Source organism: Dasypus novemcinctus, chromosome X, assembly GCF_030445035.2.
Source record: "Dasypus novemcinctus isolate mDasNov1 chromosome X, mDasNov1.1.hap2, whole genome shotgun sequence".
Lineage (NCBI taxonomy): Eukaryota > Metazoa > Chordata > Mammalia > Cingulata > Dasypodidae > Dasypus > Dasypus novemcinctus.
In genome coordinates, this window is record NC_080704.1 from 167,303,844 (window position 1) to 167,375,932 (window position 72,089).

The 72,089-nt window shown below is 39.0% G+C and overlaps 1 protein-coding gene across 1 annotated transcript; it reads right to left on the reverse strand.

Annotated features, from left to right (window-relative positions):
* Positions 1 to 32,756: 32,756 nt before the first annotated feature.
* On the reverse strand, positions 32,757 to 34,750 carry LOC101419752 (heat shock-related 70 kDa protein 2-like). The gene has a single exon (XM_004472403.2). The coding sequence runs from the start codon at positions 34,748 to 34,750 to the stop codon at positions 32,834 to 32,836; it is 1,917 nt and encodes a 638-aa protein (XP_004472460.1). The 3' UTR covers positions 32,757 to 32,833.
* Between the last annotated feature and the right edge of the window lie 37,339 nt (positions 34,751 to 72,089).

The window sequence follows — 72,089 nt, forward strand, 5'->3', positions numbered from 1 at the left end:
CTTCAGTACCATGACCATCAACTTATCTCTGCTGCCACAACATTGTCCGGGATCATTCATGTTGTGCTATTCTTCATGACTTCATTTCTTCTTACAGCTGTATAATATACCATCATGTATATATAACACAATTTGTTTATCCATTCATCAGTTGATGGACACCTGGGTTGTTTCCATCTTATGGCAATTGTGAATAATGCTGCTATGAAAATCAGTGTGTAAATATCTGTTCCTGTCACTGCTCTTAGTTCTTCCGGGTATATACCGAGTAGTGGTATTGCTGGGTCACATTGCCAGTCTATATTCAAATTCCTTAGGAACTGCCAAACAGTCCTCCACAGTTGCTGTACCATTCTACATTCCTACCAACAGGGAATAAGCATTCCAGTCTCTCCACATCCTCTCTAACACTTGTAGTTTCCTGGCTTTTTAATAGAGACCATTCTAATAGGTATGAAATGATATCTGATTGTAGTTACCCTCCCACCCCCAACATGGCTCCCTCATCTGTTTGCTGGCTGTTGTTTCCTCATTGTCTGTTGGTACTCTTTTTTTCTTTAGGAGGCACCGGGAACTGAACCTGGGACCTCCCATGTGGGAGGCAGGCACTCAACTGTTCAAGCCACATCTGTTCCTCTCATTGATGTTTTTGTTTGTTTTCAAAATGAAATATTTATTTTCCTTTTGCAAGGCCAAGTTAGATTGAATATGATTAATTATAAAAAATAGGCAGCCTAGCAATAAGCATTTATAAATGTAAATAATAATTCAAATATAATAGAAATTAATTACTACATAATTCTAATTTTTAAATTAAAGCTCTCACTATCAGACATAGTCTCTAAGAATGAAATAAAATATTGGTTTAATTATTTAATTTCCATTTAGGCCATAGTTCTTTCTAGATAATCAAATTCCTATTTGGGGATTCAAATTTTATTGGAATGAATTGCAGCAGATAACAATTTGCCACTCAATTTTATGAGGCAGAAAAACTCAAAAGGGTGTTCAATAATAATCACACTAAATCATTACTGACCCAGACTGATTATTTTAATTAAAGAGCATGAATAAGAAAGGGTTAAAGAAAAATGATGTATCCAAAAATATATCTCTTCTCCAGCCCTCCTCAATTAAAAGCAAGTGTTGATTTTGCATGAAAAAAATTAGAGAATATTGATCACAGCAACAATTTGCCTGTTGCACTGAGTATTTATTGTTCATATATTATAATGTTATTTTACATTTATCTGGTGTTCTTAGGCTCTTTTTTGGTTACTATTTGTATGGAATACCTTTTTCAACATTTCACTTTTAACCTGGTTATGACCTTAGGACTGAGATGTGTCTCCTGTAGATAACATACAGACAGTTCTTTTTTGTCCCCCCTTCTATCAGTCTATGTCTTTTGATTGGGGAGTTCAAGCCATTAACATTCAGTGTTATTACTGTAAAGGCCTTACCAACTTCATCCATTTTGTCTTTTGGCTCTCTGTGGTCATATCCATTCTATGGCCTGTCTTCTTATCCTTTAGTTTGCCCTTTCGAATAATGTTCATTTCTAAACTCTTCTCCAAATCTCTCACCTATGCTTTTTCCTTTCAGGCTGCAGCACCCCTTTTAGTATCTCTTGCAATTCTGGTCTTTTGGTAACATATCTATCAATTTTTGTTTGTCTGTGAAGACTTTGAACTCGCCCTCATAAGATTAAGTGCCAACCTCTCATGAGAAATCATGGAGGAGGCAAGAAGAAAGTGGTTATGCTTACAAGGTACTGAAAAAGAAAGACTACCAGTCAAGAATTCTGTATCTGGCAAAGCTTTCCTTCAAAAATGAGCTTAATTTTTAAATTTTTTTCATTAAATAGGTTGTAACCATACAAAACAAGCATGCATAACATGCAGAATTCCCATACATCATCCCTCCAACAACACCTTGCATTGTTGTGGGAAATTTGTTACAGATTATGAAAGAATATCATCAAAATATTAGTACTAACTTTGTTTCAGAGCTTATATTTGTTATATTTTTTTCATACACCTCCTACTATTAACACCATGCATTAGTACTGTACATTTGTTCATGAGAGAATGCTCTCGTATTTGCACTCTTAACCACAGTTCATCATCTACCACATGGTTCACTGTGCTATACAGTCCCATGCCTTTTACATCCTCTCCAAAGTATACACTCAGTGGCTCTCACTTTCATCACACAGTTGTGCCTCAGTAAATTTTTGAACATTTTCCTTAGTCCGAAAGAAAAAAATCCCCTATCTCCCTATTATTGAACCTTAGCATTGATAAAGTACCTTCTTTGACACTGATGCAAGAATATTACAATATTGCTGTTAACTACAGTCCATCATTTACATTAATTGTATTTTTCCCATGTGTCACTATGTTCATATCACCTATGAACTAGAAAAAATAAGCATTCTTTTATTTGTATTATTAACCATAGTCCTCTTCCACCTCTGGGTTCACTATGCTATTCAGTCTCCAGATGATTCTCTAGCTTTCTTTCAATGGACATTTACATCCCTAGACAGCCTCTTTCAGCCACGAGTCCATTTATAAACCAGCTGTGTTAGCTGTACTCACTATAACGTGTTGCCATCAACTGTATCCATTTCCACACTTTTAGAGTCAAGCTAATTGAAAATTCTACACACATTAAACATCAGTACCCCTTCTCAGCCCTCATTCTATCGCCTAGTAACCTATACTCCAGATTTCAACTCCATGTGTGTATTTGTGATAGCTTAATTTTAAGGTGATATTATGCTTAGAACAAAATTTCATTCCATCAGAGATGGGGAAGGAAGGGAATAAAGAGGTCAACAGGACAGAAAGACCTTCAAATTTTGAGTTTATTTTTGCACAAAATGGCCAGGCCAGAGAAAATCTCAAGCCCTCCTTGACTATCATTTCACAGGTGCAAGTGACTTCATTGACTCAGTCAACATCAGCTGTAGCCTCAAGGGGCGTGGGATGTGGCAAATTTCATGATGCAGTCTAATAGAGGGATGGGGGAAAAACAGGACTTGGAGTTTCCTTGGTGGTCATATTAAAATGGAAAATAATAAATAATATTTGTCTTTACAGATTAAGGATAAATACATAGATTCCTTCAAGGAAGTAATTTACACTTTTGAAAAGACAGACTAACAAACCAGGCAGATATCAATTTTCTAAGACCCGTTATTATATATTACAAATAAACTTAAATGGTGGGGAAATTAAATGCAGAGGAAAAGTAATTATTCTGGTATCAAGTTGAAGGTTTTAAAATCACTAAAGAAGTCAGGTCACAGATTGTCTTTTATTATGCTATCTCTTCTCATTTTTAAGCATAGGTACCCCACAATGGAAATACACAGAAAATTCGAAGCTTCAAAATATATGAAACTGCTATTAGAATTGCCACCTCTTTCCTCTCCAAATCTGAACAAACAGAATATTGTTTCTGTCGGTGCCACGTGTTAGGCAAGGAAAGATTTAATAATGCAGTAAGCAGGGCTTTCCCTACTTTAAATGACATTTTAAATCAGGTTTTACTGGAAGCTTAATTTTCCCCCCAGAAGCCCTTAATACACAGGATAAAGAAAAGAAAGAACTAGTACAGCCTGCACCATATTCTTTATTAAGAAAATAGAAAAAAATATGCTCTTGGAATAAAAGAAATTATATGCTAAAGAATGCATAACCTATGCTTATTTAATGCACAAGTCTCACTGATTCTTTGTACAAAAAATGATTTTCTCTAAAAAAATATAAATAAAATAAAAATATAAAATAGACAGGTATGAAAAAAAAAATTCCCTTAGGATCCAAAACCCCAAACATGTAATTGGTTGGCATATTCATCTATAATCAGTCTGTATCAGACCTGAACCAGAAAAAAGTTTTCTATGCTTTAGTTTCCTGGGTTGCTCAAGCAAATTCTATAAAAATACCATGAAATGGGTTGGGTTAAACAAGGGGAATTTACTAATTCAAAATTTTGAGGCTAAGATAGAAGTCCAGATTAAAGCATCATCAAGGTAATACTTTCTCCTGGAAGACTGTGGCGTTCTGAGGCTAGGTGCCTGCGATCCTTGGTCCTTAGCTTGTCACAAGGCAAGGCACATGGTGGGCATCTCCCTGTCTCTCCCATCTCTTCCGGGTTCCGTTGATGTTCAGCTTCTGGCTGCTCCCTCTGTGGCTTTCTGAGTGTCTAAATTTCATTCCGCTTATCAAGCGCTCCAGACATAGGATTACAACCCATCCTGATTGAGGTGGTCTACACCTTAACTAAAGTAGCCTCATCAAAAGGAATGGATTAAGTCTAAGAACATGTCTTTCTGGGGTACACACTGCTCCATACCACCACAAACTAACACCAAATACACTTTATGGTACCTAAATATACTAGAAGCCCTGTCTTATAACCTTGTCCACCTTGTTTGGTGATTTCAAATGGTGCCCCTGTCTGTAAATGAAGAAATTCTTAAAGAGGTTAGCAATTGTTTACTACATGGGTTTGAAAGAGTTCCGAACAGAGAATTGTACAAAGCGAGCCGAGGAGCTCTTTGCTCTCCAGATCTGCAGAGATGGAACCTTCACAGGCTCAACGCTTTCTCAGTCCCAAGGGAATTTTTGAGCCAGAATGGAGAAGAAATTAGTTTCCACAGAACCTGTTGCAACCTTTCCACTCAAAACCCTGACAATCAGGTAACTCACTGGCTGCCGGGAAGCCACATGATGGTGCCACATTCTGTGGCAGAATTCCTGAGCATTCTTGCATCCCAAACCGTGGTTACTAGACCCTTGCCCCAGTATCATGTGCCCTTGCTGCCACCCACTCACCTCCTCCCCTTTCTGTTCCCCTAATGAGCAAAACTACTCTCAGCAGGTCCCTCCATTTATTGCTTAAGGAAACCTAAAGATTAACAAAACACAACACCTACCCTCAAGGAGTTTTCAGGCTAGGTGCAGAGGTAAGATCATTTGAGCACAAGTGAAAATATAAAGGATATAATATAGATAGTTGGATATGGTTTTTGGAAAAGTTGAGTAAGATTTGATGAGTCTATAAGATTTTTAAGAGTCTTAGTATCAAATAGTATACTAAAACAAAACTAAGATTTGGTTTTGTCTCTGTTAAAATGACAGTTTTCTTGGATTACTGATCTATTCTTAGTAAGAGGTTGTTAAGGGGTTTTGTTCATTTGTTTGTTTTTCTGAATTATCAGTGTAAAAGGCAGGGCGTCTGTGCTTATCAGAATAACTTTGTGTATTTTGTGTTGACTTTATCATATCCTTGATTAAGAGAATCAAGTCTTATCAACTTTGAGGGGAAAAAAGGGTTTGTTTGTTTTTGTTTGTTTTTTACCATCATATTATCTTCTATATTTACTTTTTAAATTTTTCTTGTCATCTGGATTGAAAAAGAGTCCAGTAGTATTTCACAGTGATTTGTGATCTTATTTATCTAAGTGTTCAATTCTCCTGACAACTTTCTGCATTTTTCCCTTCTCAAATCAAATCATACATGGTATCCTTTTTATTCAAATTGTCTTTGGGATTTTAAAGAGGACCTCTCAAAAAATCATAAAGGATTTGTTCTTTCACCTTATAAAAAGAGAGGTGCTAGAAAGAGGTTTACTTGATATGTTGTGAATTGCATGAAAAGTCAAAAGAAAAAGCATTTTCTAACCTGTTGGTTAGATCTGTCTGGATAAAATGTTATTAATATATATATTCCAGAAATTCTATGAAGTTCCTAGAGATTTGCAATGGCATCACTGTCCATGAAATATCCTTAGTATCGATCTGCCTAATATTAGGCAATGGTATAATGTTATCAGTCATAATTTCCGTTATTCTTAAAAATGTGTACATGTAACAGAAACAACCAGATTTCCTTCTCAATTGCATTTTCACCTCTCATTAGATCTTTCACTTTTATAAAACAGTAATAAGTTAACCTTGGCCATTCTTTGACATTTGTGTTTTCAGTCTTTTGTAATCCACAGATAGTTTTTTGTTTTACTCTGATGCTTTCCTGAAAATACTTGGCAATCAGCTACTGGCCAGAGTTCTTCCTCTTCAAAAAAAAAAAAAAAAGACTGCATCAGAGACCCATGGAAAGTACAGAGCCTGATAGTCTAGGGTACTGGTTTCTAATGACATTGCTTAAAAAACTTTGTGACTTAGTCAGGATTTCTAGAAATCTAGTGGGAAGCTGATGGGTCATAAGATTGCTAACACAAGATAGAATGGAACAAGAATTAATTACTTAGGACTGAATGAATTGATGAAGAATGATAATGGATTTTGTTTGGAATATTGCTGATGTTTTAATGTTTTATTTTCTAGATATAAGAAACCCCTCTTGCTTTTCCTTAAGCTATCTGTAATTCATAAAACATTTATCTCTTTCTCCCTGCATGATCCTCCAGAATTCAGAAACTTTTATTGAATATCTTTTTTACCCCATGGAAATATAATTATTTGCATATGTTCAATAAGAAAATGTCCTCTTTGTTAACAGGACATAATTGGAGATACTGGTTATAAAAACAAAGCTGAGACTGGAATGTCAACTGAAAATGATGCTCATTTGATCAGATATGATCAGACAAATAATCTATTTAAAAGGACCAAGTCAAAGTATTTCATGATATCAGTCAGGCTCAAGCATTTCAATGGACAGACCTATATCTTAACCTAGGTTCTTGGCATAATAGAATATGGGAACAGCTAGTATGCTTTGGGTTTATTCTTTACATTGTAATTGTCAGTCTGTATTTCTTTTTTAATTTCTTTTTTTTTCAAATTCTACTCAATTTTCTTTTTTAATTTCTTGTTGTACAGATGGTATTTCAATATTCTGCTCAAATTCTTCATTACCTTTAAGACAGATGGTTGCTCTATGGTAGCTAATCAAAAGTAAAATGAAACAGAAATTGACTGTCTCTAGCGGACCAAAAATAAAAATAAAATAATAAACACCCACCCTCGGAGAGAGGGTTTTAAATGTAATTCACTCAACTGAGTTAGTAGTCCCACTCCAATGATCTTAACTGTAATTGAACAGTCACCCAGTAAACCTTGCTGCAATCAAAAGTGAAAAAGGAGGGGAGGGAGGGAAAAAATGACTGATCCAGCCTACTAGGACCACCGAACATGAAAGGAAATCACTGGTGGTGACAGAAATGTTTTGGTCAAATTTCCAATAAGATCATTAGAAAAATGACCCAAAGTTGGGGAAGGTGACTGTTAAATAAAATAAAATAGCCATGTGCATAGGGGGTGCCGCAAACCCTATCCAAGAAATGACAGGAACTTTCTAAAAGAAAAAACAATTGATCACAGGGACCTACTAGGACCTTTTAAGAATTGCATTTTGAGCAACACTTAGTAAGTGCCAGTCTTGGTCCAGTAGAGAGAGCCTATCAGAAATGGATAAATATATAATACTAAGCAATGTATGTCTGATCCCATCATGTAAGACCATCCTGTGAAATAAGAAAATTAAATGTAAACTTATCATTGTAACTTCCCATGTGGAGATCCTCTATGTTTCACTAAAATGACCGACCAGATGTCTATTCTAACTTCCCCAGTTTGAGATTTCCCAGCTTGAACAGTTTCTCTTTCAAGAATTTTCTAGAATTCCCAGACCCTGAGTTGTGGTGTCACATGGGGATGCCTTGGGCTGGAATTCTTTTGGGTGATTTTCAGGTGAGGGAACCCTGGTCATGACTAGAGTATGGAAACACAACTGGTTTTTGCATGATGATCTTGGACCCTGACATTTTGCTGAACTAGTTTATTAGCTCTAGTAGCTTCAGACTTTCTGTATAGAGTAGCACGTCATTTTATGCTCAAATATCCTGGATGGCTGCTAAGTGCTAGGTTCTGTTCTAGGCACCAAAGATACTGGTGTGAAGAAGTCAGAAAAGGTTCCTGCTCTAATGGAGCTTACATTCTGGTGAAAGGAGGTAGAACCTAAAAAGACAAAATACATCACATTGTGACATGTGCCATGAAGAAAAAGAAAGCAGGATGAGGAGGTAAGAGAGTAGTCAAGGGACTATTTTATTTAAGAATGAAGAAAAAAAACTGAAATTCCCAAGTGATATTGCGCCTACTCCATGCTCCATCCATAGCAACAAAGCAGGCCACAGAGATGGGAATATGTCCAAAAATGGTTAAAATATAGGGACTCTGGCACCAGAAACTGTGAGGTTAAGTCATAATCTCTGTTAGATATTTTTCTTCTCTCCTCTCTCAGATTCAAATTGTCATATCCCTGCTCTCTGTCCTCATTTGACCTTCCCTTCTGACATGCACTTTGTCTTAGTAAATCCTGCTCCAGTTTCTCTGCAAAGGTCATTTCCAGTCTTGTCCATGGAAAATGCAAGAGAAAAATGTTTTCTCAGTTCCTCTCTAAAAGATTGTACCAATCAGTAATGAAGTCCCCAGCCCTCAGAGCCCCCAGGCACGATGGGACTATCTTAAGTCTGCTGCTTATTTTTTGAGTAAGGAAATATATCTGGGAATCACCTTTCTTAATGTTGGGCAATCCTGCCTTTAATTTACAGTAGTTCCCTTCCTATTTTTTAAAAAATATTTTTGAATTTAATTTAATTTAATTTTTTAAAGTTAATAGAGCACACAAAATGTTACATTAAAAAACATAAGAGGTTCCCAAATACCCCACTCCCCACCCCCCACCCCATCATTTTTATTGTATTTTTTTGAAGACAGATAGATCACAAAAAATTTTACATTAAAAAAATATGAGAGTTTCCCATATACCCTCCCCCCCCACACACACCACTGCTCCCACATCAACCTCCTTCATCATTGTGGCACATTCATGCATTTGGTGAATACATTTTGGAGCACTACTGCACCATATGAATAATAGTTTACATTGTAGTGTACACTCTCCCCCAATCCACTCAGTGGATTATGGCAGGATATGTAATGCCCAGCATCTGTCCCTGCAATATCATTTAGGACAACTCCAAGTCCCAAAAATGCCCCCATATCACATCTCTTCTTCCCTCTCCCTGCCCTCAGCAACTGCCATGGTCACCTTCTCCAGATCCATGCTACAGTTTCTTCCATTACTAATCACAATAGTTCCATAATAAAATATCAGTAAATCCACTCTAATCCATACTCTCTTCCTCCATCCTGTGGACTCTGGGATGGTGATGTCCACTCTACCTCTCAGGAGCAAGAGAAGCAATTTGCTTCTCTTGCTCCTGGGATACTTTTTTATTGCAAAGAATTCCATTACCTGCTGTTGTTTGTTTTCTTACTTGTTTTCGAGAGAACATAATCTATTTTGTTCTCATGGGCCCTATATCTGGATGAAAATGTTCTTTTCTCTTCCAAATTTCATACATTCTAGGACAGCAAGGGTTTTATGGTTCAACATTTTAAGGAGAAAAGCGATTTTTTCCAAAGTATAAATACTACATTGATGGCTGCCCACCAGAATGTCCCAATGGGACATTCATTGGGAAATGATATGGCAGTATTGCCTTTTTCTGATTGCCTCTTCCTTGCTCTGTGCTAGGAAAGATTCCTTTGTTTCAGATCTGTGACTACTCCAGAACTGCTTCTCTAAGAGCACAGGGTAGTATCACTAAACTAATTTTTTAATGAAAAAGCTGGATTTCCAATGTGAAAATTTTCTCACTCTTGACACTCTTGTACTCAAGATTAGGCCAGGGTTTCTCAAAATGTGACCCAGCCATAGAAACACTTAATGTGCTGGTCAACTATGCAAATTGTTGGTCCCACCTTTTACTTGCTGAATAAGAAATGGAGGCAGGAATCTATGGTTTTCAAGATACCAAGGTGTTTCTAATACAAAATAAGGTTTTAGAATCAGTGAGCTAAAGGGTAAAGTCTAGGCAAACTTGCTTAACCCACAAAATCTTTCTTAATCTGACAAAAACCTACCTCCCTAGCCTGATTTTTTGCCATTCTCATATGTAAACATTTCAGTTCATCCATTCATTTAGCCAGTCATTGAAAAAACACATTCATTATTTAACAAATATTAATTACCTCCAGTAGTGGTGGTTTGAAGTTGTATATACCCCCAGAAAAAATATGTTCTTAAATCTAATCCATTCCTGTGGGTGTGAACCCACTGTAAATCGGACCTTTTGATGAGGGTACTTCCGTTAAGGTGAGACCCACCTCAGTATGGATAGGTCTTAATCCTATTAGTGGACCCAATATAAGCAAAGGGAAATTCACACAGAGGGAAAGGAAGCCAGCGAAGCAAGAAGCTGAAATCTAGGAAATCTGGAAGAGAAGGCAGACACCACCATGTGCCTTGCCATGAGACAGAAGAGCCAGGATTGCTAGCAGCCAGCCAGAGAACACAAGTCTTCGGGAAGAAAGCATCACCTTGATGATGCCTTGATTTGGATATTTTCTCAGCTTCAAAACTGTGAGTGAATAAATTCCCATTGTTTGAACCTATCCATCTCATCCTATTTGCTTTGAGCAGCCTAGGAAACTAAAACAGGCACTATGATATGCTTGATGTTATTCCAGATCCTAGGGCTATAAGGGTGAACAGGAAAATGGTTCCTACTCATTCTTTCTCCTTTGTGTATCCCCACCCATCCCTTAAACCATGACACTATGTCAACAGGTCTTCTTCTTAATGTCCTGATAAGCTCCCAGTTTCTGTTACATCCTCTAAGCTGATAAATGCCAGTTGTATTCTACAGCCCGTTCTATCTCCTGATCTCTGGACTTTAATAGTCACCACCCTGCTAGATATTGCCACTTGAATGGCCTGCATGCACCTTAGACTCACTATGTCAGAAAGTGATAGGAATATCTTCCCTCCCTCCCCCTTACTTGCTGCTTTCTATCTCAGCATGTACTGGCAATACCCACACAGTTACTCCAGTCAGAAGCCTGGCCATCATCCTAAGCCATATCCTTTCCTTTCCTGCGTGACTGATGTCCAACAGTTAAGCCCAGCCAATTCTACTACCTCTTAAGTAATTTTCAAATAACCACCTTCCCCACTGTCCCTAGCTTATAAAAGCCCACATTACTTCTTTCCTAAATTAAAGTAACTTCTCCCCTAATTCTGTTTTATTATCTGTAATTTCCAAAGAAATCCATCACCTTGCAACAGGAGAAGTGACATATAGGTTTATAAGCAATTTAGTAGCTTCCCCTTTGTCTATTCTAATTCCATCTCCTGAAGTAACCTGTGTTAAAAAGCAACAGTTTCTTAACTCACCATCCTAACTCCAAAATTGTCCACACACTCAAACCTATTGTCACCTTAAAGCCACAGAATGATCCTTTTTAAGTTACAAATAAGTCACGTCACTCTCCCACAAGCAAAGACTCACCTTAGAGAGGCACAACTTCTTGTTATTGAAATCAAGAAAGGTTTCATATGAGTTTCAGTGTCTGCACTGATCCCAAAAGGATGCACAGGTACTTGATAGAAAGAAATGAAGAGGAAAGCATTTCAAGCAGAATCAGCTAATTACATACATTGAGACAAGAAAGTGGAGGGCAACATTGGGGAATGGTGGGTAATCCAATTTGGCTGGAAACCAGATGTGTGCAGGAAAGAAATGAAAGAGAAGTCTGCAAAGCAGAGTAAAGCCGTATCCTAGAAAGCCTTAAATTCCACATCCAGAAGTTCGAACTTGAATTGGTATGTACTGCACAACCACTGGAAATTTTGGAATAGACAATGTAATTAAAGCTTCACTAGTAAAATACATCTGGAGCGGAAAGTGGATGAGAATGACATAGAGACAGAAGGCAAGTACAGGAACCCAGGCAAAGGACAATTTAATCATGGAAGAACACTGTCACCTGGATTCTTACAACAGCACCTAACTGTTCTTCCTGCCTCTTCTCTGGCAGAAACAAGACAAATCATTTCTCAATGGCTACCTGATGCCATCAACCCCCTGCTTAACACCTTCAAATGCTTCTTGTTACCTCAATTTGTGTCACTAGGCTGCAGTCACAGTTCTTCATTCCTCAAACAGACCAAGTCTACTCACCACAGGACCTTTGCACATGCTCTGTCCTTTTGAAGTACATAGGAAGCCCTTTGCCCACTCATACATAGCTTGCTATATTTCTTCTTTCAGGCTTCTGTGACATCTACCTAAAGTAGGTTGGAGTTATTATTCCCTAGTTCATCCTTGTTAATTTCACTTATAGCAAATTAAATTTTGTTTGTCTCTTACTGGTTGGTCTGCCTCTCCTCGTTAGGTCTTAAGTGCCATAACGGCAGAGCCATGTCTGTCTTCTTCATTTCTATAGTCCTAGTGCCTAGCACATAGGAGGCATTCAATAAACATTTGTTAAATGTCAAATGATCTACAACTGGATGGCTGGCACTCTGATAGGCACTGAAGATTATTGCATTGAATAAGGTAGAAGAATCCTGTCGTCAAGTAGCTAACAGTCTAGAAAAGGAAGACAAACATGGACACATCACTGCAAAGGGAACAAGAGCAGTCAGGAAGATCAATGAGGAAACTTCTAATTGTTTAGGCAAGAAGTGATGACGGTCTGAGAGAGGTTTAAGTGGGAAAAGCAGTAGCAATTTAGAGGATGAAAGAGTGAAGACTAGGATGTCTCCCCAATTTTTTGCCTGAAATAGAGTGACAGGAGTGGAAAAGGAAAGAGAGAGGCTATTAAGGAATATTTTAGAAGCAGAACTATTAGGCTTGGCAACTGATTGGACACAGGGTTTTGAGGAAGAGAGAGAAAAATCAAATGATGACTGAGTTTTTGAGTCTAGATGATTTCAAGAATTGCATCGTCATGACCTTAAGTGAAGATGCCAGGGGAAAAAAAAGAGGAAGAGAGAAAAAATATATATATATATACATATATAATATATTCATTTTCATTTTCACAAAATTTTCCTCAAACTTAGTCTGATCTTCATGTAGTCATAAGAAGTAGAGTTTTGAGACTTGTTCAAAATAGAAAATTTTGAAGTTTTGGCTTGAGAACAGCAATTTTTCTTTCTTTTTTTTAAAGACTCATTTTATTTATTTAGCCCCACCCCCATTGTTTGTGCTCCCTATCTGCTCTGTGTTTCCATTCACAGTGTGCTCTCTGTGTCTACTTGTCTTCTCTTTAGGAGGCACTGGGAACTGAACTTGGAACCTCCCATGTGGGAGAGAGGCGCTCAGTCACTTGAGCCACCTTCTGCTCCCTGCTTTGTTGAGTCTCTCATTGCATTTCCTCTTTGTGTCTCCTTGCATCATCTTGTTTTGCCAGCTCACCATGCCAGCCCACTGCGCCAGCTTGCTGTCTTATTCTTCTCCAGAAGGCACCGAGAACTGAACCACAGGACCTCCCATGTGGTAAGCAAGAGCTCAATTGCTTGAGCCACATCTGCTTTCCTTGAAATAAGAAGTTCCATCAAAGATGTCCTAAGGACAGACAGGACCAAAAAAAAGGACACTGAACTAGAGACTGCAGCCTCAGCCCACCCAATCTTTGCATAGTTTCATCACAAATCACATCTTACTTTACCACACTAAGAGACTGGTAAATATCTTTAAAGGCGAAAGAGTTAATGTAGAGAGAAATATACTTACAGAAAGCCAAAACAGAAGTTCCTAATTGTGCCCCTAAATGGTTTGGCAATCCCGGTGAGCTTTGGGCATAGGAAACACTCACTGATGTTCTGAAAAACGAGTTTATAGGCTAGGTCTGGTCTTAAGTGATAAGGTAACCTCACAGACACAAAATGAAAATTTTGCATATTATTTTAAAAGAAATAGCAACCAGTATGCATCCTTGCTGCTTATATTGGCTCAAAGAGTTGGCACACATCAGTCTGAGCCAACTTTACACCCTCTGAACCTGCCTACTGGCCATGATTTATGGCCATGGAGGGTGCTTGTGTACATATGGCCAATTTTCTTGGCCACTTGGAAAATAAAATGGCCTTACAATATGGTATACATAGTGGCTGCCCAGAATTTAATTAAAATTCCCAACTGATGAAGCTGCATTCAAATGGTGCCATAACTAACCTTGCTAAAGTTCTTCTGCAGAGAAATATGGCATTAATCCCGAGTCTAACCACTATCAATCTTATTTGAACACTCTGAGTTCCATAACTCATATTGAAGTTGCCTGTATACTTGCAAGTGTTTTCCAAACAAAATTTATGTTTAGGCAAATGAGTAATTCATTTGGAACAGCCTTAACAGATCAGATACATTTGTATCGGTAGAAAATGGTTTTCCAAAGAGTCATTGAGGCAAAACAAAGACCTGCTTTGAGTAAACTGAACATGGGGCAAACCTACATTCAAAGTTTTCAAAAAGCAGTTTTCATTTTCCTAGATTCCTATGTGGTTTTATCATTTGACTAATGATATGCGTGGGGAACGTAATATTATTTAACTGTTTAGCAATATAATAGGGATGTGGTATTGTCTTAGTCGAAAGAAAATTGGCTTTGGAAGCCAAGAGACCTAGGCACGACATCAGTTCTGTCACTTACATTTGGTGTAACTTTGCATGAGTAATGTAACTTTCTTCGTGCCTCAGTTTCCTGTGTTTTCAAAAGAGATTGTTCTACCAATACCATCTTAGTGCTGCAAGAAATAGATGAGATAATGCAGTCAAAGGACTAATAGAGTGCCTGGTACGAGGTACATATTTGACAGATTTTAGATCACCACCCCCCCCCCTTATTTTGCTGGAAAGAAACCACCATGAAGATGTTGGAAAAGCCAACATCTTCTTGTAATCCTCACATTTGCCTGTATAGCTACAGACACAGAGCACAGCCTTAGGAACAACCCTGAAGTCTTCATTGGTCATCTTTCCTTTTATATCTGTTCATATTCAAGTTAGTTCATCCTTCTACCTTGAAGATCACTTTCTTGTTGCCCCCTCCTAATTTCTAAGCTGTAACTCAATTTGTTTTCCTCCAGAAAGTCTTCCCCAGACTGTGAGAAACCACTGAATGGTCCTGTTCCTATGACTGCTAGTAATCTGATTCATCTCCCCCACAGATGCCAGAGTTTTTGAGAGTGGAGCCAGTGTTGGACAGAATTGCCCCTGGAGTGTGTTTAGTTAATATCTGTTCATTATGAGAGTTAATACAAAACCAATGTATTGGGGCTATGGCAGAGCAGATGATGGTGTTGACTCGTGAGGAGACCCCTAGATTGCTAGCTACATGCCACTTTTTTAAATGACAATGGACACATCACTTAACATAGAATAATTTCCTTATCTATAAAAAGAAGCTGAAAGTATCCACTTTGTGAGGAGCAATTTTAGAGATTCCATAGACGTGCTTTGTAAAGATCTGCTGTACATTATACACAATAGCTGAACAGTTCAACCATTTACTGGGAACATCTTCAGTTAGCATATTTTCAGTGATACACAGAAATATATTAGGCTACAATGCACATGACTGGATATATTTAGAGATTGACAAATTCTTAAGTGATCACGTGCTTTTCAACAAATACATTTTTCAGACCTGGCAAATCTCAAATAAGCTTGAATTTTTCACTTTTATCAGGGAGCTGTTGAAGTGTCTCATTCAACAGAAAATGAAAAGCTTATCATCTTTAAATTATACATAAGCTACTTGCAGTACAAACTTGTTCTGCCATGTTGGTCTTTATGATATCATTCTTCTGTATTTCTCAGTTGTTTGACTACATCCCTAAGTCAATATTGGAGATCAAAAAGAAATCCAAATTTAAGAGCAAAAATACAACTACAGTACAGTGTTGTGTTGGTCAAAACATAAGAAAACATCCTGAAATCCACACCTATACAGGTGAGCCAGTACAACTTACAGCCATTTTTGCATCCATTGTCTATTTTGAACCTCAAACCTCCATGAGATAGGCAGGGAGAAAATTTATGCCCTCCCATTTTTCAGATGAAATAAAAAGTGAAAGGACTTACAGAGTCATGTCTTAGAACACAAATCTACCTCTTGCTGCTAATTCATCAGGGAACTTCTTGCTTTAATGATAATGATTAATTTCTCAGGAAAACTACTTTACAAATGCACCCAATAAATCACCAGATTTCAATGAAACACTCCCTTTAAAATGTATTAACTTCCAAAATGGATTTTTGTGTGAACTGAAAACCAGAAAAATTAGCAAATTCAGCATCTATAAAGCATTTGCGATGTTCTGGAAATGACTATTGGTACAAGCATACAGTTGTGAACAGCAAAGACAAGTTCACTGTCTTCCTGGAATTTCTATTGTGTGGGTAACACAATAAACAAATGAACAAAGGCAGACTAGAACATTCTTGTCCTTATTTTTCTGAAAAAAAATTATACATATATGCCCCATTCACCTGCAAGCTCTGAAGAAAAATCAAGAAGTGTAAGGAACAGATAGAAAAAAGGAGCTTCTAGTCAGAGAAGGCCTTGTTGAGGGGTGACATTTGACCTTGAAGCTGTGAAAAAAAAAACTGAGTAAAAATGTGAAACAGTATTCTACACAAAGAGCTGCAAGTGCAAAGGCCCTGTGACAAAATGGGCATTATGTACCCAAGAAGCAAACATGGAGGCCACTATGGCTGCAGCAGAGTGAGGGAGAGAAGTATAGAAGAGGAGGTCAAAGAGACTGGCAGAGAATTACCAGTGTAAATTTAGATTTTATTATAACTGCAGTGGGAAGCCAGTAAAGAGATGGCAAAATTTGACATATTTTGCAAGGCTCACTCTGACTGTTATGTGGAGAAATCAACATTGAGAGAGTGGAAGAAATAATATGAATAGAAAGCTATTGGAATAATCCTGGAGACATTAAATAATAATGATGGTTTGGCCTAGGTTGTTAGAGATGGCTGCGAGACAGGTGGGTATATCTGAGACAGTGCCAAGAGGATTTGCTGATGGATTGGATATAGGGATGAGAGAAAGACAAGATTCAAGGTTGATCCAAGTTTCGTGATCTGGGCAACTGGATTAATGATGAGACCATCTGATGAGTTGGGGAACATGATGCATCCCACCTGTAGAGGAACGGCACTTTATTAATCTCCCAGTCCCCAATACTTAGCATAGCGCCTGACACACAGGTAGTGGCCAAGAAATACAAGTAAGAAATGATGGGCTATAATTCCTGTAGCAAAAATCATTCATAACATTGCACATGTTTTCTGCGATTGTGTGCTTTAACCAAACTGGAGCACAGGCCGATTGTTTGTTACTGTCAGTTTCTGAGGGAATCGAAAACTCTTTATGTCCGATGACTCTTGGGAATGTTCTAGGAGGCCAAACAGCAATCTCTCTTCATTCAGGTATATCAATTCCAGTCATCATATTACTGCCGTGATGTACCCACCCCAGACGTTGGAAATCCTGAATAATGACAATTTACTCTAAGTGACAGTCTCAGGCGGCCAGGATGAGATAGGCCAAGTGGTATAAGGGGTATAAATCTGGCTTCTTTATCTCCAACCACAGGAGTGTGCCTTGCACATGTTCGGGGCTGGCTGAATGTTAGTTGAGCCAAATGGCATAAATATTACTATGTAATTTTTCATACATCTAGTTTAGCATAAAAACAAGGATGGGTAGGAAGGAGGGTAAAATTAACTGCAATAAATTGTAAATTATCTGGGAAGCGGATTTGGCTCAACTGATAGAGCATCTGCCTATCACATAGGAGGTTCAGGGTTCAAACAATGTGGTGAGCTAGCCCACCTGCAGTGCTGCTATGTGCAAGGAGTGCCATGCCACATAGGGGTATCCCCCACGTAGGGGAGCCCCATGCGCAAGGAGTGCACCCCTCAAGGAGAGCCGCCCCACGTGAAAAAAAAAAAGCGTACCCTGCACAGGAGTGGCGCTGCACACACGGAGAGCTGATTCACCAAGATGACGCAACAAAGAGAGACACAGATATCTGGTGCCGCTGACAAGAATGCAGGTGGACACAGAAGAATACACAGCAAATGGACACAGAAAGCAGACAACGTTGGGGAGGGGAAGGGGAGAGAAATTGAAAAAAAATCTTTAAAAGAAAAGTCGTAAATCATCAAGGATGCTCACATACAAAGAAATTTAAGAGCAAATTAGTGTGTCTTCTGGTGCCATCTACTGCTTAACTGTTGAGATAAAAATGAGCCTAAATGATAAACTTCCACCTATTTTTATTGTATGCACTTTAAAATTAAAATGCAAATAGCCTTACTAATTAACATTGTCAGTACAGCCGTTACTTTGGTACCCACTCAGGGTAATGGCACCTCTGTGATCTTTGACTTACATCACTAGGTATAAGGTAAGGTTCCTCAACTTCAACACAGTTGACAAAGATAGTTCTTTGTTGTGGGCATTGTCCTGTGCATTGTAGAATATTCAGCAGCATCCCAGGCTTCTACCCACTAGATGCCAATAGCAACTCCACCCCAATTGTGGCATCCAAAAATGTCTCCAGACATTGCTAAATGTTCCCTGGGAGGCAAAATCACTCCAATTGAGAACCATTGATATAGGAAAAGAGAATTAATATCCATTCCTTCATTCACTGATCCTTTCTCTAAATTGTTTGTCAATTATGTAGGCTAGGCTATGGAAACACATGGGTGGATGACAAAAAAAAAAATGTGGTTCCTGTCATAATGGAGCTTCCAGTAGATTAGGGATGAGAGGCAATCAACAAGTACACAAATACATGCATAAACTCAAATTGCATTATGTTCTACAACATAATTTTTTTAAAAAAATGGTCTTGCTAGGATCGATTAAGAAAGCTTCTCTGAAAAGTTGGCTTTTAAGCTGAGACCCGAAGACTGAGAAGGAGCCAACCAAGGAAGGTGTATGGGAAGAGTGAATCAGAGAGGACAGCCTATATGAAGGCTCTGTTCTGCTCTGGGCACTGTACTAGACACAATCTAGAAATAATTTCGTCTAGGTGGATTAACCACATGTCTCATGGCTGCCTGAGACAATCCCATATACAACTGTGGCCCTTCTGTTCTTATAAAAAGTGTACCTTTTACTCTCTAAGGTACAAAGTTTAGATAATAAATTATATTGCCATCCTAAAATTAAATGTCAACAACAACTCCGATGGATTTTGTTCTTAGGCCTATGTTACATATATAGAAACCTGAGACCCAAGAGTTTGCACAAGGTCAAGTAACTGGTCCTGCTCCAAAGTCAATGCTTTTGAACACTCTATTTTGTTGCCTCCCCTGGGGAGAGTAAGATGAAACAAGATAGAAGTCAGTCCTCAGTCAATACGAGGTAGTAATAGTAGACATGAACTGAAAAGTACAATAAATATTTGGAAAAATGATCTGATATGAAGAACCCAAAGATGGAGTTGGGATCACTGGAACCCAATGGCATTATTGTTGTCAGGATTTGATCAAGTGCTCACAGAAGATCAGAAGCAACTTCTTCACCTGTCAAACGGGTCCTGTGGGTAGTTGGTGCATCAGGCAACAGTGTGCAATGATGGAAGGAAACCTGAGCAGAAGTAAGAAATGAATGTTCAACTTCTGGCTTACGATGCCTATTTGACATGGGACCTTAAGTGAGTCCTGAACACTGAGATTGTTTACTCATCTGTACAATTGAGCTAAGCACACAAATTCTACCTAAATCAAGGTTTGTTGTGAGCCTCAAATGAGATAATGCCTGTGCCTGAGCTGTATAAACCATAAAGTATAATTTACCATCCTGTTAAAAGCTGGGTTTTTGAGCAGTTAGCACATTTGATGTGGTACTCAGCCAAACTCTTTACCCTTTAGTACTCTGAATTCTTCAGAAAAGATAAAGAAATGTGAGTTCTCCTGGGGAGAAACATGGAGATCACATTTTGATTGCCTTGGCTTTACTGTCTGCTTAAAGACTCCCTGTCTGGATCTCCAGCAGCTTGATGGACCTGTATGTCATTTACATCAGAGTTTGCCATTCTACCGTGTTGCTCATAAGCTCACCTACAACAGAACTTCATGTATGGCTTTCATACTTGTTCCTAGCTGGGAGAAAGACTAAATAAGTGAAAAAGAAAAAAGAAATCACTCTTTCCAGAGAGAAATTTCCAAAATTGGACTTGGCATCGCGATGGCACTTTTTCATATCCATCTGTGTTGGCCTGCTTGTACAATCAACATTTATTGTCTGGAATTCCAAGTAGTTTAAAAATATTTCGAGAAATACAGTGACCCTCTGACCTTTAATCAACCTTTCAATGGTCACTTGCTATAAACAGAAAAATTATGAAATATGCCTATTCTTTTAACTCATTTTGGTTTCACAATGAGTCATAGGCTGGCTGAAATTTTTCCAGATATTGAATGGAAATAAAACTTCTGAACTTATTTGGAACATGTTTTTAAGTGACTAAAGTAACATCCATGCTGGCTTTTTTTTCTTCATTTTTTTACACTAGTAAAAATTTTGAGCTTACAAAACAATCATGCATAATGTGCAGAATTCCCGTACATCATGCTCTTTTTCAAGCTAATATTTTAATAGTTTTATTAAGCTATAATTCATATACCATAAAATTCACTCATTAAAATAGAATTGGTGTTATATTTAATTTTAAGGTTAAAGAAGTTAAAATTGTTTAAAGTGAACAATTCAATGGTTTATTATCAGAAATTTGTGCAACCATCACCATTATCTAATTTTAGAACATTTTTCATCACCCCAAAAAGAAAGCCCATAACCACTTGCAGTCACTGCCCATTCCTGCTCTTTCCCCTCCCTCCACCCCATTACAGGCAACCACAGATTAACTTTCTCTATATATGTATTTGCCTATTCTGGACTCATCATATACATGGCATCTACAATATGCAGCCTTTTGTGCCTGACCTCTTTCATTAGCATAATGCGGAAGCCTATATGACTCCTTCATTCCTTTCTACAGCTGAATGATTGTACAGACAATCCCATTGTACAGACAGACCACATTTGCTCATGCTTTCAACATATCATGGCCCTTTAGGTTGTTTCCACCTTTTGGGTGTTGTGAATAAGGCTTCTAGGAACACTCATGGACAAGTTTTTGTGTGAATGTCTGTTTTTACTCTTCTTAGTTACATACCTAGGAGTGGAATTGCTGGTTTTCCATGCTATCTTTGCCCAAGGTCTAACAATGGCAATTTGAAACAATTGCTGTAGAGATTGATTCTGATGATAAAATCATCATAATTGTTCATATAAAACTACTGCAGGCAGGCAAGAATTGATATTAGAAATATTTAATTTAAAGGTTAAGAAGATTGAAAGATTATTTCTCAGATTTAATAGCTTGCAATTAAGCTATTATCAAATTTAACAATCCAAAAAGCCATTTTCTCACTGTAACTGGCCATAACTTAGATATTTTTTCTGCCTGTTTTAGAACTGCTATTCTTATTTATGAATCTCATTACTGTCAAATTGTAAATTATACTATGAAGGATTACTATGCCAGATCATAACTCTTGGGCCATTTATACGTCTAATTTACAAAGTTTAAAATAGCTGTATTGTTATATTTGTGAATAATTAAATGAGCTAATACTGTGACAGAAAATATTTTTTTAAAAAAAGATCAACATAAAAGGTACGTGCCTGCAGTTTCATTATTTACAAGCAATAAGGAAGAGTTTTGCTATAAAAATCACGAAAGTCTTTGCCGGCTCTAGACTGGAAAAGCAAGCACCAGTTTTAAAAGGATTTTCTTAGATGTAACGTTACAGACATTTAATTGAGGTAGTGATTCATGCTCCAAAATAACCGCAATTTTGGCCTCGCCTACGGTAGAAGGAATAATCAGAAGTTCAAATTCTAGGTCCTAACGCAGAATGCTGTGGGGTCCCTCTCCCAATGCAGCCCACTCTAATCAGCAATCTCCTCAACCTACTCAGTGTGTGCTTCAGAGCTAATTAGCCTCTGGCTACATCCTTTAAGATTTGGATTCGCCTTAGTCAACTGCAAGCACGTGGAATTTCAGAACAGACCATGTGATGAGATGTTTGAGAAATTTTTAATGTTATAATTAGCTTGATGAATTCAGTCTTATTTCCTTTAGGATATATAAAATACCCTACTGCTATAGATGAAGCATCCTTGCTCCATGCTATGGCCCATCCTTCCATTTACACCCTAAATCTCATCCCTTCTTACCTACTAAACAACAACACTCCAGCAATTCTCCATCTCTTGCATTTTCCTACTCTACTGTACTATTACCTTCAACACATAAACGTACTGCCATCTCTCATCTTTCTCTCATCTTACAAACAAACCAAAACAAACTTCTTTTGACCATAATTCCCCTACCAGCTAGCTCCTCATTTTTCTCTTTCTCTTTGCAGCACAACTCTTAGGAACAAATCTCTTAACATCCTGCCTCTAATTCTTGTCTTGATTTCCTCTCTTAAACCCACTGCACGATCAAGTTCTGCTCCCCTGTCCCGCCCCCAATGGCTCCACCAAAGTTAACTCATCCAGTTAAAAAATTACCTTCACATACATAATTCCCATAGTCAATTATCAGGTATCATCCTGCTTGAGCTATAGGTAGCACTGGCTATAACAGACACCCCTCCAACCTTGATACACCTACTCTGCCAATACAGTTCTGGTACTTTGAATGGCAGCCCTTTCGCAAACTAAAACATCTACCAGTCCTGCTGGTAATCTACTTTTCTGGCTTTATCTGTCACTTCGTTTTTCCCTTATTTGTCACTTTGTTCTCTCCTGCTTTTAATATCTCATCCCCACCAGACTACTCAACTTTCTTCAAATTCCTAGGCACTTCTACAGCCAAGGGCCTTTACATACCTGCCTCCTGCCTTGAATGCCCTACCCCCAAACAAAAACATCCTCTCACAAGGCCTAGCTCAAACATTTCAAGTCTTCCATAATCCTCTCCCTTAATCCCAACCTTGAACCATAATTTGTGGCCACCTTAGCTCTACTCCCAGAGAACACTCATCCTTTTACTACAATCCGGAAATACCTTAGGGACAGTCATTTTGCCCCTGTCCCTCCAACTTTGTACAAGTTCTTTGAAGGCAAAGGTCGTAGCTTCCCACACTGTACCCAATACCCAGCACAGAACACATATTACATTGCAGGTAGCTAATAATTTGTGATTGAATTAGAACTAAGAGAAATGGCAACTTTAAGTACATGCTCATTGAGCATTAAAATTCTGATGTGGGTAGAAATATTTTCTCAAGGATGTCAACGAGACAGGGTGACCTTATGTCCAGGACCCTATGACCTGATATCCCGGCATATTTTTTATTGGTTCCTGCTTTCAATTTCAAAGGGATCCTTTTTTAGGATGGTAAATTATATAGTCACCTGATCATTAGCCCAGGGATATACCTTAAAAATCATTTATGAAAGGATCTGGCAAAATGCTGCCCCTGTTTTTCACTTTACCTCCGCTGGCTCTATCAAGTAGTAAGCCACATGACATGTGATGTACATCAGATTCAAAGTGGAAAGCTTCAACGTCCATTTTCATCATTTAAAAATCATTGCTCACTTGCTTTCTAATCTAAAAACATGAAGCACTTTGTAACTACATGAGGAAAAATTCTCACAAGATCAGTCTGATCAATTATGTGCCACACATCTTCGAATTACTGTGGCAGAAATGAAAAAAAAAACTAGCATATTATTCATAAACGGGAAGCATCTCTGATCCAGAACTCTCGTATCCAACATCTGGAATGGTTTTAATTAATTAAAAACCATTCATTTTTAATACAAATTTCAAAGAGCAGGCATGAGAATGAATATTTCTTTTATCAGCTAAAAAGAGCTTTGATATTTGACAGGTGACAGAATGTGACAACTTTGAAATATAATCTATAGTATTCAATGATAAACATTTTAGCTTGGCTACTATATGAGACTTTTTTTGAACAACAGAAGAACGAATGAAGTTACTGAGACATAGTGTGGCATAATAAAAAGTGTACAACCCTTGGAATCAGACAGGTCTAAGTGCAAATTTCAGTTCTGCCACTTACTCTGAGCTCCACGTTCCTTATCTATAATATGGGATAATAGAACCTATCATACAGGATTGTTGAAAGAATGAATAAGTTGATATTTATGAAGAATCCTGTACATAGGGATTATTCAACGAATACCTATATATTATTTTATTGAGCTCCAAAACACTAAGTATCTTCCATTTGTTTATCTCCAGGATTCAACCAAAGTTTAATAATTTCTTACTGATTGCTTTTAATATAGAAACCAATGGTTTCTTCAGTACTACCCATAGTATTCTTAGTGGGAGGAGAGAGAGAATGATCACAAGATAATTAACATGGTTTACTTTCAAACTCGTTATATTTTTTAGTTCCATTTCACAACAGCACAACCACCACATAAAAGAATTTGAAACAAATGGTATATTGAATGTATATTACCTTTTAGGGTGCTGGAGTGTGCATATAGACCCATGTACAATGCAAAACTGCTAAACAATAGACATGTGCCAGCATTTTCTCCAAAAACCCTTCTAGGTGAGTGCCCAATGACCTTGACATTGGACCTCATTAAGTTGTACAGCCAGCACTATATCCTAGCAATAAATATAAGAATTAATTTGGGTAGCTTGGAGAAAAATTAACTTCTCTAAAGAATGAAAATAGAAGGAGTGCAGAGAATTGAAAAGAGTAGTGATCAGACTTTGGACTTAAATATCAGTTAAACTTCCAGCTCTGCCATTTACTAGGTCTACAACTTTGGGCAAGATATTCAATCCCTAATCAACCTTAGTTTCTTCAGCTGTAAAACAGGATTAAGGATTATATCAACTTCAGGGTTTTGTTAGGAGGGTTAAATATTTTTAAGGCCCAGCAAGTACTTGGCATATAGAAGATTTTAATAATAACTTTATTATCACAACAATTTCTTTTCATAACATGTGATTGCCATTTGACAACAAAAGTCCCACATATGTATAACACATACGTGTAAGTAAATAATGTATATATTGCTATTCAAAAACACGATTACGAGTAAATTTAGAGCTCATTTAACACAATTGTTCTCAACCCTGTTTGCACATAAGAATCATCCAGATGGATTTTAAACAATACAAGAAGTCCCAGCCCCTCCTCCTGAGTTGTAATTTTTATTTAATCCCTCCCAGGTGATTCTTCAGCTAATGTGGAGAAGCACTCATCTGGTGCAGGCTCTCTGTCTTTCAGATGGAGAAATTAAGTCCTGGAAATGGATCGATTTGGCGAAGGTCTGTCCTCACTTTGGAACCTTACAACTCTAGCATCCTGCCTCTTGGCAATAGAGAGCAGAGAGTTATTCTGAAGCTGGAGTGAATAGCCCTGTTCCCATAGTTGGCAGTAACTACTAAATGTTGACTGGCTCTGGACCCATCCCATTTAAAGAACAACAGACCCCCTATGAGTTTGAGTTCTCCAATTTGCAGAATGACTCAAGGCTTGTGATGCTCTGAGAGCAAGCATCCCATTTTTATGTGCCAATGGAGTGTAGAGTCAAATAAATTATCTCACTACTCTCAGCCAGGCTATCAAAAACACAGGAAGAGCCTGAGCAGAGTTTGCTTTTCCTGTCATCAGTGCTCAACTCGGCCCTTTAATTGCTTATCATCTAGGGATGCAATGAGGGGGACAGGGGACGGGGACAACAGTCTCTTGAAAGGAAATAAGCAACACTGTCAATGCAAGGGCATCCTACATGAATAACGTGTAATGTTCGCACCATTAGTGCTAAGTTGCCAGTGCCAACAATAGCCTTTCCCGGAGCACTTTCAGAGTGCTGGCCGCGAAGGAAACATTCAAGTTCAAACTGTTTATTCATTTACAACAGCCACATCAAAAGGATTTATTAAATTGAAACACCTGATTTCACCTCATTAACCCAGCCCTCTGAATTTCTGGTCTATTTATCAATGTATCCCCTGTATACATATATCTCTGTGAACATATATCATAAATTCTACACATATAACCAGGGTCTATGCAATTTGAAGTTTCACTTTCCTTTCACCATAACAATGGTCTAAGTCAGGGGTTGGCAAACTTTCTGTAGAGGGCTAGACAGTAAATATTTTAGACTTTGTGACTCTACCACTGTGGCCCCAAAGCAGCCATAGACAATACATAAAGGAATGGCAACACTCTGTTTCAATAAAACTTTATTTACAAATACAGGCCATGTCTGGATTTGGAGTGAATTGGCCATAGTTTGTTGACTCCTATAGTAAACCGAGCTCCATACTCATCATTTTTAACGGCCCTATAATATTCCATCTGTTTGAGATGATAATTTATTTGATTATTCCTCTATTTCTGGACATTTAGTTTATTCTTTTCCTTTTCTGTGGGTGGCTGTGAAAATAAATAATGTGCTAGTGGAAATAATATTGCAATGAGAGATGCAGAGCTTCTCTCAGGTTGGGTTTGTTTTCTTAAGATAAATTTGAGGAATCTGATTACTAGGCCAAAAGGTACAGATATTTATAGGCTGCGAAATTGATCATATTGTGGCAATTTTAATGTCATCAGCAAGGTATGCCTCTCTCTGCACAGCTTTTCCAACATCAGGGTTTAATTTTACTAATTTAACTGAAGCAAGGTATTATCTGAGAAAACTATGCCAAATCCCAACCTTTATAGGTGAGTCATCTATGGCTGCAGGAATATGAGTGCCTTACATTAAGTCAATGTCTGGATCTTGGGAGGGGGCCTGAGAGCTAGACTAGATCTTTTGACCACCATCCTCCTCTTCCTCATGCTTCTTCATAGGGCCACCACTTTCCACAAACTAGATAATGAATATTACAGATTTTTTTCTTTTGTCTTAAAACCATGTCACGTCTGTCATTCTGATCTGTTGTGTCTCTTTAAGTAACATTATATGCCCTGAAGTATTTAGAAAGGCTATGGGGGACTTGCCGTGGGGAAATATTTTAGTAAGGGCAATTTCATACCCAATGTCCAAAGATAAGGTAGGACTTTCCCACTGTAATATGGAATACAATAGACTGTATTCCCTGAATTGATCAGAAGGTACTGGAATTAACCTGAGCATGAAACTGAAAAGTCATTGCTATGGATAGTGAAAAGTTTACCTCTTATTCTTTTTTTAAATTTAAACTCAATGGATGGAAATGGAGTAGTAATTGAGAAATGAGAAAGGAGTTCTTGATATGGGCATAATACTCTGAGTGAATCATTTTTACAACAGTCAGCCTTTCCCTCTTCTGGCCCTTGTGGATGCTGCCTCTACATCTTTCCTGTCAAATCACATTACCCCTTGCAAAAAAACCAAGTCATCGCATATCTTTGATATGTCATCTAAGCCCAGGAATGAAAGACATAACTGCCATGCTATGGGGCCAGCTGGGAGGATTGAAAAAGAAGTCCTTCCTCCCTCCCGGTTTTGTAGGCAGGAAAGGTATTCATTAATTTAATCCAGAAGATAATGAGGGCACCGGGGCGGGGGGGAGGGGAGGAATTCACTCAGGGAAAGTACAATATCCAGCGCTGATGAGAGTGGGGGACAGGAGTTTGGCAACAGAGAAGTCCAGGAAGAAGGAATTTGGGTTCTCTGGGCTAGGGAGAGCACAATTTAGAAACCCCAAAACAAAAATTAGCTAGGCGTTCACCCAGTAACGGAGAGCCCAGAGAGCCATCTAGTTGAAGGAATTGGACATAAAGGCCAGGGACAGGGCTCCAGCCCTACGTGTGTGTTTTCAAGTGTTTGTGGGGTGATAGGGGTGCATGGATCAAGTGACCAAAACACTTTCTTAGGAGACAGGAATTAACCAGGTCACCCAGGCTGGAACTGGTGGGCAGGAAGGCAGACATCAAGGGCAAAGATATCCAGATGTGGAGATACTGACCCCCAGAGCCACACTGCCTGGATTCAAGCCACAGCTCCAACACAAACCAGCTGTACACACTTGGGTAAGTTACATAACGTCTCTGTGCCTCGGTCTCTTCATTTGTAAAATGGAGGACAAAAGTATTTATCCTGTAGAGCTGTAGTAAGGATCAAATAAGTTCATATACGTAGTTACAAAATTTATTGGCACATAGTGCTGCGTAAGCATGTGCTGTCACGTCTAACTTCCTCAAATATCCCAGCAAGGATGTTCTATCAGTTCGCCAAAGTGTGCCGATACAAAGTACCAGAAAGCTGTTGGCTTTTATAAAGGGTATTTATTTGGGGTAAAAGCTTACAGTCCCAAGGCCACAGGAAGTCCAACTCATGGTACCATAAGACGTACTTTCTCACCAAAGTCAGCTGCCACGTGTTGAAGCAAAGTGGCAGGTGATCTCTGCTGGGTTTCAGCCTTCCCCTCTGGGCTTTTTATTTTTCTGAGGCTTCATGGGTCCAGCTTCTTCCTGATCTCAGCTGCAGGCTGGCATAGGGCTTCTCTCTCAGGCCTTCTTAGCTCAGTCTTGGCTCTCTTTCCAAGGTCAGCTCTACGCTATCAGGCATATGATCCATCTCTCCCCATGGTTTTTAGCTGTTTAAGCCTTCTCCTTTCTGTCACACGGCAGAATCAAAAGGGCAAAGTTCTCTCCTCTGTGTATCTTCTTGAGTGAGTGACCATCTATATCAGACCCAGCAAGGGGGCAGGGACTTGACCTGAGTCACCCCTTACTGATGTGGTCAAATAAAAAAAAAGTCCTAATTCTTAAAAAGAAATTTAATCAAAAACACCTCAGCTGAATTTAATTCAATCAAAGAGTATCACACCCAGAGGAATAGATTAGTTTACAAAGTCTTTCTCTTTTTGGGATTCATAAAAGAATCTCAAACTACCACAAATGGGCTTGGACAGAAGCTTGGACAGAATCTGTAAATAGGATTCAATCAGACCCAGGGTTCCCTCCTCTACCCCAGCAACCCTCCTCTCTCCCAGGTTCCTTTTTTTTTTAAGATTTATTATTTATTTATTTCTCTCCCCATCACCCCGATCACCCCGTTGTCTGCTCTCTGTGTCTATTTGTTGTGTGTTCTCTGTGTCGGCTTGCCTTCTTGTCAGGCAGCACCGGGAAGCTGTGTCGCTTTTTTGTTGTTGTTGTGTCACCTTGCTGCTCCAGCTCTCCATGTGTGTGGCAGCACTGCTGGGCGGGCTGCGCTTTTTTCGCACAGCGTAGCTCTCCTTGTGGGGCGTATTCCTTGCATGTGGGGCACCCCTATGTGGGGGACACCCCTCCGTGGCACGGCACTCCTGGCATGTGGTGACATGGCACATGGGCCAGCTTGCTACATGGTTCAGGAGGTCCTGCGTATCAAAACCTGGACCCTCCATATGGTAGGCAGATGCCCTATCAGTTGGGACACAACTGCTTCCCTCTCCCAGGTGCCTTGACCCAGTCTTACATGGTGAATGCCCAACCTGACCGGCATTTGGCTACACATTACCTTTTGCTATCCTCATTCCTGGACTGACCTCTTCTTCTCAAACAGACTGCACTATTGAGAAGGCATCTTCGGAACCTCCTGATGTGGCCTGCTCTCAGGTTATGGGAACTAGAATGGGCTAGAATGTTCGTAATTAAAGCTCAGGCACACTGATAATCACAGCTGTCCTGCTGCTCTCATTTTCCTGAAGCAAGTGGCAGGGTCAATTTATAGATCAGAAATCTACCTATGACAGCAATTGGGGAAGTGTCCCATGAGGGCCCATCCCAAAACACAAACAAATCACAGGCAAGTCACAGGAAAATAACCCCAAGTTGAATCTGTATAATTGTCCTGAAGAATGGAGCTGAATGCTGGGAACAACAATCCCTCCCTCTTGAGGCCTTCTCTCTGATCTTTTTGAGTCCAGGCAGAGAGTACAAGGGAGAAGCCCTGGAGTATTTCTTGGATGGGGTTGAAAGGCACGATTGAGCCAGGTGAAAACATTTTATTATCTGTTGTGTTTGTTGAATCTTTTGTTACCCTGATATTAATAGTGCAGTGCTAAAACATTAAAAGACAATTTCATGTTTCCCTTTTTTTATATATCTGTATGTGTGATGTCACCATTGTATTGCTATATGAAAGAGTGCAAGCATGCATTAGGTGTGCAGATGTAATATTAGAAAACCTGGGTTCGATTAATTACACCTGATGAATTTTTTTCTAAGTACTAGCATTTAGATTTTTAATGTTATAGTATTTCAAAACACTCCAGTATATGCTATATATTTTATTTTTAAAATGTTCTTAATTTAATTGCCTTTTAAAAGATAGATCACAAAAAATGTTACATTAAAAAAAATAAGGTTCCTATATACCCCACACCCCACCCCACCCCACTCCTCCCTCTTCTAATTTTAAGGCCTATAAAAGCCTAGGATGTGTTAGTCAATTGGCTTTTTTAAATTGAGCTGTGACTATATGTAGCCTAGTATCTCTCTTCTCAATGCAGACATAACTGCAGTAGCCTAAAACCATTGTCTCAGGCCTTGTTTTGTGGAATACTACAGAGTATATTCGTTTCTGCCTCTCAGACAAAAACTAAGTGAAACTGTATTCCTATTGTGAGATTCTGGGAAGTCATTTAGTTCTAAATACCACTAAAGTCACATCAGACAGATGGATAAGCACTAGTATCCTGTCAGCTTTATTTTTCATGTCCCCAAAAAAGCTGTCATCAAGGCAGTGTCGTGTTTTGAAACAACCAAAGTCAAACAAAGACTCATTTTCACTGAAAGTGATGCAAATATATAGCCATATTTGTATTTTAGACTTCTCCCTATTAATAGTTCTTAGGTTTCTATGATTCTATCACTGATGCTGTTTAAATTCTACACAAAGAAAATATTGCATACTCCCTCACCCATCTCATTTTCCCTCTGCTTGACTTATCTCTGCACACTTCCTCCAAATCCTTTCCAACTATTTTTCTAGGCTCAATCCAATCGCCTATTCCTGTGAATCTTTACTCAGATGCCAAGGCAGAATGCATACTAAAACCTCTCTCCCTGATAGATGGTGAGTATTTTAAGAGCAAGAGCTGTTTCTTGCTCATCAGTTTCATCTGGCTCCAAGTACAGCGTAGAGTAAAAGATGATTGTTTATAAAAGCCAATGTACTGCCTGTGTCTGGAGGTCTTTCCTGTTCCCTCAATTTCAGTGGAATTTTGAATTTTGGCCTAGTCATTTAAAATGAGCCTTGCCTTGCCTTTTCTCTCACAGAAACTCTCTAGTGGCTGTTGGTGCAGACTTAGAAATCCCTTACCCCTCACCCCCACCCTCAAAATGATTATTTGGTTGGCTTCTGACCCATCACTTCCCAAAACCTCCTAGTCTTGGAACATCCGCCTTGGGAAGGAGGAAAGGCATTGATATTTGTGGAACACACCACCCACTGCCAGATATTCTGCCAGGTCTACTGTGCTCCCTGCATCTGCTCCTCCTCCAAAACCAGCATGATACTCTCAGCCACTCTGGATCTTCTAGTAACCTTGACGTGTTCAGCTCTCTGCTTTTGCCATTACTGCTTCAATGGTACCTGGGATACTGTGGGTCAACCTGGCAATTTCATCCAGGTATTTGGATATAGAATGTGCCGTAAAAGTTCGATAATTGAGCTGAAGGAAACCAATCCCATTTGTACGTTGGTTTGGCTAATTCAACCTTCTAAATTAACATGGATGATTAAGGTATTGGATAACTGAGCTGAACTTAGGTAGGATGCTCCTGCCCTTGATGTGGCATGCACTAAACCAACATGCCAAATATTCACGTCTGTGATCTTAGGCTGCATCTTACAATCTTTTCTTTCAATATTCTCAACCCACGGAAGAAAGGAAGGCCCTGAGATACTTCTGAAAATTGGATATTTCATATTTCATCTAACCCAAATCAACACTTTCCTTTGTTGTTTCATGTAAATTCCATCGTAACGTTTCCTAATATCAGCAACCCCTCTTTTAGTATTTTCCTCAAATTTAAATAAATTAAATATACTCCCACCCTTAGGAATGACAATTAAAACATGACACCATGATTGTGATGCATAAAGAAATATTTATTGTCTACAACTCATAAATGCGATTAGAATCATTGATAAACTGACATTACAACAACCAAATCTTCATAGAGATTATGTTGAACTTGAGAAGAGCAAGACACATACATTTTTTTCCTCCTTAAATCAACACATTTTTTTACATATGTAGGTGAGATGTCAGTGGAAGAACAATCAATGGTAAGAAAAAGCACTCTGGCCCTTGCTGAGCAACATACAATGAGAAGGCTCACAATCTAAAAAGGCAACTTGGACCTGTGATGGACTCTTAACTTTTCTCTGAATTGAGACCCAGACTTTAGTGAGTTATGCAGACTCTTTTTGAATAAGTACAGAGAAATGTGACTAAAAGTGGTAAATTCTAAAGTATTCTATTGATAAAGAGGACAAACTGTTTATACAGGTTTATAGGCAGAAAGGCACAATAATTCCAAGTAGTAATGGTCATTAAAGTGATGAGGCCGTGGGATAATACAATACAGCCTCTTCCTTGTTTCTAAGGTTATGTTTCAATATTCTATAAGTGCTAATTCCAAAGAAGTCACCACCCACAAACTTCAAGGGTAACAACAAAACGTGGTCAGACACCCACAAAATGTATAAAGAGAAAAATTATTGAAGTGTTGCATAAACTTGCAAATGAATTTTTATCATTAAACTAGTTTTCAAAACATGCTTTTATTTTTTATACCATTTCCTTTTTCATACATGCTCATGCAGACTAAGAATGAAATATTGAAATACGAACTGCATAAACAGTGTGGCACTGGAAAGGTTTTCCAAAGAGTGACTGTTTAGTCCACTTCATCAATACTAGACCTTGGCTCCTCTGAGCTTTGGGCAGCGTGGTGGCCAGATCCTACTGAGAAGCAAAGCTTGATAACACTCAGGTTGAAGACTCTTTCAAGCTCTTTCTGCTTATGCTCATACTCGTTGACGTCAGCCATTTGGTTGCCCTCAAGCCATTTCAGCACTTCCTGGCACTCCTCAAGAATGTCCCTTTTAGCTTCTCCTCTCAACTTGATTCTCGGAGTATTCTTTTCCACGGTTTGTATGAGATCGAAAATGTAGGCTTCTAAAGTATTTCTGGCAGCCACCCTGTCTCTGATGATTTCATCTTCTAATCTATATTTTTTTGCTTCCTCAACCATCTGGTCAATGTCATCTTTACTGAGATGGCCATTGTCATTATTAATGGTGATGTTATTTTTCCTGCCACTATTTTGGTCTGTAGCCGTTACGTGGAGAATGCCATTGGTGTCTATGTCGAAGGTTACCTGAATTTTGGGGATGCCACGGTAAGCTGGAGAGATCCCAGTAAGTTTGAAATTGCCCAACAATTTATTACTTTTAGCTAAAGCCCTTTCTCCCTCATACACTTTCATCGTGACACAGGTCTGGTTGTCAAAGTAAGTTGTGAACATCTCAGTTTGAATTGTAGGAATAGTGGTGTTTCTCTTGATCACGGGTGTCATAAGACCCCCTGCTGTTTCTATGCCCAGAGAGAGAGGGGTAACATCCAGGAGAAGGAGATCTTGCAAATTCTCTGATTTTTCACCCATGAGAATAGCTGCTTCCACAGCTGCCCCATATGCTATGGCCTCATCAGGGTTGATGGTCTTGTTGAGCTGCTTTCCATTGAAGAAATCCTTGAGCAACTTCTGAATCTTTGGGATACGAGTTGACCCACCCACCAGCACGATTTCATGAATCTGGCTCTTGTTCAGCTTGGCATCCTTCAAAGCCTTCTCTACTAGCTTCAGAGTTCCACGGAAAAGGTCAGCATTGAGCTCCTCAAAGCGGGCACGGGAGATGAAAGTGTAGAAATCTATACCCTCATAGAATGAATCGATTTCAATGCTGGCGTAAGAGGAGAAGCTCAAGATGCGCTTTGCCTTCTCGCAGGCGGTTCTGAGGCGGCGCACTGCCCTCTTGTCTGAGGTTATATCCTTTTTATGTTTGTGTTTGAATTCTTTAATCAGGTGATTTACCATACGGTCGTCGAAATCTTCCCCACCCAAGTGGGTGTCACCAGCTGTGGCTTTTACTTCAAAGATCGCTTCCTGGATGCTTAGGATGGAAACGTCGAAGGTGCCACCACCCAAGTCAAAGATAAGTACGTTCTTCTCATGTTTTAAGATTCTTTTTTTGTCCAAGCCATAGGCTATGGCTGCGGCAGTGGGCTCATTCATGATTCTCAGGACGTTAAGACCAGTTATGGTCCCCGCATCCTTGGTGGCCTGACGCTGGGCATCATTAAAGTAAGCTGGGACAGTAATCACTGCATTTTCTACTTTTTTCCCTAAATAGGCCTCCGCAAACTCCTTCATCTTGCTTAGAACCATAGAAGAGATTTCCTCTGGGAAAAAAGTCTTATTTTCACCTTTATATTGTACCATGACTTTGGGCTTCCCCTTTTCACAAATCACTTGGAAAGGCCAATGCATCATATCTGACTGAACTGTGTCATCATGAAACTTGCGCCCAATCAGCCTCTTGGTATTAAAGATGGTGTTGGTGGGGTTCATGGCCTCTTGGTTCTTGGCAGCCTCCCCAATGAGGCGTTCACTTCCCTTGAAAGCTACATAACTTGGAGTGGTACGGTTGCCTTGGAAATTGGCAATGATCTCTATTCTTCCATGCTGGAAGACACCCACACAGGAGTAGGTGGTACCCAGATCAATGCCAATGGCAGGACTTCCAGCAGCCATCTTGACCGAGAGAAAGCAAAAGGAAAAAAAAAAAGACAGACAAAAGGTAAGGAGAAGTCAGTGTCAACAGTTACCTCTCCCAATTAGCCTCCACATGTGACCCATATCCTCTGTTTTCTCCACCACCCTTTCACTGTATTTCGGTTCCTATGCAGGTCAAACTCAAGTAAATGAATTCAGCTTTCCCAGTCATTCAGGTGGCGATGCGTTCCATTGTGTGCCATTGTGTGCGGACCTTCATTACATTTGGTAATACATCGCTGACTACCGGGTGATCCCCCCAATTTCTGAGAATGGTATCATGCCATCATGACAACCAAGAAGGCTTCAAAACCCTTCAGATCATGTGCAGCTTCTCTCTTGCCCACATTCAGTTTGTCCCCGGGCCCAGTCTATTTTTCCCTTTTAATGTCCATTCATGACTTTTCCTCTTTAATGGCCATTGCTTGTGTCCTTTCCCACTGCCATACTCTAGTTCAGAGTCCTATTACCTCATGTCCAGATTATCATAGCACTCTTGTGACTAGCATTTCTCTGTTCTCAGTTGTCATGCTCTATTCATTACCATCATTCATTCATTCATTCCCTCACTCATTCAATAAACATAATTTACGTATCGACCATTTGCTGAATTCTGCATTAGGGCTTGAAAGCAAAGGGATGAATTAGATATGGCTCCTATCCTCAAAGAGCACCATCACACTGACCTTTTAAAATTACTCCTTTTATCAGGTTAACCCTTGCTCAAAAACTTGTTTCACATCACCTACTAAATAAAACAGATCCAACTTACCTTTCCTGCCAGGGTGGCTCATGGAATCAGACAAACAGATTCAAATCCTGACTCTGCCATTTGTCATCTCATTAGTTATTTAGTGATTAGGCAAGCTTTTATAACCTCTCTGCTCCTCAGTTTCCTCATCTTTTAAAATTTTTATAAATATAGCTACCCAGATAAGCACATAGGAGGTGCTCACCACTATGTTTTCCTTGCCTGACATATACAGACTCATATAGAATCAGAAGGTATTCAAGATATCCTCAAATAAAGTACTCTAACTTGACAGGAGGGGAAACTGAGGTGCCACGTGGAAAATGAGTGACTCTAGGTGACCCATGGAGTTGGTAGCAGATGAGAGAGCTGGAGATCTCCTGACTCTCCATCAAAGCACTAAATGGAAGCAGCCAGGAAATGCTTATGGAGGAAATTTGAGAGCAGGTGGGCAAGAGCCATTCCCCATCAAAATCACATGGACATCTGGAGAAAAAACAATGTTCAGCTTTAGTGACCCAGATTTCACCCATGTGGCAAAAGTTCTCAGCTTAGAGGAAAAAGCTGTTGTTGTTTATTTTTACCTTCAAATGTCAATGTAGGAATTATTGATGAGTCTGCAAAATTCAAAGCACAACAAACACTTAGCTATATGACATGAAGGTAACATAGTACCACCTCCCATGGAAATAAGAAGGAATCGAAGAAAGTAGGCACAATGAGAGTGGTAGAATCCAATAAGCTATAAATGGTTAATCCTGTGCTGAGTTTCAGAACCCATCACTTCGAAGCCATGCATATGACAGACAAGGAAACTGAGGCACAGAATGGTCAAGGTAGGGCCCAAGATTGCACAGGTACTTATAGACAGAGCCGGGATGCCTGGCTTTTTAAAATCGTGTGATTTTTTCCGTTCGACTGCACTGGCTACTCAGAGAGAAATATTTTCATCATTTGGCATTTGTTGAATAGTTCCTATGTGCAGATCACTGGGCAGAGTGCCAAAGTAAAGAGACATCGATAAATTATACCTGGGCTGAAGGTGGGTAGAGAGCAGAGGGAGGAAAAGTTGTTCAGTTCTTCCACATGTGAGTGCACTCACAGATTCACAGGCAAAACATATAAATGTCTTTAGTCACAGCCAGCCTAAGTAGGGTGACTCCAAAAGAGGTTATTACACTGTCATTTAAAATTAAAATTTAATAAGTTATATTCAACACTAGTTGAAAACATTCATAAATTTAATGAATCATCTAATTAAATACTGTATATGCAACAGTATGGAGCAGACTTAGAGAAAGCCTTAAAAGTTATTTTTATGCTTAAAGGCAATTAGTAGGTAATGTTTTAAAAGCAAAACCCTCTTGAATTTCATGAGGCTTGTTTTCTCAGCAGAAATTGGATATTTCATAAACTGACCCTTGTTTATGTGAAATACATGTCTGTTTTGCTTTCATTGCTAAGTAGTCAGCTGAACTACAATTTATTTATACAGTCACTCTGTTTTATCATTCTTGATTTATCCAAGCCCAATTTCATGCAGAATGATTGCACGACAATATTGTCCAGTATTTCCTTATGATGCCAAAATAATTTCAGGTTAGCAGGCTCTATGCGGTGGAGTGAGGGAGGCTGCATTTTCTTTATCATTCTGTGACAATTGGATTCATTTATATAATTGTTTCTTCATGTGCTTTCCTTTACCAACTGTGTGGTGAAATTACCCATTACTCACTGTGGGAAGTTATTAATGAGATATCATCTAGGTTACTACATCAGTTAGCTTGCAAGCCCAGTATACAAGGTAAAGTAGAAAGTTCCAATTGAAATTTGACAAGTAACTTGCTATGCAAGGGCATGGAGTACAAATTTGGAAAGATTTAAACCATACAAGACTTGGGTTTGAAAAACTCCACCTTCCCAACCCTAGCCCACCCCACTTAGTTACTTTGGAACTTTAGTAATCCACAGAGCACAAAACATCATCTTTCCAAGCACCCTGCTAACTGTGGCATAACTCATCTCTTTCATAGCTTCACCTGCCAACTGAAAGAGCTTCAGATTTCCAAGGGGTAGAAATGCTGAGTTCTCTTCTCTTTCAGGTCTGTGGAGATAAGCAGTTCTTCAAAAATTAATTACCGTTAAGTACTGCGTTCAGTAATCTAAGAAATCCAGGCAACAAAGTCATATTGTCCGAGTGTCTTCATATAGGATCTGGCATTACAGCCCCACATTCTCTAAGAGTGAATTCTTTAATGAGGTTCACAGGATTTTGCTAATAAGCAATGAGCTAGGACTTCCCTCTCTGTGCTAGCCTGGGGCTATGACTCTATTCCATCCATTTCCTTACATTAGTTAGCATCTACTATACAGGCTGGCCAAGTATAAACTTTACGTTTCCTCCAATTCAACTATTTCTCAGTCTTTTCTACATTCCCCCAGCAGCTGTGTTATCCCTAATGTAAAAATGATGATTTAGTCTTGGGTGAAAAAAAAATAAAAATCAAGTTAAAGATGATAAATTGCTTTGGAGATGAGAATAATGACCTGAAATATAGGATAGAAAATTACTGCACCCATTCTGAGTTCTGAGGAAGAAAATCAGTCTACTTTTCTTTCCCTTTTTCCAGAGCAAAATGTGTCTCTGGAAGAGCCAAGGAATGAAACAGAGGGAGACAATTCATATTTAACCAGAAATAGGTAGGAACTAGAGGGAAAAAATATCTGATCTATGATAATTACCAATACAGAATGTCAAGGAGTTCCCAAAAAACCTGCAGTTGTTTCTCTAAGTCAAATATATACCATCTTTTTACTTCTAATAATGTGCCGTGAATTAAAATATATTTATGCATATAGATGGTACATCTGATCATATCTCAAAAGCAGAATAATACCCATTAATGCCTATTCAGAAATGAGAATGTTAAAGCATTATTCACTAGCAGATGTACAGTGGCTAAGATATGAGAATATCTAAAGTGTTTAACTTGCACTAACCAAGCTTATACATGCACAGCTAATAAACTTCCAAAGACTTTGCAGGACCAGAAGACTAGGTCAGAATGGCAAATAATAAAAGGTGAAATGTGGTGAAATACTTCAAAGCACTCTGTAAATGTAAACTGACTTATAAACACAATATATTGTTATTAGTATTAATATGATTATAGTAAATAGATTTCTGAAGCAAAAATCTATATGTATACACACACATACAAATGTACATATCTATCAATTAATAATTCTTAGATGCAAACTAGACTGCTAACATTTTGAAAAGAATGTTCATTTAAAAAGTTCTGCCCTAAAATTACAGAATAACCTCTAAGGGCAGAAGAGGATTTGGGATCTGGGAGAGCACACAAAAGGCTTTAACTGTGTAGTAATTGTCTATGACTTCAGCTAGGTGATGGACGCAGAGGCGGTTACTCTATTATCTCTTTCCCCAGCATGGTATTTAACTAGCAGGAATAATTTTGTAAAGATAAAAAAAACATGCAGGTAGTAATATACTTCATAGTTGTATGTCCAGGAGACTTAAATCTTTGGTCCATCCAAGTGCCATTTGAGTTCTGAATCTCAGCAGAGTTGCAACATTTACTCTCCATTTCAATGGACTTGTCCAGGACAACTAACAAGGTGATGATGATAGACAATGCCCATCCCAAGGAACAGAGAGAGTCTGCAACTGCAAGCAAGAGAGTTTCATCCATCTGCCCCATGGGATCTAAACCCCCTCTCAATTAGATGTAGAGAGTGGGCATCAGCATCCCCAAATCCTCAAGATTGGGGAATGAACAATGGACTAAAGTAGACTTATTATTAGTCTATAAACTTGTTATTCTAGCAATGCAAGAACTTTTATCATTGATGTAGAGGCAGTGACCACCAGAGGTTCTGAGGGGAAGGATAGGGGGAAAAAAGTGTAATATGGGGGCATTGGAATTGTCTTGCATGACGTTCCGATGAGGGACACAGGCCATTAAATATTTTATCATAACTTAAAAAATTGTGCAGGACAGAGTGTAAACTATAATGTAAACTATATTCCACGGTTAGTGGCAATGCTTCAATATGTGTTCATCAATTGTAACGAATGTACCACAGTAATGAAGGAGGTTGTTAATGTGGGAAAGTGTGTCGGGGGGAAAGAGTGGGGTGTATAGGGAAACCCTATATTTTTTATGTAACACTTACATAACCTAAAATTTCTTTAAAATAAATTAATATATATATATATATATATATATATATATAGTAAAAAAATAATACATGCATGGGTGTTTGTGAGAGGGAAAAAAAAGAAAAAGGAAAATATATGTTCAGCTACAGAACAAAATATATGCACACGCACCTGTGCATGCACACATGCATATACAATCAGCACAGTGTAACAGGATCAGGAAAACAAGAATTCCATGTTTGGCTCCACCACATCTGAGATGTTCGAGCTTCTAAAAGAAAGTCTCCTCACTCTGCCGAACACCAGTTTACTTAAATGAAAGTGGGATTTTTAGTATCTAGACAGAGCTACTGTGAAAACAATTAATATGATACAGATAAAACCAGTAGACCAGAGCACCGTGTGGTGACTCAGCTCTAAGTGTGGAAAGTGTTGAAGGGAAGGAGAAAAACTGTCTAGCCTGTCCAACCACTGCCTTGAAGACCCGCCCACAGCCTGCAATCCACTGAGAAGAAGCCTATGCACAAACACAAGGAAAAAAAATACCACCTTCATATTTGGAATGCTCCTATCTTCCAAGCCAGTGCCTTCCAAGGGTGTGGGTGGGAAGGGAGATGTGCCTTTGGTAATTTGCGTTTGAGAATGGAGTATGTGGTTTGAGAATTGGGGTATCTGTAAATCGAAAGTCAACATCAGACTGGAACGAGGCACTAATCAATCTACAGAGTCCACATTTTATTGGAATCCATCATTTTCTTAAAGTATACTTCCAAATATTTTATGCCCAAGTCTAATCTTTGAAGTCTACAAAAGGTCCGTTTTGTGCATTTTAGAAATGCAGAGACAAGTTCAGGGAAAACAAACAAACAACCAAGGGCAAAATGTTGAGGTTAAGAGTAGCCTCACACCTGCTGCTCTGAAGCTGACATCATGGCTGGCCCAGATCAGTGCCATAGCTTCCCAACTTGTCTCCCTGCCTCCATTTTTGCCAAGAGAGATACTTATAAAGCAGCGTTTCTCAGACTATGTTCCTTAAACCCCTGCATTAAAATCACCTGAAGAAACTTATTAAATAATGCAGACCGCTAGGCCCCACTAGCACATCTGCTTTCACAGGTCTGGGGTGGGACCTAGGAATAGGCATTTTGGCAACACCCCAGGTGATTCTGATAAGGCAAACAGGCAAAAACTACTCAAGTACCAGATATATCCCAATGTCGCCCCTTTGCTCAAAAGCTACCTTCCAAGAAGCTTCCCCTCTCAGTTGTTAAAAGCCAGAAGAGGCATCACGGCCCACAGGGCTCTTCCTGAGGCCTCTGACCTCATCTTCTCCCACACCACACTCCTCCTTCCTTACTGCCCTCAGACACTGTCACTTCCTTCCTCTCTTCCTTAGCTGCTCCTTCCACAGGGCTTTTGCACTTACTGCCCCCCCTTGGTCTGGAATGCTGTTCTGCTTGTATCTCCCACAGTTTATCCACTCACTCGCCCTCACGTCCCATTTCAAAGCTCACCTTACCTCAGACAGACCCTCCTAGACTAGAACCCCCTTACCTGGCTTTATATCTATACATGGATCTTATCATCACCTGCCATGTATTTATCTGTCCCTGTTCACTGCAACTGAGGTGTTATAACAGCCCGGAGTTTGCCTGCTTGTTACTCACATTGCCTAGAACAGTGTTTAGCCTCTAGAAGGCCACTGATTAATAGCTGTAAAGATAATTTCAAAATCCAAAGATTTCACGTAAACTGTTTTATCTTTAAACCCAATGAGATCTTGGGTATCTCCAGAGGAAAGGAGACCCAGGACCTGAAGTCTGCCTTTCCACACTGGAACAACTGGGAGGAGGAGCAGAGCAGTGGCCAGGGAAGTAAAGCAGCTCTTCTCTAGCTCACCTGAAGCCTAGCACTTGCTCCCTTCCCTCACTTCCCTCAAAGCTCTTTGGTTCTTTCACCTTAGCTGCCTGACCCTTGCACTCTCCTTCCTTTTTGTATGCTCTCCCTACCCTCCCTCTCTCCTCTACTTGCATTTATCCTCCTCCCAGTCTCCCGTGCCTCTTTCCTTTCCCTCCCCTTCCTCTGGTGCTCTCTATCCTGCCCTCTCCTTCCCTCCTACATGCCCAACTCATTCTTTCTTCCTCTTCCAGTACTCTCTTTTTTTTAATTTTTTTCTCTCCCTTTTATAACCCCTCCTTCCCTCCTGCACTCTTTCTCTTCCTTCCTGAAATCGCCATACTCCAGTATTCTCACTCTACCCTGCCCTCTCTCTCCCTCCAACAATCCTGGCAATCTCCCTCTTCCAGTATTCTTTCCCTAGCCTATTCATCTCCATCCCACCTGCACTCTCCAGCCTGCCTTCTCTTGATCTGCCACCCTCCTATAATCTCTATTCTGCTCTCCTACTCTCTTCTACACCCTCCCTCTAAACTGTACTCCCTGTGTTCCCCTTCCGTCTGAATTCTCGCTCCATCTTATATCTCCTTTCTCCTGAAATTTTTTTAAATATATTTTTTTATTTATTTTTAAAAGGTACATAGATCACACAAAATGTTACTTATAAAAAATAGAGCATCCTCTGGAGTTAAGTGCCATGTCAGTTGGCCCTCTTTGGAGTTTGTGTTCCTGAGTGTGATGAAGTTGGACTCAGATGTGACCTTTCTACACATGCCTCTTCTGTCGCTTTTACTGGACATGTGGTTGGTGATGAGGTTGGTATATAATCAGGAGACCTGAATCTCTGGACTGTCCATGTGATAGCCAGGCCCTGAGCCTCAGCAGACTGGTCAACTCCTACCCTCTGGTTTATTGGACTTATCCTGGCCAGCTAATAGGGAGGTGAAAAAGATCAACCACCATACCAGGGAGCCAAGAATGCCTACAACTGCAAGCAGAATTGCATTCATCATCCATGTGGAATCTTAGCGCCCTCTCAATGTAGAGGTGGAGTGGACATCACCATCCCAGGGTCTACAGGATGGAGGAATAAAATATGGTTTAGAGTGGACTTACTGATATTCTACCATGGAACTATTGTGATAGTAATGGAAGGAAATGTAGCATTGATGTGGAGAAAGTGGCCACAGTGGCTGCTGATGGTAGGGAGAGGGAAGAAGAGAAATGATGTAGGGACACTTTCAGGACTTGGAGTTGTGCTGGGTGGTACTGCAGAGACAGATGTTGGACACCGTATGTCCTGCCATGGCCCACTGGGTGGATTGGGGGAAAGTGTAAACTACAATGTAAACCATTATCCATGAGGTAGAGCAGTGCTCCAAAATGTGTTCACCAAATGCAAATAATGTCCCCTGATGATGAAAGGTTGCTGATGTGGGAGAATTGGGGTGAGGGGGGTATATGGGGACCTCTTATATTTTTTGAATATAACATTTTTTAAAAAATAAAGAGAGAAAAAAATAGAGCATCTGTCTACAATATGGGAAGTCCAGAGTTCAAACCCAGGGCCTCCTGACCCACGTGGTGAGCTGTCCCACATGCAATGCTGATGTGTGCAAGGAGTGCCATGCCATGCAGAGGTATCCCCCGTAGAGGGAACCCCATGCACAAGGAGTACACCCTGCGAGGAAAGCTGTCCAGTGTGAAAAAAGCGCAGCCTGTCCAGGAGTGGCGCCGCACACATGGAGAGCTGATGCAGCAATATGAAGCAACAAAAAAGAGACACAGATTCCTGGTTGGCACTGACAAGAATATAAGCGGACGACTCAGAAAAACATGCAGAAAATGGGACACAGAGAGCAGACTACAGGGTTGGGGAGGGAAGGGGAGAAAAATCAATAAAAATACAAATTTAAAAAATCTTTAAAAAATAAAAAAATAAAAATATAAAATATAGTAGGGGGAAGCAGATGTGGCTCAAGCAATTGAGCTCCTGCTTACTACATGAGAGGTCAGGGTTTGGGTTCCTGGAGCCTCCTAAAGAAGATGAGCAAGACTGCAAGCTGACACAACAAGATGACACAACAAGAGACACAAGGAGGGAAAACTTAATGAGAGATACAACAAAGCAGGGAGCAGATGTAGTTCAAGCGATTAGGCGCCTCCCTCCCATATGGGAAGTCCCAGGTTTGGGTCACAGTGCCTCCTCAAAAGAAGACCAGCACACAACAAATACACAGCAAAAACAAACAAAGGGGGTAGGGACTTATATATATATAAGTTCCCATATGACCCATTCCCTACACCTCACCCTTTCCCCATATCAACAACTTCTTCCATTAATGTGGCACATTCATTGCATTTGATGAATACATTTTGGAGCACTGCTACACAGACTGGCTTATAGTTTATATTGTAGTTCACACTCTCCCCCATCCGATTCAGTGGGTTATGGCAGAATATATAATGTCCTGCATTTGTCCCTGTAATTTCATTCAGGACAACTCCAAGTCCCGAAAATGCCCCCGTATCACATCTCCTTTTCCCTCTCCCTGCCTTCAGCAACTCCCGTGGCCACTGTCTCTACATCAGTGACACAATTTCTTCCATTGCTAGAATCATAATAGTTCTATAGCAGAATACCAGTAAGTCCACTCTATATTTTATTCCCCAATCTTGAGGACCCTGGGATGGCAAAGCCCTCTCCTGTACTTAGTCTTTATATTCTGTAATCTTCCTTCCTCCCTCTACCGCTATTTTGTGGATGCCAGTGGTTCTTAAACTAGGTGTATTTGACTCCCAACTCTCAGAAGACACTTGAACGTGAATGGAGAACATTTTTCACTGCTCCAACCAGGGTGGGTGCTACTGTCATCTTATTGGTCAAAGTCAGGGATGTCACTAAACACCCTACAATGCATAATGTAGTCCCAACAGCAAAGAGGCATCTGCAGTAATACTGGAATCTTGCTGAGTTGGAGAAACACCGCTCTAGAGTTTATTACCCTTTTATTAAATTTCCCCAACTCCTGACATCTCCAGAAAGACCCAGCAGAATAAAGTAACCACTTTACTTCCCTCTTGATGAACACATTGCCCAACAACAGAATATAGAAGCAAAGAAGTTTTCAGTCAGTACTACAAAACATTTCAAAAAAAAAATGGATGTCATTAGTTTCACATTGAAATCACAAATCTTGGTTTTGTTTTGTAATATTTGGGCATTAAAATGTTTCCATTGGATTTTTAAAAATACATATATTTTTTAATCAGAGAAGTTGTGAGCTTACAAAACAATCACACACAATGTGCAGAATTCCCATATAACACCCCTCCACCAACACATGTTCCCATTGGATTTTGATGAACACTGGAATATCTTCCTAGTGGGAAGACTGTAAAGAAACAGAATACAATTTTAACTATGATTAACTCGTAATTATAAGATTATACACTGTGGTTTTGATAATTTTTGCTTGCTTCATACTTAACTATTTTCCAAAGCTTCCATGACAGTGCAGTACTATGAAATCATAAAAATTAAACAATGTTTGAAATACTAACAAAAAGCGAACAACAAACGCATTTAAAATCAGAAATACACACAATATCCATAAGAAAAAGACATCTAAACCTGTCATGTAAAAGGTAAAAAATGGAAAAGTAAGAAATACTTACTTTTGGTAGATGAACTTTGTCTTTTATCCTGAACCAAGCAGTGCTCTCAAAATCCTAATGTTGGAACCAAGAATTACAGAAACGGATTAGTATGGATTTTGCACATTATGGTAAAATTAATTTTTAAAACTCGGGAAGCTATGGGAAATTTGATCATGTGGACTTCATAGCTTTCCAAGGTTAGGCCACTTTTCAAGTAGTACCAAAAAAAGCAACTTAAAATCTGTCATTTAAAAAGTTAAAGAAAAAAAAAAGAAATAAACATATTTGCCTTATCAATCTTTGACTTTCATCCTATCTAGTGTTCTGGGAATACTTAGGTTAGACCAAGAATTACAGAAATAGATCAGTATGGTTTCTCCACACTGCAGCACACTTAAGAAGACTTTTTAAAACTGGAAGCTGTGAGAAATTCCAGCATGTTGACTTCACAGTTTTCCAAGGTTAGGCCAATTTGCGATTTCATTACCAAGTATTCTCACAACTAAAGATGAACTCACTAAAGAAACAATTAGTGGGAGCCAACGTGGCTCAAGCATTTGAGTGCTTGCTTCTCACATCGAAGGTCCCAGGTTTGATTCCCGAGGCCTCTTAGAAACAAAAAATAAAAACAAAACACCCAACTCAGGGGAGGTGATGTGGCTCCAGTGATTGAGCACCAGCTTCTCACATACGAGGTCATGGGTTTAATCCCTGGTCCAGTACTTAAAGGAAACATTTTTAAAAGACCATTAGGGAAATAATTACAGAACATGAATAAACTTTTAGGTTAACAAGCCATTGTCTTCTACTAAAGGCCTTCCAAAGAAGTGTCATCTTTTGTCTTTATTCTCTCTCAGCCTCTTGATTTTGATATCTTAAAGAACCTCAAAAAGATATTAACATCTATGAGGAAGCTCAGATTGTCAGGATAGTTAAGAAATCCTCATTTCATATAAAATAAATGTCAAGTTGGATAAGGGCCTATCTTATTGGTTTATACCATTTATCCTAATCAATTTAATACCACTTCCAGCAGTGTGGCACAGCACTGCATAAACAATATGATAATTGGAATTCCTCTGCTCCTTGAATTAGTAAGCAAGTTACAGTGCAAATCAATCATGCATAATGAGTCTGAAGCACTGCTTGATTACATTTCATTTGCATAAGAATTTTCTATAATTTTTTTAAACTGATCATTTTTAATTCAGAATAGATTTAAATGCCACACAACTGCCTCTCTGGTCCTGAAATGCTAAGTAATCTTCTTATATAATACTAAAACGCTAATCAAAAAATTTTTTAAATGCAGCGCCTGGTTTGCTAATGACTTTTCACCTTTATACATGCTGTCAAATCTCATTACACTGTCACCTTTCTAGGGTTTACAATCAGAACACACATTTCTATGGTTCAATTCTAATTGCCATCTTATTTCATTGTATTTACAAGGGAAACATTTCGAAAGATTCTTGGAATTGGCCAATTTGAAGAATAATTTGTTCTGTTTGCATTCCATAGTTTGTAAAACCCCTACGATTAGTTTATGGGACTATTGATTCAAACATGCTTTCTGATAAGCTGAAGTCGCTGAAGTTTAAAAGTGAAACAAACAGGAACCTCCAGACAAATAGACACAGGAGTTAAATCACAACAAGATGAAATACAGAACTAAAAAGCTAATTAAATGTAATAATTTGGAAACCTATAATCCAATTGGGAATTTTTACATTGAAATAACTGTTCATAAGATATTTCAGAGAATAGCCATTTTCTTGAATTTCATATATACATTTCTCACAGTAGTCAAAAATATCCGGAAATATTTCCACAGTACACCTGTTGAAATCTTTTAAAAGAAGATTTCTGAGAGCAGACCTTAGAAAGCCTTTTAAAAACACACCATGCACTATGAAGATGACTGTCTAAACTGTTAAATGGGGGGGAAGAAGAATGGATTAATTAGGAGAAGTGAGCACCTGGTGAAGAAGTGAATTTAATTTGCTAAGTAAACTTCAGGATCCAAGTGTCTAAGCAAAGCCAAGTGCTAGCCCTCTGGCTAGAAATAATGGCTTCCTGAAGGTCTCGTTACCATATTGAATTTCCTATTCATTACAAGGAAAAACAAATTTCTATCAAGAAAACTTTTTCCCTGTAAAGGAAATGCAAAATTTCCATGGAGAAAAATCTGCATGGAGAAGTATTTCCTGAAACATTCAGAGGTATTTTTACATCTGTAAATTTCTAGTTTAGAAGATACCATGAATATACATTTGCTAGAAAGGAGGGGGGAAAATGTTCTTTTTCAATTGTTCATGTACACATAAAATTCCTGAAAGTTACTGATTCACTTTCATTCATAATCCTGTTTAAAGCATTTGAAAGCAGAATATGAAGTGTTCTTTGAAAAGTGGCTTATAGGAAATTTTAGTAAGCTCTTTCACATTTCCAAAAGCACAAGATTTATGACATTTCCTAGATTTATCCTTAGCGCTAGACCTGAAATCAACTGTTTAGTATAATGCAGCATCGAAAAGACCAGCTCTTTTTCCCTTCCTTAAAAGCAGTACTGCTCATTAAAATAGGACTTAAACAAATGACCCGTTAAGCTATTCGTTTTGTGGTGGGGCTATAGGTGATTTCACTTTTTCCGTAATTTCCAATTTTTCTACAACAAACCTCTCGAAAACTTGTAACGCAAAGTTATTTTTGAAAGACTCAACCAAACAGTAAAATAGTACAAAACACAGGACAACAAACAATGATTTTTCAGTTTCCAAAGCCCTAATGCTTCGCAGGGAATGGCCTCCGCCTGGCGACAAGAGACCTGGGTGGTCCAAGGGAACTCTATCTTTGTCACAACAGAGCTTCCCCCTGCAGTAAAGCAAGTGAGGAGGGCAGGTGGACGTTTACAGTCAAAGCAGAAAGGCTTTTTGCATAGTGATTGGCTGAAATACAGCAAAGTCCAACCTCAGGGTAAAGGTAAAGAAATGATTATGGACCCTGAAAGCTCACATCGTCATAGTCTACCGATTAGGCAAACCAGAGCAAACAAGTTCGAACCTGAGTGTACACACACATGGTTCTGCACCGCGCCTTCCCCTCCTAAAGCTAAAATTCAAGAGACTCTAGGACCGCGGTACATCCCGCCGCGACGCGCCCCTGCGCCGCGCCTCTCCCGGAGCTGCCACCGCCCGATAAGGGCGCACCGGCGCCCCTGGATTGCGCCTTGCGCCCGCGCCTGCGCGCTGGCGCCCACACACAACCGTCTCAGCCCCGGAGCGGTGCACCTGCTCACATGTGGGCAAACGCCAGCAAGTGTTCCCGTTTCTTTGTCTTTTCTCTTTCTCCCTTTCATTCCTTTTCTGTACATTTCTCCTTCCCTCATTTTTTTTTTCCTTTTTTTGTTTCATTCTAGTTTCTCATTTTTGCTCCCTTCTATTATCACACGTCTTATTTTCTAGTTCATTGTTTCATAGTCGGTTGTACTTATAGTCTCGCCTTTCTCACTTTTCTTCATAAATGTTCTTGAACTTTGAAATTTATTCTCCTGTTTAATCCCACATTTTCAGCATATTCTCTACATTTCTTACTCTTGGACATTTTTCTTTCTCAAATTTCATCTTAGTGCCTCTCATCCCTTACACGTTGAGTTTTCTCTAATATTCTACGTTTCACATACACACTTTCCCTTGCGTATTTATATATTTCTATGCTTGCTGTCTCTTTATATTCAGTTTTATTTTCACACAGAATCTCAGATTATCCTTTATCGTTTTATCTTTTTTGTTTTCTCATTCCTCGCGTTCCATTCCTCTATTAACACTCATTCTCTATTTCCACACACAGTCTGTTTTTACTTGAATTCTATTCTATTCTATATTATCTGCCACATATCTCTCCCATATGCTTTCACACTTTCTTGCGATATTTCTTCCTCTCGTTTTTAAAAATATATCTTAGGTTACACTCAGCGGAATAAGAAAAGGTCTACTCTATTGCCCAGAAGCCTCTCGGTAGCAAAACTTACCCGTTAGTAGGTAACGGATGAAGGTGATGGAAGAAGCCCAGGATTTGTAAGCCCAGATGAAAAGAAAATGAAGGCAAACGCGCTAAGGGTAATAATTGCCTAATAATGGGGTGTGACCTAACAAGAGCCTCTCATTGGTCAGCAAGGATCACATGACTCAGTTATAGAAATTTCTGGAAATGCTAAAGGGAGGGGGGGTGAGTCTGTTCAAGGCTTTCAATCAATCCTGTTTCAGCACACAGTTTCTTCACAGAATCAACTACTCCTGTTCAGGCTTCTCGCTGTCTTTTAGTCCCCAACAAGGTCCGACATCTTCCGTATATGTACAGTTAAAAACTCCAGACTGATGTGAAAGTAAGTATTCTTTGGGGATGTGGCAATATATATTTACAAGTGTCCATAAGGCATGGAAGTAACTGAAGAAGAAAGTGTCATGTTGAAGAACAGAAATGTTGGGACAAAGCCCAAGATAATGTATATTCAAATTATAAAAACCAAGATCTGAGTAAAGAATGCTAAGGGATGTGGAGTTTTTCTTTTTGAAGTAATGAAATTGTTCTAAAATTTCTGAGATGACAAATTACAAGAATCAGATGAGGGGGAAAGAATGAACAAACAGGTCCTGAAAAAAAATCAGTTAAACCAACTTGTGACAATGTTTTAGAGATACTGAAGAGAGAAAATATTCAAAGCAGAGATTCAGTGAGGTCAGGGGGTGGAGGCAATGACAGAGAAAAGCCAAAATGAGGAACAGGATTTACCTAGCTTTATCTTTATATTTAACTGTAATGATTCAGACAAGATATAGCTGCAAAGATCAGCCTGGTCAGTGACAAATAAAAAGAAATCTGAACTTAAAGAAGACTTTATTCGAAAAGATTTGCAATAGGGCAAAACCTCCAACCTTACCATCTGCAAGCATCTGGAAAACAGAGAAAGAACTTTTCTTTACTAGAGAGCAATAAGTCGGTCTAGCAGGAACTTTGTTGGGGAGGGCAGAAGCAGTGGGTCAGTGAGTGGCAAAATCAGGGAGCTTTGACAGGAAATGTTTCTCTTTGGGACTGGCCAGTTCTCAGTGTAAGTTGTTAGAGGGGAACATTCTGTACCTTAGTGGTTTCTTAAGCTGAAGTAAGCAAAGTTCAGGGGCCTGCCAGGAGGAGAGAAACCTAACTAAATTTTGGTCAGTTCATGCCAGTGGGTGGAAGAATGGGCAACTGTGAGCCCTTGGTCACCAGCAATTTAAATAAACATTAGTCGGTCTGCTCTACCTGGAAGCCTCAAACGCTGAATCTTTTCTGACAGGGTGCTTGGACTGACCACTCCATTTTTAACATTTATTTCTATTTCATTCACTAAATATTTTTGGACCCTATTCTATATGCCAAACTCTATCTTGGGTGTTTATCTGTTCCCACCCATTTATGGAAATTGAGATTAAGCTACCAGATAAAGTTGTACAAATGGAAAGGGAATTAGTGATTAAGAAATCCAAATTCCTTAAGAGGCAAATGATAAAAATGAGACCTTCACTAGACAGCAGTGAAGTAACTTACCCACAGGTACACAAATAACTAGTAGCAGAACCAGGACTGAACACTGAACTCTAGGTTAATCTCTATCCTTGAATTAGAATACACACACATTTGATTATACCTCTGGTTGCTGAGACTCAATATTTGATTGCTTAAGTAAATTATTTTGATTTTGGTGTAGCTAGTTATATTTAATTTAATTTTGCTTACACATTGTATTTTAATTCTTTCTGGAAAGGTGAAGTTAATCTTTCTACCTTGGGACATATACAGCCATGAGAAAAAAAAAATATGACTATTTTTCCCAAGACATAAAATTGCATTGAAAAGGTGGCCATAAATCTAGGGAAATAGCAGGAGAACACTAAATCATGCTGAGGTTAGAGTTACGTTTTTCATTTTAATTAATCCTGATATAAGCCAATCCAAAAAAAAAATTTGTTGCTATCATTTTAACGAGAGATTTTCGTTATGAATACTGTTCAAGATAACCTAAGGTGAATCTGCTCAGAGGAATCTGTTATGATATTAATATTTATCAGATGTTACTGCAGAATTCCAGTTCTTACATCTGCAGTCTGAAGTGAACAGAAAGCAGTACAGGTAAGATAAGATGACAAATTATTTGGAAAAATAGTCAAATCTAAAAGGAGACATTAACCATGATTAAACATATGGTTTGCTCTGCCTATTGTAATGAATAACAAAAATTCAAGAAATTGTAACATTTTTTAATAATGTGAAATATGGGAAAAGGTATGATAAAATTAATGCCTCACTGAAATCTGTCACTTGCTTGTTTATCTTTTATTTGTTTTGTATTTTCTTATTCTTAGAAACCATTTATTTCTAGAGTTCCTAATGATATTACAGTGCAATATACATACTGTGATCTAGATGTCAAGATTGAATGAATATAAAAGAGCTATTCCAAAGATGCATGAATATGGCAAAAAAAAGAACCTCGTCTTCACCTTAAAGCAAAGAACAATTGCCTAGAGATAAGATAATAACATTTTGCTAACTATAGACCATAAATAATAAAACAGAATTCACAATGGTATAATAAAATGAACCGTTTTAACCATCAAACATGTTTTATCCCTATGGTATACCATATATCATGGGTTTAATTCTGGGCTTTTCATAACTACATTTACAACATAAGGGGAGGGAATGAATGGAGCTCAGTGGTTGAGCACCTGCCTCTCAAGTACGATGTCCCAGGTTCAATGCTCAGTACCTTCTAAAAAAACAAAAAACAAACATAAAACGATGTTTCAGAATGCCAGAGTGATGGCCTGCTATATTTTCACTGATGCCCACGACCACTATTATAACTTACCAAGGTTAAAACAGGAAACTACACACTTCTCCTTTGATTCAAGAAATTTTGGCAAATGGATATTGTTTAGAGGTTTCCCCTTAAAAGGTTTGCAATAATTAACAGGTCATTAGACCATGACTCAATTCCCACATGACATAAATTGAAGAAAGTCAGCCTCCAGCCATAACCAATTGAGCAAGCCATATAGCCTCCATGTTAGGAGGCAGCCCATCCCCTCCCAAGAATTAACAAAGTGGAGCAGATAAAGTTCTTCACCTTCTTTGGACCCAGGCACCACCCACCCCTCCCACATTCCAAGATTACCCTACCCCCTAGCCATCTGGCCCAGGGTGTACTCAGTTTCCCCACCTATTGATGTACTGTATAAAGTTACATCCATCATCTTCCAGGGGCGGGCTGAAGTCGATTCTTCAGATCTCCTCCATTGGGAGAGCTTCCCAATGAACTTTCTACCTTCAATTATCAGTCTCCATGTCCTAGTGAGTGCCATTTTTCTCGAACAGATATATACTTACATATATATGCCTGCACACTTGTTCATATATTTGCAGTTTTGAGAAAGGGGAATAGCAGCTGATTTTTATACACACAAATCTTTTTAAGAGCTCTGAGTGATTTAACAATCCAAATAACTCAGAATGCAATTTAAGTTTTTTTCAACTCTAGATTTCCTTGTATATTATATAGGAGAAAGAACTGTGGAGTATAGAGGAAACACAAAGACCTTTTAGAGCCAGAATATAGGAGCTTGAGCCCTGGCTTCACCATTTACACTGAACGACTCCACACAAATAATGTAATCTTTCTGGGCTTCACTCCATCCATTTGGAAAAAAGGAACTGATAACCTGCCATGATAATAAGAATCCAATGAGATCGTGCATGTGAAAAAAATTGCTTCATACACTGTAAAGATCAGTACCAATGACAGATCATTTAACATCCCTAGCTACCCTCGCCACATGCCCCTCAGTGGACTGATTGGATGGTAAGCCTTCCAAAGAAGAACGGGGTGTCTTAGGTGGGAAATACTCTGTTTATTTTATGGTCCCATATGGTCTCAGCCTCCTCAGTTCTCAATGTGGTCAACAACATGATATGGAAGAAAGTCTAGTTTTTGTCATCCAGCTGTTTGAGAATTTCACGAAATTATGCTTCTTAATTCCTAATATCATACCTGAGGCATGGCTCTGGCACTAGTCAAAAGGTAGCCAATGTTATCAATATTGATGATCTCTGGCCCTCAGGTGGCAATTATGCCTCCTGCTCTAAATGGCAAGATTTCAAGCCTTGGGCAAGTTTTTCTTGAGAACAGGTGGAGATTTTCTCTCTGGACTTCCTCTTATAATACGGATTCTTTTTTCTTACATCTCAGCGGTCAAAATTACAAATGAGCATATCACGTCAGTGAGTATATATATGTGAATATATATGCCCAACACTATGTCTAAAGACACAGTTTCCAAGCAACCCCTAAATGGAATAGTTACGTGAAGAACAATGTAGTACTCTAAGCCTGGTGAGAAAAGTCCTGGCCAGAGATTATTGATTACCTACTAATGTGGCTCAGCCATAAAGCACACTCCAAATTGGGTAGCACATATTTGTATTTTCAGACTCCCTGTTCTCTGAGCATTTGTTTGCTTCTCCAAACCTTATTAGAGAACAAGGAAGAGCTTGTCACACCTGCTCTCTTTTTTTGGAGCAGTGATTTGGAAGCCACTTGATTTGTAGACTGTGTTTATTCATTCCCTTGTTTCCAGCCACTGCCAGCAACAGTTTTATCCCCCAAATCATAAGTTTCATGATCAGGGCACATTACTATCCTGGCATTTGATCAGAAACGTGAAACGGGCAAAGGTGTGATTTATGCAGATATCCAGAAGAAGAGCATTCCAAGAAGGGGAGGGAGCAAGTGCAAATGTCCTGTGGTAGAAATGTGCTTGGTGTGCTTGAGGGACAGAAAGGAGAGCAGTATGTTAACAAGTGTGGGGACAAAGGGGTGAGGGAAGTGGACAAGAGACCTTGCACACAGGGATTTACACAAACAATGTGATACGAAGCAAAAGCTGCTTCTTTCCTCCTGATGCACTTTAAAGACCACTTTCTGAGACACTGGGGTGTCAAAGAGAGGAAGAGCTTATCCGTGCAAGCAAAGGAGAACAGTCACTTTAATGGCCCAAAAAACTGCCTCTCTGAACTGCAATAATCCTGATATTTTTATAATATCAGCCTGAGAAGTTTATGCTAATGAGTAATTGAGGTAGAGCTGGCACAGGTTTCTTTATTAATAAACATTAAGGGGCTGAACACATAGGGGGTGAGTACCAAACTGGGGTGAGACCCAAGGTTATTATATTCAAAAGACAATCATTATCAGAGATCAAGTCACCTGGGATGGAGGTATGGAACAAAAGTCAGTTACAAGGTTTTTCTTGTGGATATTAAACAGAGGAGGATGGAGTGGTTACTCTTTCAGTGGAAATGTCCGTATCAAGGGTAAGATCAATCTGTAAAAATCATCGTAAGAGTAGGTCTTAATTAGAAATGACTATATGCGAAGGTAAGACCTGTCTGCAATAACATCAGAATGGCAGGTTTTTAGTTGGAAATGACCATATAAAAAGCCTGAGGTCGGTCTAGTCAGTTTCAGTAATTTCAGATATTAACCCCATTGGCTATTTTATACTATATTGGAAGTAAAAGGCATCTTTATCAGTAATCAAAATTATTTGTTAGTTCTTAACTCTTGGTTACAAATATATGTATATGACTTTCGTGGAATAAAATAGCAAACCATTCTTTTTTTGGGGGGTGGGACTTAAACAGTGGGAATTTATTAGGGTAAGAGCTTACAGTTCTGAGCATGTGAAAATGTCTAAATCATGGCATCATCAGAGATGCTGCCGATCCTGGACTCCAGACGTGTGGCAAGGCAAAATGGCTGTCAGTCTCTGCTTCTCCTCCAGGCTCACTTTCTCTCTGAGTTCAGCTGTGGGCAATCAGGCAAATGGCTCATCTCTGCCTTCTCTTCTGGGTCTCCTCTCTTTCAGCTTCGGGCTAAAGTGGCTTTCTTTCAGCCTCTGTGTTCCGTTGATTCTAGGTTCTGGATTCTTCATTGTCTCTGCTGCTTCATTCTGTATCTGCTGCTTTTAGTCTTCCATTTACAAAGGACCCCAGTAAAAGGCTTAAGACAACCCCTAGGTCCTGCAGTCTCATCAAAGGCCCTTAACTAAAGTGATCTAATCAAAAGTTCCTTTAACTGAATTTACCAAAAGGTTCCACAGGAATGGGTTAGCTTAAAAAGATAATTTTTGGTGTCCTCCAGAGACTCAAACCAGCACAAGAGGTAACTGGTGAAAACTATGGTCTTTTTGCAGGGATGAGGAAAAACATATGCCTCAGAGAGCTTGTGGAGCAAAGGAGAATGTGTAAGAATACATAGGCTATAACGCTTGCCAGTAAACCATTCTTATAGCACACAAAAGAAGACCTAAGTAAATTGAAGGAATACTGACCAATACTTTTTCTTTCTCTTGACCAAGCTGCGATCCTTATTTCTCACGCCCTTACCAGCTCCCTTCCTTGCTGAATACCTTAAAATTAATCTTGTAACTGTGGAACTGCTGAGAAAAACTCAAACTTCAGGGAAAAAAAGAAAAAGAAGACAACCTCAGACCATAACTATTCTAAATAACAGTTTTGTCCCCAACATCCCCCTCTCCGCTTGCTCTCACCCCAGCCCTTACCCTAAGTTGCTTAAGAAGCTTCTAATTATATAGCTCCTTATCTCTCTCTTTCTCCCTCCAGGTGCTTACAGACTCCAGGTGGCCTAATTACAACAAAGGAAAAGATTCCAAACCAATTGGTCCTAATTGCAACCTCAGAAAATCGCTCACCCATCCCTTCAGACCTTCCAGCAACCCACTCCCAGCCCTTGAAAAGTTTGTTGTCCTTTGCTTCCATGGAATTGAGTTCTATTCTCTCATCCCTACTGTCACAGTCCCTGAATAAAGTTATCCTTGCCTGCTTTTTCTCTTTGCAGCTTTTTTTTTTTGCTTTGACAATTCACTGTTCTTTATCTAAGGAGATTTACTATCAGACAGATAGGTAATACATCTCCCCAAATTGATATGTAAGTTCTTCCAATTGAAGTTTCTACAGGTTTTTTCAAGAACTTGACAGATTCTAAAATTTATATAGAGAAACAGTAATCCAAGGATAGTCAAGTCGCTAAAATACTCCCATAGAAACATAAGGTGGGGGGATTTGATCTTAAAAAATATCGTTTTTCTCACAAAGCTTTAGTAATTTAAAAAGTTTGGTTTAATAACTGGTCTGGTCCCTTTTAAAAAGTAACTTTTTTTCCATAAAGCTTTAGTAATGAAAGCAATGTGGTATAATAATTGATCTGTTCCCACTATAATCTCTCTTACTTTGCCTCTCCTTTGCTCTTTCCACTCCAAGATACACTGGTCTGCTTGCATTGCTATCCCATCTGAACTTTTGTACTTGCTGCTGCCTCTGCCTGTCGTGGCCCTCCCTAGATATCTGCTTGACACGCCCTCTCCTCTCTTTTAGTTCTTATTTCCCTCGGCCCACCTGGATCTCTCTATCCTCTGCTGCTTTATTTTCCTCCATAGCGCTTGTCACCATTTGATGTTGTATATATATTAATTATTTAATTTAGTTATTCATTGCTTACTCCACTGGAGTGTAAACTTCAGAAAGGCAGGTATTATTGTCACTTTTGCTTAGTGATGGATTCTAATAATCTAGAAAAGTGCCAGGCACATAGTGGATGTTTAATAATTTTTGAAGGAATGAATAAATGGCATAAGTGCAGAGATAGATAAACATTTAAATGAAACATGAATGAAAGTCCACACGCAGCCCAAGAATATACTATATGATATATAACAAAGAAACCTTATGCAAAAGAGCATTAGACTGGTGGTATCACAGGTGAGTGGGAAAAGGATGAGACGCTCAATACATTTTGCTGGAACAAATGGTTATACATCTAGAAGAAATAAAAACAGATCTCTACCACAAACCACACATAAAAATCAACTCCTGATGGATAAAATGCCTAAATATGAAATGCAAACCTTTAAATATCATTGAAGAAAATGTAAAATATATTTATACCTTGGAATAGGGGGAGATTTTCTAAAGTAAGACAAAAAGCAGTATTTTTAAAGGAAAAGCCTGCTAAATTAAATTACATTAAAATGAAGAATTTATTTTCATTAAAGACCCCATAAATCAACTGGAAAGAACAATCAGATATTGGAAAGATGCATTCGTAACACATATCACCAACAGAAAGTTAGTGTCTAGAATATGTAAAGAATTGAAAATTAATAAAAATGACAAACCAGATACAATGAGCCCAAAAAAACCTTATGCAAGAGAGTGCTAGAATTGTCTACTGACATGTTCAATGAGTGACAACATTGTTAGGAATTATGGACATGTATATTCAAATGACAAGACACCATCTTAGAGTCACTAGATTGAAAAATATTAAGAAGTCTGACAGTTCCAAGTGGTAGTGAGGATTGTGAAGCAACCCTCACACACTGCATGTACAAGAGGAAGTTGGTATAACCACACTGAAAAGTAATTTGGCATTATATTTTAAATGAAATATGCCCGTGCTCTACTAGCCAAGAAATCTGCTCATAGATATATATATAGCCTTAGAGAAAATCTTGTACATGAAACAGGAGGTATGAACATACAGACATATGTTTGTATGATGAGCATTGTTCATTATATGTCCCAGAACAAATTAAAAAAAATTTAAAATACTAGAAGTAAACCAAATATCTATTAACAGGAGAATGCATAAATAAGCTGTGGTAAATTTTTAAAATGAAATACTACACAGCAGTGAAAATGAATGAGCTGTAGCTACACACATCAACATGGGTGAATTTTAGAGACACTTTTGAATGAAAAAATAGGCACCGAAAAATGTCCACTGATTTAAACCACTTTATAACGTTTTAAAACAAGAAAAATATAACAATATGTTTTTTGAGGATGCACACAAAAAAGTGGTTAAAATTGAGTTGTGCAAAGGAACACAAAAAATTTCAAATGATGGCTACCCCTTGTAAGGATTTGCTGAGAGATTGAATTGGGGGGGAGGACAAAGACACATTTCAACCCTATTGGTAATTTCTAGTTATTATACTGATGATTGGTTTTATCATCATGTTTTATAAATTATGTAAGTATAAGAAATTCCTTGTCTTTCATGTATATTTTGTAATGATGTATTTGTTTGCTAAAATGGCTCAAAAACAAGAATTTCTGTTCAACAAAAGACAAAGTTATCCAACAGTTGACTGATTGGGAGATGATATTTTCAATGTCAAAATCTGATAAGGATTGATACGTAGAATACAGAAGCAACTCCTCCAATTAAGAACAGAAACAAAATCATGGAAATCAGTAAGAAAAATGGACAAAAATACAAACAGTCAATTCATGGATATGAATTGTTTAGCACTAAAAATCAAAGAAATGCAAATTAAACCATGTGCTAACAATTCACCCCTATAATATTGTCAATAAATTGAAAATCTGATAATGTTGGCGGGTCTGTCGGAAATACAAACCCTCTCGTACTGGTAATGTAATTATAGTCTAGTACAGTCATGTTGTCCATTTTATAGAGCAATCTGACAGTTCTTCCTGAAATCAAGTATACACATACCAGATGAGCCAGCAAATTCCATTCCTAGAGTATTACTCTAAAGAAACTCACACACTAGACCATAAGAGGACATGTATGAGGATATTCATGACAGCATGGTTTGTGGTAGCAGATGTTAGAGGTAACCAAGGAGTTCATCACCAGGAAAATGGATAAGCAAAATGTGGTGGATATGTACTATGGGATACTCTGCAGCAGTGGAAGTATTAATAATACAGTAGATGGCTACATAGCCACATGAGTAGATTTTTGAAACACAGCATTGAGAGAAAACATTAGAAACAATGACTTATCGCACAATGCCACTTCTGTAAATAAAAAGTACAAATATACTGCATCCTTGTAAGAGACAATTATTCTTGTAAGTTCCCACTTCAGAATCATATTTGTTTGGCTTTTAGCCCAAGGATAACCTCCCTATGAAATCCACCTCTTCACAAGAAATGAACTAATCCATGACATGAGCTTGTCATGTGGAACCATGTGGAAGTCACTCTACAGTTGGCACCTGGTAGAGGAAGACAGGAGAGAAGAGGTTGATGCAGGTTTATTTTTAAAGGTTATTGTCCTCAGAAGGTTGAAGGAACAGATCATTTCTGACGTTTGCCATCAATAGGTTTTCGTCCCAGATTTGGTTAAAAGAAAATGGATCTTTTCTTGGAAAAAGCATCTTCTTCGACACTGGGAAGAAATAGATCATAAAATATATCATGGAGGAGGAAAATATGAATAACTATCGTGTTTTACAGCACAGTAAAATATGTCACCTTCCTTATGACCCTGGGAGATGCCTGGGACAGCAGTGCTAATCTATGTGGTTCCTTATGGATAGGAGGCTTAAAAAAATCAGGTCCTTTAAATGGAAGTGATCTGCTAACTTCATTAATTGGTAAATATATGAGTACTAACAAGAGTATTGTAAATCCAAAGTCAAATTGAACCTTAACTAATTACAAGGTACTTTCACCTGCATTGACTGGGGGGGGGCATAAATAAACCCTGTAAATTAGGCAGTGATAATCAGCCCATTTACAGAATTAAAAACCGTGCCTCAGAAAGGTTTCATTTAGTTAGTAAATTACAGAAGAGGCTCTAAAACATTTGTGTTCTGACTGGACATGGGGGAAACACTGGGCAGTGCTGAATTGGAGAGCAAGTATCCGCTTGTTTGCACAAAGCATTTTCAAGGCAAAGGAAGTAGCAAAAGGTGAATACGTGTTTCACTGAGTACTTCTGATTTTACTGCAATCTGTTAAGGATTTAGGATGACTGACGCGAGTGTTGAGGAACTGAGTAAAGTTAGCAACTAATAAAAGTAATTAGCAATAAAAATCCTGGTTTAATATTCCCATCACATAACCTGCATAGGTTCTGAAATATTAAATTAAGAGTGATGATATCCTTCAAAAAATATGCAAAAAGAAAAATGTTCTATTTTGCATGGTAAAATTTCTACTTGGTTTATGTTTTATTAATGAAGATTAACTAACTATGGCATTTGTGTATTTCTAAAAATATTATGCATATTCACATATTCAGTAAGGGACTATTTACCATAAATGAGAAGATAGTGTTTATGTTTTTTGAGTAATTCTAAGGTAGCTAGTTATTGAAAGGGGCTATATATTTTTCAGAACCATTCCAAACTATAATTCAAATGTCCTCATTTAAAAATTTTCCTTAAATAGACCCACATGGCTTTTTGCAATATTTACTTTCAACATTTCTTGATACAGTTTGGTTACACATAATTCTAGGCAAATAGATCTCTGTTCACTGTCTCCCATAGCAAAAGATGTTTCTTTAACTGGAACATATTTCCAGGTTGTCTTATAATCAAGGCATATACTGAGGAACACAACAAGAATCACTCCACGATAGATGGCTCTTTTGATTTCTGCTCTTTTGTCATTTTACTTGGCAGATTATGACTTGCCCTAGGGCTTCACAATGTTGCTATGGCATTCATATATAAGATCAATTTCTGTACCACTGCATGTAGGCTGCTTAATTGCCACATAAGACTGACTTGCTTCTAGAAATATACCGCCTAGCCTTTGAATTTCATTAATTTACAACCCCAAGTGTTTTGGCACATCAATTATTTGATTATAGTATAAATTAGGAGGAAGGCCGCATAGTGGTCATAGCTAGGGAATTTCATTCAATGATATTTTCCAATTCTAGTTTATGGTGTCTTTAATACAGATAAATCAGGATTTAAAAATGAAGTGATTGAATCTTTATCCCTTGATTTACTTGCAGGTGGAGCAGTAAGGACTCCACATAGAACCCAGAGCATTACCATTTAACCTCTTTCTTGATTTGCCCTGTGATAAAGCTCTGAAGAATGAGGGGCCAGGTAGTATAATTATAATTTGTTGACATCCTAAAACTTTGGGAGATTCAGATTTCTTTCAAGCTATAACTACGACTATGTCACAATAACTACGTTATTATACACATTTTTTTTTTCGAGGTACCGAGGTCAGGGATAGAACACGAGACCTTGTCTGTGGGAAGCCAGCACTCAACCACTGAGCTACAACAGCTCCCCCAAGTAGGTTTTTTTTTTCCCTCTGTTTGCTTGTTGTTTGTTCTTTTGTTTTTAGGAGGTGTCGGGAACTCCCATGTGGGAGGCAGGTGCTCAACCACTTGAGCCACATCTGCTCCCTGTTACATCCTTTTAAGTACACTTCTGAGATATTCCTCTTTGAAGGAGATGCCTGAATTTTACATAAAATATTCCTGGTGCCTCTCCAAAAGAAGGTAAGTTCTGGGTGGCACCACAGAGTGGAAAGAAGGCAATTCTCTGAATATATGAAATAGATTTTAGTTCCTTTGCTCTGGTAAGCTATAAAAGAAACTACTTTAGGGTCTGTGATGTAACAGGACTGCCAGAAGAAATACCAATGGTAACTATTACTAAAGTGACATTCATGGATTGATGCATTGTGCAGAAAAGATTTTTGAAAAAGGTAGGTTAAGAATATTAAGCCATTTTTCTTGTCAAAAATAAATTCAGCACAGTCAAAAAAAAAAAAAAGAAAGAAGGCAATTCTCTAATGAGAATGGGCTATGTTCAGGGCTGCATCATGTAAAGTCTAGTCATTCTCATAGATTATGATGCGAATGGCACTGCCCACATTTGCATAAATAAAAATAGAATTGGATTGAGTGATAATAAAATGTTCTATTTTATTATCAACTCAATTCAATTTTCCCCAGACCTCAATAGATTGGTGGGACTAGCTGAGCCACATTTAACAGTAACATCCCAAGTTGCTTACCCCACTATGCCTTCCCATTTGCTCCAGCAGGACCTCACCTGTGTTTCTGACCCCCGTCCTTTCAAGCACTTCTGGGAGATCCCAAATGACAGCTCACATTTTCTCAGTGAACAAGTACAAGTGACTGTGTGCAACATCCCCACTTGATGTGACCATTGCCGAATTCATTGAGCATTGTTGCTTCAGGCAGGCCATGCCACTCTGTCCTGCTGGGCTTGGGGATCTAACACCAGAAACCCCAGTCCTGTGCCAGATACTAGTCTCCACCACCACTCCCACCATTTCCTGCCTGGCTCTGCTCCTGGTGCACTGGAACCCTCAAATTACCAAAAATGTCTGTGGTGAATGGGAGAAATGTTGTTCAACTACTCTATGAATCACACTTTGTTAGCGAGGGCCTGAAGCTGATTAGTGAAGCAGGATTTTGCATTTATATTTACAGTTCTCTCCAGATTTAGGAATCGGATACTAACCAAAAGGGGATTGGACCAGGGAAATACTAAATAACAGCTACCAAACCATGCTCAAAACCACACCTTTCCTCCAACAACTATGACTAAGCCACAGGGTCACATGCCCTCCCCACTTAGGAGCAGAAATGTTTGAGCATTTTTGTTGATGCAGAAGAAGTAGCTAGTGGAGAGAAACTGCGGGTACAAAAGAGGGAAAAAGAGACTTATTTAATGATGTAAGGGCCATAAGAAGACAGAAGGGAATGGATCAATTACAGAGAGTCACGGGATCAGCCTTAGAGAAAAGACATCAGAGAAGAGAAAGAAAGGAAGAAAGAAAAAGCAAAACTTGGGAAATTTGGTGGGGTTTGCAACAGTCTCCTAAATCTCTGTTTTACTTTAATAATTTAGTGAACAGTCACAGGTGAAAACATAGAGTAAGTTTTTTATTCTTTCTCTTTAGAGTCATGATGGAAATAGCCACAGGAGTGGATTTGGAGTACAAAGCCTAGATTTCAAAAGAAGTCTTGACCCCACAAAATGAGGAGGACCTGCCTAAGAGATCATTTTTGAAGTTTCAATGAAATAACGAAACATATCTAGACTTTGTAAATTGCAATGGTAAGGAGCAGTTATTTCCATTCATCATGTTTCTCCTGATGTTTTTTAGAAATTCGTTAATGTCTTTAAGCAAGAGGATATCACGTTACAAGGAGGAAAGAAAGAACAAAAGAAAAGAGAATGAGCCAAGAGAACCACTTCAGTGTCAAGCAGACAGAATTGGAATTGTCATAAAGAATCAGAGACTGGACTGACAATGTGATAGCCAGGTCCTGAGCCTCAACAGTCTCCAGCACCTACAATCTGATTTATTGGACTTACCACACTCAGCTAAGATGGAGGTGAAGAAGGACAACCACCACACCATGGAGCCTAGAGTGATTACAACTGAAAGTGGGAGGATTGCATCCAGCATCCATGTGGAATCTGAGCCTCCTCTTGACATAGAGGTGCAATGGACACAACCAATCCAATGTCCACATAGAAGAGGTGGCATTGGATTGGGAAAAGTGGACATGGTGGCTGATGGGTATGGGGAAAGGCAGGAAGAGATGAGAGGTGGAGGCGTCTTTGGGACATGGAGCTGCCCTGGATGGTGCTTCAGAGGCAATCACCGGACATTGTAAATCCTCACAGGGCCCACTGGATGGAATGGAGGAGAGTATGGGCCATGATGTGGACCATTGACTATGAGGTGCAGAGGTGCCCAAAGATGTACTTACCAAATGCAATGGATGTGTCATGATGATGGGAACGAGTGTTGCTGGGGGGGGGAGAGGTGGGGTGGGGGGGTGGGGTTGAATGGGACCTCACATATATATTTTTAATGTAATATTATTACAAAGTCAATAAAAAAAAAAAGAATCAGAGAAATGGTTCTGATCCCACCTGAATTACCATAGAAAATATTAAGCATGACCCATCCCAAATGCAGCAATGTCACAGTAGAACATATTTGATCTACCTCTCAGTACCCAAGAAATCAGCAAGTTTCTTCAATTAGTTCAGTATTCCATGTCAAAATCACCAAAGTGTAATCCTAGAATAAGATATTTCATGTCTTTTTCCACCTGACCGTCTGCTTATTGACAAGTTAATCCAGCTCAGGGCCTACCTAGCACAGAATAGGCACTCATTCAAAATTTGTGTAATGAATGAGTCACCTCCAGCAGCCTGACCACCAGCAAATTTGGGTTTGTAGAGGATGACAGAAAGAGCAGATGAAAGAAGAATCATGGATATTTACAATCACAGCCTACCTTGCCTTACATTCCCTAAGGGTATATCTGGCTGAGCCAAAGGCAGACCCAAAACAAAGCTGTTTCCTCTTCCCTCTCTACTACCCTCCCCTCCCCCACCTCAATATCTAGCACTGTGCTTAGCCCAAAGTCTTGTTGCTTTAAGGGGAATTTTTCCTTTATGGGGTTCAAATATTTTATTTGCTGATGCTTTGATTTCTGTTTTTTGTTTGCTTGTTTTTTGTTTTGAAAATTTTGTTTGTTTTTAAAGGAGACACCAGGGATTGAACCTGGGACCCCGTATTTGGGAAGCAGGCACTCAACCATAGAGCTACATCTGACCCCAAATGAGAATTGTTTGTTTTTAGGAGAAACTAGAAATTGAACCCCGGACCTCATACCTGGGAAGCAGGTTCTCAATCACTTCAGCTATATTCACTCCCTTGATTACTGTTGTTGTTTTTTTAAATATATTTTTTATTTATTTTAAAAAGACACTTAGATTACATAAAATGTTACAAAAAATATAAGGGATTCCCTTATGCCCCACTCCCCACACCTCCCATTTTTCCCACATTAACAACGTCTTTCATTAGTGTGGTACATTCATTGCAATTGATGAACACATTTTGGAGCATTGCCACACAGCATGGATTATAGCTTACATTGTAGTCTACATGTTCTCCCACTCCATTCTGTAGGTTATGGCAGGATACATAATGTCCTGTATCTGTCTTTGCAATGTCATTCAGGACAATTCCAAGTCCCCAAAATGCCCCCATATTATACCTTGACTCTCCCATTTGTCTCTCTTTTGTTGCATCATCATCTTGCTGCATGACTCACTTGTGCAGGCACTGGCTCACTGCATGGGCACTCAGCTTGCTACATGGACATTCAGCTGTCCACATGGGCACTGGTTCGCCACGCAGGCACCGGCTTACCACATGGGCACTTGGCTCACCATATGGACACTTGGCTCACCACATGGAAACTTGGCTCACCACGTGGGCACTGGCTTGCCATGCAGGCACGCTTTCTCTTCTTCTTTTCATCAGGAGGCCCCAGGGATCAAACCCCAGTCCTCCCATATGGTAGGCAGAGGCCTTATCACTTGAGCCATACCCACTTCCCTGAAAAATATTATTAATTTTTTTTGATGTTTTGCCTTTCATCATTCTAATAACTGTTGTCCTATATGTACATTGGCATTTTCTTTCATTTTCTCCTCAGTGTCTTACTTTATTTTTCATTATGTCTTCAAAGAACTTTTAGGTCATGATGAAGTCACATACAAAATAGTGGGGACTCCCATATACCCAACATCCTCCCCCTTTTCCCCTTCTCTATTAAAGCCCTTTTTACATGTGGATGGTACATTAGTTACAACTAATGTACAAATATTGAAACATAGCTACTAACCATGGTTAGTAGTTTACACTATGGTTTACATTTTAGACCATACACTTTTTATAAAGTTTTGATGAAATTTAACATGGCCTGTATCCGTCATTGCATGATCTTATGGAACACTTCCATTGACTCCCAATTGCCCCCTCTTCCATCTGTTCTATTCCTCCCTCCCCCTCCCCTCGGGGCCCACAGCAACCACCAGGTTTCAGTCCTTGAAGTCCAAGATTCATAGATACTTGCAACAACACTGAGGGCTTGACACACTAGTCTGTCCTCCCCTATTAGGAACCACCCATGCTCTCAAGAGACACCCTCCGCTCTGTTTGAGAACATATTGGGCCTCCTCAGGATAGGAGTCCAACTCCTTCCCAATCTTATATGGGTCACCTCCCACAGATAAAAATTCCATGACAAAATGATCACTCACATATTCTCTAGAAGACTGCCCCAGGTGTCCCCTGTCCCAAATGCCCCCCCATCCAATACCCTAAACTAGTAGCCATTCCTTGTCATATTGCCAAAAGAGTTTTCTCAAAATTGTAGTTTCAACTTTGTACCTGCCAATCCCCAGTGTTCACCTGCTTCCTCCCACAACTCTCCCCCCAGTTCCATGGACCATCCAAGCCATCCTCCCCACTCTCGCCCCCTGTCAAGCTTGCACCGCCCAAACCAATAGTATCCCTATACCCCTGTCATATCCCTTCACTGTACAACTACTCACTTCCACCTTTTCATAGATTTTGCCCATATGGGCACTGGCTCACAACCTTCTCCTCCCTTTCTATTTCCTGTAAACCTATCTTCCATATTCTAGCTCTCTAAGTCAGCTTGATTTGCTTATTTCATATCAGAGAGGCCATGTAGTATTTGTCCTTCAATGCCTGGCTTGCTTTACTCAACATAAGGTCCACAAGATTCATCCTTGTTATCCGGTGTTTTAGTACTGTACTATAGACCTCATATGTGGGAAGCAGGTGCTCAACCATTGAGCTACATCCATTCCCCAATGAGAGTTGTCTGTTTGTTTGTTTTTAGGAGATATCAGTAATCGAACCCGTGACCTCATTCATGGGAAACAGGTGCTCAACTACTTGAGCTACATTCGTTCCTTTGATTGCTGTTTAAAGCACAGAATGAATGTAACAAAGCAGACCATTCTATGGCTGGCACATTTCTGTATCTGGTAGGATAATCTATGCTAATGACCACCGCCAAAGCAACAATATGGTCTCCCATTCATTGATGGCCAAATACTATAGGTACACTATTTCTGATCCTGGCAGTCCAAGTTAATTATAATTAGTCGTTATTTTATAGACGAGAAAATGAGAGGTAGAAAAGGGAAATACCTTTCCCATGGACCCACTGGTAAAAATGGCAGAGCTGTGCTCAGACTTAGGTGTATCTGATTCTGGAGTCTACTCTCTTCCCACTCTGCCATGTTTTGTATCCAGAATAGTTGAAGCTAGAAGAAATATTGGCAGCCTCAGGATTATATTTTTATTCAACTTGGTTGACAAGTCTAATTTTCCATGCTCACTTTAAAAGGCCCAATTGACCAAATGACAATCTACAGTGAATTACTGACTGGAGTGCCCACCCTGTGCTGTGTTACCATCGACAGCTGGGGCAATGCAATTGACAGGGAACATACTAGCAAGACTCATGTCCAAAATTCCTCAGAACTTTTTTTCCCATCCTTTCTGATGGACTCTCAAATGGAGAGGGTGGTCGTAATCATATTCTTTAATTCATGGAACATTGTACTTCTTAGTTTTTGCAAAGCCTGTCTATTGTTTTCACATGGTTTTTTTAATCCCTTTTATCCCCAATGTCCATGCCCATTCTTCTCCCACTACAAGTAACCATTCTAATGTGTTTAACATGTATCCTTTTATTCATATGTGCTCTTATATACCATCTACCATTTTGTATATGTGTATTTTTTTAACATGACTTTTTTTTTTTTTACAATTTTTATCCCCCTCCCCTTGTGGCTTTTTGCATGCTGTCTGCTCTGTGTCCATTCGCTGTGTGTTTGTCTGTGTCTGTATTTATATTATTTTATTTCTCCTCCCCACTTGCGGTTTGCTTGCTGTCTGTTCTGTGTCCATTAGCTGTGCACTCTTTTGTGTTTTTGCTTATATCCCTTTTTTTTTGTTGCATCACCTTGCTGAATCACCTCTCTGTGGCACTTGCAGGCCAGGCGGCACTCCACAGCAAGTGGGCAAGCCTGCCTTCATAAGGAGGTACCAGGACGGGAACCCAGGGTCTCCCATATGGTAGACGGGAGCCCAACTGATTGAGCAACAGCCGCTTCCCTGTATTTTTAATTTATGTAAATGGTGTTAGGGTATAAATTGCATTCTGTTCCTTTTTTCACTCAGCAGTTTGCTATATGTGGATCTAGCACATTGTGTCTAATTAATATATATACCATATTTTTCTTTTTTTTCATAATTGAAATTTTATTGGTTGTTTTGAAGATCAGCACAGATGTTATGAACAATGTGTACACAATTCTTAATGTACATACCAAAAACCTACAAAGACATTGTAGTTGTTTTTCTAAAGTTATCCCAGTGTCTTTCCAGCTTAAAAATGATTTTTTAAATATTATTTTTTCTTCCTACAATCCCTTTATTTTTGTTTAAATGTTACATTCAAAAAATATAAGAGGTTCCCATATACACACCCTCAACCCACTCCTCCCACATCAGCAACCTCTTTCATCATTGTGGCACATTCATCGCATTTGGTGAATACATTTTGGAGCACTGCTGCTCCACATAGATAATGTTTTACATTGTAGTTTTACACTCTCCCCCAGTCCACTCAGTGGGTTATGGCAGGATATATTATATCCAGCATCTGTCCCTGCAATATCATTTAGGACAACTCCAAGTCCTGAAATTGCCCCTACATCACTCCTCTTCTTCCCTCTCCCTGCCCTCAGCAACTACTGTGGCCACTTTATACCATATTTTTACCCACACTTCTCCCTAGTGATGTACATCAAGATTGCATCCAACCCTTTCCTACTGCAAAAAAATAAAATAAAATAAACCTGCAATAAACTTCTTTGTGTATGTCCATATTTAGACCTGTGTGAGATTCTCTTTGGGATAGTAAGCTAAACTCTGGGTTCATAGGTATATGCGTCTCTATTGAACTTTGACTAAATGCCACCAGTTTGCTTTCCTGAATGACGACACCAATCTAGACACCCACCAGCAGGGCATGGGTGTTCCTTTCCCCAACATTCCAACAAGCACTTGGCATGATCAAGCTCTCTACATTTTTTCAGTCTGACAGGTAAAAATTACCTCATTGTTTTGTAATTTGCATTTGTCTGATTACTAATGGGCTAGAGTCTACCTTCATACCCCCATTAGCCTTTTGCATTTCCTCCTCTGTAAAATGTCAGTCCATAACCTTTGCCAAATTTTTCAAATGGGGTTATTTTCTAGATGATTTGGAAGAGTCCCTTGAATAATCTACATATTGATCTTAGTTTTAGATATATGAAGTATCCTCTTTCATTCTTCATCTTCCTGTTAATATTGTGTATGCGATCTTTTGGAAAAGAGAAATCCTTAATTTCAGTATAATAAAATTCATCAGGTTTTTGCCTTTTGTTTGGTGCTTTGGGAGTTTTGTTTTAAAACATTTTTCTCCTCACCTAGATTATCAAAATAATCTTCTATATATTCGTCTATTAACTTTATCATTTTATCTTTCACATTTAAGTCATTAATTCATCAGCATTCTCACTTTACATGTGGTGGTGGATAGGAAACCAGATCTATTCTCTCCATATATGGAGGTAATTTTCCTAAGATCATCTAATAAATAATCCTACTCTACTAATGATCAACAGTTCCCTCTTTTTTGCATATTAAGCTTCCATATAATGGTATTCAGATTTAAAATGGATTTCATTTTAAAGGTTAAGAGTTGTATTACAGGCGGCGGACATGGCCCAGTGGTTAGGGTGTCCGTCTACCACATGGGAGGTCCATGGTTCAAACCCCGGGCCTCCTTGACCCGTGTGGAGCCGGCCCATGCGCAGTGCTGATGTGCTCAAGGAGTGCCCTGCCACGCAGGGGTGTCCCCAGCGTAGGGGAGCCCCACACGCAAGGAGTGCACCCGTAAGGAGAGCCGCCCAGCGCAAAAGAAAGTGCAGCCTGCCCAGAAATGGTGCTGCCCACACTTCCATTGTCGCTGACAACAGAAGCGGACAAAGAAACAAGACGCAGCAAATAGACACAGAGAACAGACAACCGGGGGAGAGGGGGAATTAAATAAATAAATAAATCTTTAAAAAAAAAAAAAGAATCACCAATCAGTACCAGACATTCCTCCCAAATTTAGCTCTCTCATTCATGACTCTTCTCGCTGTCCTTCATTCTCCACCTGACCAGAATCAAAAACTTCTTCACAGGTGCTCCTACCCATGCTATGACTTCTCCACTCCAATCTGTCCTACCTCCAGGAGAGTATCAAAACATAAATTTGAGTATGACATTTGTTGTTTTAAAAATCTCCACTGGGGAAAAATAAGTGTAACATGGGACATTTTTGAGGACATTGGAATTGTCTTGAGTGATTTTGCAATGATGGATATTGACCATTATACATTTTGTCAAAACCTACAAAATTGTGTGGTGCAAAGTGTAATCCATAATGTAAATTATAGACCATGGTTAGTATCAATGCTTCAATATGTGTTCATCAATTGTAACAAATGTACCACACTAATGAAGGATGTGAATTGGGGAAAGTGTGTGGGTGGATGGGTATATGGGAATCCCCTATATTTTCAATATAACATATATGTAATCTAAAACTCCTTTAAAAATAAGGTGGGAAATATATATTTTTTTTAAATCTCCACTGGCTCCGAACTTTCCTGACTGTTAGCCTTGCCTGGTGAGATTGAGGTAATTTTTGCTTATATTTCCATGAATTCAGTGGCTAATATGGCCTCCTTAGCTAAGTATGGATTTCCTTTGAAGTTTCTTGGCTGACCTTTGCAATGCAGGTGAGTTCTGTACTCTCTTCTATAATATGTCTATTTAAAATAAGCATTTTCCTTATAACCTTCATGGATAATTTATATTTCTGCAGGATGTGTCAGATATGTCCGTTACATTTTAATATACCACCTCACTGTCCTCTGTTTGTATCCCATTGCATTCAAGACACTTTAATTGGGGCTAAGCTTCTTTTTTTTTTTAAAGATTTATTTATTTTATTTAATATCCCCCCCTCCCCTGGTTGTCTGTTCTTGGTGTCTATTTGCTGCGTCTTGTTTCTTTGTCTGCTTCTTTTGTCGTCAGCGGCATGGGAAGTGTGGGCGGTGCCATTCCTGGGCAGGCTGCTCTTTCTTTTCACGCTGGAAAACCCTCATTCATATATATGTAATATATTTTACATGTCTATCAAGTGAATGTCTGTATATATATAAACATACAAATAAATATATATAGCTTATATTATGTGTATTTTTTTCATGAAAGAATACCAGAATACCTCCCCTTACTATGCCCTGATTCAATCTGATACTATTTTGAGTCCATTCTTTATATCCTATTAAAAATAGTTTTTTAAAAAGTTTCATCCCACCCACTGAAGTGCTTTCAGGTGGTTATTAGTACATACTTTGGAATCACACTGCCTCAGTTAACCCAATATGTCCTGTTTTTCTGATATTACTCTAAAGCAGTGGTTCTTTTTTTTTGTCTTTATTTATTTTTTAATGTTACATTCAAAAAATATGAGGTCCCCATACACCCCCCCCTTCACCCCACTCCTCCCCCCATAACAACAACCTCCTCCATCATCATGACACATTCATTGCACTTGGTGAATACATCTCTGAGCACCGCTGCATTTCATGGTCAATGGTCCACACCAAAGCAGTGGTTCTTAACCAGAGATCCATGGGCCCCCCAAGGGGTCCATGGAAAGATTTCAGGTGGTCTGTGAGCTTGAATTGAAAAAAAATCAACTTATTATCTTTATTTTCTCTGACGTCTAACTGAAATCTAGCATTTCCTTTGCTGCTGAATGTATGCAGTAAATAAATTACAGTAGTATTAATTGCACCTGACTGACAAAGGGTTCTGTGGAACAAAAAAAGGTTAAGAACCTCTGTTCTATAGCTACTGGCACCTATAGTCCGAGGTGCTACCTCAGATTTCTGAAGGGAATGAGGGGCAAAAGTTTC

Bases quoted from the DNA above. Each gene is read 5' to 3' on its own strand.
- LOC101419752 (XM_004472403.2), bottom strand. From the start codon at position 34,750: ATGGCTGCTGGAAGTCCTGCCATTGGCATTGATCTGGGTACCACCTAC.